Raw genomic sequence first — 60948 nt, 5'->3', positions numbered from 1 at the left:
AGATCTGGAAGCAGGGAACTTGAATTGGCCACACTGTAGAACCCAGGAAAGATTCCTAGAGAGCCACTTCGCTGCAGAAAAGAAAGGTGATCTTGCTCACGCCGAGCTGCAAGCCTTCAGCTGGCCTCCTTCAAGGCTGAGTAATCTTCTGCCGGCCAGAGGCAAGAAGAATGACTAGGGGGAGCTAATGGGCTCCCTAGTATCAGCTGTAAACTAAGTGCTGCATTCGCTTCTATAAATATTTGGCACGTGAGTGGTAAGCAGGGAATAATAATCGGATCCGAATTACTCATTTGTTACTCTGTAAATGGCAAATGTAGTGTCAGCTGATGCAGTTAGCTAGAATCAAGTCTGATACGATCAGCAGGGGAGAAACCCTCAGCGACAGCCACAAAAGGTTCAAGGCAGCCCGTTTGGGGTGAGAAGAATGTAGCTAAGGTTGCCCTCTTGCCCTTCAGCAGTGTCCCCCACCACCTGCCCCTGCCCCGCCCCCCACCGCCCTCGTAGCTACCTCTCAAACCAGTTCCAAGCCTGTGTAGGGCTTTATAGTTATTTCTCACCATCCTAAGTAATTACACCAGCGACCACTTGCTGGGGTTCCCCAGAGCCTTTCCCAGAGTGCCCTGGACAAACCCACTTTCTTTCTCTCCAATGCTCCAGTCTGCCCTCATCATACGCTAGTTCCCTACCCTAGACACACCTGAATTTGAATTTGGAAGACAAGCTGGAGAAGGGAACATCTCTCTGAGACTCAGCAGCCTCATCCTTAAAGCATAGGGTAACCATCGCGGGTTTGCCTGGGGTGTAGGACTTTTAGTGTTAAAACCAAGAACATCCCAAGCAAACCAGGATGAGTGGGTCACCTGACTAAAACAGGAATAACACCTCCTTTCTTGTGTGGATGAAACGGAATATTGTTTGTAGAGTATCTGACAGGGAGTACATATTCAATCAATGCTAACTCTCACCCTCCTTAATTAAAAGTATTCATGAAATAAAAGTTTGTGGAACATCTGTCAGGTACCCCTCTAGGTGTTGGGGGCTGTGATGGAGGGAAGTCAAAAACACAATTCCTGATCTCAAGGTGCATCCAGTTGCGGATGTAATGTTAATACACATGAAACTGACATTTTAGGGTCGCCTGGATGGTTCGGTTGGTTAAATGTCTGATTCTTGATTTTGGCTCAGGTCATGATGTCACAGTCGTGGGATCGAGCCCCATATCGGGCTCCATGCTGAGAATGGAGCCTGCTTAAGATTCTCTCTCCCTCTCTCTCTATGCCCCTCACCCCGCTGGCGCACACACATACACACACACACACACACACTCTCTCTCTCAATATAAATAAATAAACATTTAAAAAAAGGAACTGATATTTTTTTTACTTATACATTTATATTTCATTTCTTTCTCCAAAATGATTGGAAAAGCTCAGAATAAATGATACCGATTCATTTGTATTCATTTTCAAATGAAAATAAAAATGGAAAGAAAACAGCCACGTAATTAAGGAGGCAGTGGTGCAATAATTACACTAGAAACCCAAGGCCAAAGAAAGCTCCTCCAATTGAACACAAAAGTCAAGAACAAAACAAGAATAACACAGGGCAGACCAAAGTGAAAGACTAAATTATATGGTGTCAGTTTCAGAAGTTCAAGGCAGTGCTCTAGAAGTTCAAGGTGGGATCCAGTGATGATTTCCCTCAAACCAGATGCCTGACCATGGGCGGGTCGCCCGCGGCATGCCTCAGTTTCTTCTTCTAGAAAGCAGGGAGGATAGTTCTGGTGACAAGACATCAACTACTAATGCATGCATATGTTCAAACTCTCCTCATCTCCTGCCCATTCAGGAGGTTATGTTGCCCAAATGTCTCCCTCTGTACGTGGAGATCGGCAAGAGTCCGACCTGGGGATGGAGTTGAGGAGAAAATTTTTCTCAAGAAGTTGGGAGGACAGAGAGGCCAGGGTGGACTGTGGTGGGTGAGGGAAATGGATGAGAGAGGAATGAAGGATTTTTTTTTTTTTTAATTTTTTTTTTCAACGTTTATTTTTGGGACAGAGAGAGACAGAGCATGAACGGGGGAGGGACAGAGAGAGAGGGAGACACAGAATCGGAAACAGGCCCCAGGCTCTGAGCCATCAGCCCAGAGCCTGACGCGGGGCTCGAACTCACGGACTGCAAGATCGTGACCTGGCTGAAGTCGGACGCTTAACCGACTGCGCCACCCAGGCGCCCCAGGAATGAAGGATTTTTAGGAAGCGCTGTCTGGAGTCATACATTCCCTTTGTGGCTCTTGCGAAGTGCAAGTCAAGACCTTGAGTAATTTCAGGAATTTCTTCTTAGCCGCTAGACTGTGTTTCTTAGGCTCCAAGCTCCCTCTGAGACAGGGGCCAGTGACTTAATGTAGGACAAAGCACTTTGCAAAGGCCGCGTCTGGATCTGGATCTGGATCTTCTCCCAGCAACTCAGACCTGCTGCTTCTGCTCTTTGTCAAAATGGAAAAATGCAAGAGGCTTGGACACTGGGATTCTGACTCATTCGCTTCAGGGTTGCGTGTCCTTAGGCAAGTTCTTATCCTGTCAAATACTCAAGTTCCTCATCCACGGGTTGAATCATTTGAAGAGAAATGAGGAAATGCGTTTGTATTTTGAACATTTAGCACAATTCAGGGCACATACCGAGCCCTCAGGAAATGTTGGTTCCCATCCTTCACCTTTTGCAATCCCAACTTTTTCATGATGTGTAACCACCAGTGGGCAGAAAATTCATTCCTCCTGGACCAAACCCATGCAAAGGTGAAAGTACCATGACTGTCCTTCACTTAACTCTCCATCCAGCTATACTCCACACCCCTTGGGTGCATATGCCTAAGAATTTACCTATCCAGAGATCTACCTTTCCTTTGTCTTCCCCTTGGCTTTGTGATTATTCCTCTAGGACACTGACTGCAGCTTTCTAACCCAGTGTGTAGTATAAAGCACAGAGGGTAGACAGATGTGTAACAGAAGAAACCCCTCCAATGCTCCCCCCATTATTTTAGGACTCTCACCTTTGCTTTACTTCATTTCCATGCCTGGATCTAACATCTACAACTGCTCCAATTCTGAAGTTTCATATCCAAATTTCTTTCTGATAGCAACATCCCACCCTTGATCATTCACTCCCTTAACACATGCTTTCAACCCCAGCGTGACCTCTGGTTCCAGAGCTGCTCAGTTGGCTGCCAACTTTTTGCCCTCTTTGGCTTGACTTCTTTGTCTACCATGGTCACTTCTGTTGCTCTCTTACCATTTCCCTTTGCCTTCTTACCCCTTGAGTGCCAAAGGGAACCAAAGAAAATCTCATCACCATGCAAATTCATGCTTTCCAGCCTCCCAGGGTTGGTGCTGCTAGAAATCCTTCCATGTGTCCCAGTCTTTCTTTTATCCCCTGAGCAACTAGTTCATATTTCCATCTCTCTCTTTAAATCTAGCCTTCTTCCTTTCTCTGTTCCTTCAATGACCTTGCCTCCTGGTTCTATAGGGGGAACATATAGAGGCTTCATTCAATGGCTTCCTTGGGTCCCTTGGCTGCCCAGAGATTTCAGCTTGTACCATCCTTTTTCCTCTTCTTTACCCACCTCAGGAGAAGATGGAGCTTTTGGTTCTTCTTAAATTTCCCCTACCTATGAGATGGAACTGCCCCACACTTCTGCCAGAGACATCACCCTCCCCCTATCACCCATCATCTCAATGACCTCATTCCATCAATCATCCCAGATTTCCTTATTACATTTCACATGGTTCTACTCCACTGGCCCTGTTCCTTCAGTGTATAAATATGCTCAAATTTTTATCCTCAAAAAATTCCTGTCACCACATTACCTATCCCTATCCCCAATTACTATATTACGGGAAAGGAGCAGAAACACTAACAAGTGAATATCCACAGACTCTTCCCTTAATCCACCCTTTAATGAGAATTCCATCGTTGCCATCTTAGCCTTTCTTCTCCCCTTTCATAGGGGAAGGATTTTTCTTATCTTCCATGTTGTGCAGAATCTGAACAATGAGGCAAGAGGAAAACAGAAAGAATAGTTCAGTGGATCTACATGATAAAGAGCAGTACCAAAGATGAGAAGGAAGAGAGCTTGCCTGAATGGGATTTCCATAAGTACCTCAGGGGTAGTTGTTGGGCGGGGAGGGGGGGTGGAATGGAGGTTTTAAAAATTTACACTCTCAGCTATCACAGTAGACTTACTGAACCAGAATATGCACTTCTTTTTTTTTTTAGAATATGGATTTAACAAGATCTCTAGGTGATTTGTACATTAAGGTTTGAGAAGCATATAAAAATTAACTAAAAATGGATTATAGATATAACTATGAAAACTAGGACTATAACACTTCTAGAAGAAAATATAGGAGAAAAATCTTAAGACCTTGGTATGGGCAAAGGGTTCTTACATATAACAAACAAATAAGCATTATGATCCATAAAAGAAAAAAAAAACTGGGTGTCATCATTATTAATAACTTTTACACTTCAAAAACATGATTAAGAAATGAAAAGAGCAACCACAGATTGGGAGAAAATATTTGCAAATAAGATATCTGATAAAAGACATGTATTCAGAATATATAAAACTCAAAACTCAACAAGAAAAAGGTAAACAATCCAGTTTTAAATAGGCAAAAGATTTGAATATGAATTTCATTAAAGGAGATACATGAATGGCTAATAAGTGCATGGAGACATGCTCAACATCATTAGTCATCAGGAAAAATGCAAATTAAGCTACAATGACATACCACTAACTACCCTCTAGAGTGGCTACAATCAAAACAATGATGATACCAAGTTTGGTGCTGGTGGGAATATAAAATGGTTCAGCCATCTTGGAATATAGTTTGGCAAATTTCCTTCCTTCCTTCCTTCCTTCCTTCCTTCCTCCCTCCCTTCCTACCTTTCTCTCTCTCTTTCTTTCTTTCTTTCTTTCTTTCTTTCTTTCTTTCTTTCTTTCTTTCTTTTCTTTCTTTCAGTAGGCTTCATGCCCTGTGCAGACCCCAACACAGGGCTTGAACTCAAGACCCTGAGATCAACACTTGAACTGAGATCAAGAGTCAGATGCCTAACCAACTGAGCCACCCGGGCACCCCAGTTTGGTAATTTCTTTAAAAAGTTAAATACAAACTTACCATAGAACCCAGAAATTATGCTCCTAGGATTCTGCCCAAGAGAAACAAAAACATATATACCTACCCAACGATATGTATGTGATTGTTCATAGCATCATTATTCATAATAGCTAAAAACATGAAGCAATTCAATCATTTAATAGGTGCCCAGCAGCTTCCTACATGCCCTGGCCCTCCTCCTCTCTGTGTCCAACTCTTCTTCCCAGCTGCTAACCCTACTGACCAATAGTGGCCCCAGGCCCATCATCAGATACTTGACTGGACCATAGATGCACTAGCTACCCCAAAGCCAAAGCTTCCCATAGACAATAGTGGCCCCAGGCCCATCATCAGATACTTGACTGGACCATAGACACACTAGTTACCCCAAAGCCAAAGCCTCCCATCGACCTATCCACTAGTCTCTCCCTTCGTAGGTGGATGGATGTGTCTGGCTTCGCAGACAGATTGAGGGACTCCTTCCCTGATCCTCCAATACCACTTCTACCCTTTTCTTTCCCAGCTCCTCCCACAACTGTGAAAGGTCTTATTCCTATAATAAGCCCCTCATCTCATAACACCCATAGTAACTGCTCCCCTGGCAGAACTCTAACTGATACAGTTATTGCCAACAAAAGTGGTTCCAGGAGAGCAGAGCCTTAACGATGAGAATATGGAATTGGTTCACTGATCCGACTAGATTTAAAGGTATTAAAGACTCTGCTAATGGTACATTGGACCCTGGCAGTCTATGGCATTTGAGTAAAGTGGCAAATTTACTTAAATGACCGCCTGTAGTCGGTCACCCGCAATCATGCTCTTAGAGAAAGCAAGGCATAGAGTACCAAGTGGCTGCCGCCACATAAGATTTTAGTACAAGTAAAAATTACGAAGGATTTGGGGCGCCTGGGTGGCTCAGTCAGTTAAGCACCCAATTCTTGATTTCAGCTCAGGTCATGATCTCACGGTTCATGAGATGGAGTCCACATCAGCCTCTGCGCTGACAGTGTGGAGCCTGCTTGGGAGTCTCCGTCTCCCTCTCTCTCTGCCCCTTCCCCGACTCGTTCTCTCTTAAAAATAAATAAACATTTAAAAAACATCTTTAACAAAATTACAAAGGATTTGACTGCTTCTAAGTGCTCTGGAGAGTGTGTGTAAAGACGATGGTGAGCTCGATGCTCTATATGCCCAGATCAAGGGCCAAGTGACAAACCAGAAACTTCTATGACCTCCCTGAAAAAAAACCCTTACTTTTCTATAGGTGCAGAGCCAAGATTTCTGAAGTCCAAACCCAAAATGTAATCTTGCAGATGGCTAAATTGCCATGCAACCAGAGTTTACATCTGTGAATGTACTGAAAACCATTGAATTGTATACTTTAAATGGATAAATTGTACAGTATGTGGGTTACACCCCCCGCCCCCCACCAATCACAACTCCACAGCGTTTTTTGCTGGTTAGGGCATGACTGGAAAGAAAGGGATCCTGAAAATTGGAATAGAGACATATGGACAGTTTCTTTAAATTTTTTTTTTAATGATTATTTGTTTTTGAGAGAGAGAGAGAGAGAGAGAGAGAACGAGTGGGGGAGGGGCAGAGAGAGAGGGAGACACAGAATCAGAAGCAGGCTCCAGGCTCTGAGCTGTCAGCACAGAGCCTGATGCAGGGCTTGAACTCCAGAATGGTGAGATCATGACCTGAGCCGAAGGCGGACACTTAACCGACTGGGCCACCCAGGCGCCCCAGCATATGGGCAGTTTCTGATGAGGACTTCCAACTCTAAATTCTACAAAGTCTCCTTTGTCAGCAGAAGCACTCCTTTCTTCCCCCATCTGAGGAGGTTAGTTTCCCCTGGTCTCTCCCAATGTGGGTGACCCTCAAGGGACTGTTGATTTCCCTTAGGACCCACCCCTACCATAGACCCTTTCTCAGTTCCATCTACAGTCATTGATGACTTCATCCAAACTCATAGCTTTAAGTGTCATCTCCATGCTGATGACACAAATTTATAGCTTCAGTTCAGGCTTCCCTCCTGAACTCCAGACTCATAGAGTCAATTGCTGCTTTTAAACGTCTACTTGGACGCCTAGCAGGCATCTCAAAATTAACTTGTCACAAATGAGCCCTTCTAGTTTCTCTCCCCCAACTTGCTTCTCCACGGCTAAAATTCCTGCTGTCATCCTTATCCCTTCTCTTCCCCTTACACCCACATCTAAAACATTAGCTGACCCTTCAAAAGTATATCCAGAATTTATGACTTCTCCCGGCCTCCACTGCCATCATCCTGGTCTAAGATCTTATTATCTGTCACCTGTGGTGGAGTCGCCTCCTAACTGGTCTTGTGCTTCTAGCTTTGCTTCTCTTCAGTCTGTCTCCAATACGGAGCCACAGGGATCCTGTCAAAATGCAAGTCAGATCACCGTATTACTTTGCTCAAACCTTGCAATGGCTTCCTGTTTCCTTTAGGGTAAAAACTAGGGTCAGTGCAAGGGCCTGCACGACCCCAGCTGTTCTGCACCCCCTCCACCTCTCTGACCTCATCTTTCTCTGTGCACCCCCCTCATCACTGCACTCAGCCACATGGTTGCAGGTGTGATGGACGAGCTGGGTTTACTCCACCTCACAGCCTCTGCTCAGAGTGCTCGTCCCCCAGAGGGCCTCCTGCCTCGCTTCTCAGTGCTTCTCAGACACTTTGGCGGTGAGACATTCCCCCGCCACCCCACCTGGAACATGTAAAACTCCAAACTCTCTCCACTCTTCATGTTCCTTTCACGTCCCCTGCTTCATGTTTCTTCCCTGTTACTTATCATTCTCCTACATACTCTGTATGGGCAGGGATTTTTGTCTCCCCCCTTCTACTGCTGTATCCCCAGTGTTCAAAAATTGTGCCTAGCCCATGGTAGGCACCTGATGAAAATTGTAGAATGAAAGAATACAAGTATGCAAGCGCTTAACAGGTGGATAGTAGGTGCTCAATTAAGTTAGCTGTTATTATGTAGCCAGTCCTTTCAACCACAAAGTTAGGAGGTATTCTTCCTTCCTTCCTTGTTTTCCTCCTACTCCTATATTTAAATAGTCACAAAACTCTATAGGATCCATCGTAGCTTAACCCCTCGTCATTCTTCACCTGGATGATTGCTACAGCCTCCACTCTGAATCCTGTCTTTTTCTTCCTTCTTTTTCTTTTTCTTTTTCTAAACATTGCTGCTAGAATTTTGAAATCACAAATCTGACCATGTCAGCCTCCTGTTTAAAATTCTTCAGTGGCTCCCCAGACCTGACGGGATGTAGTTTATACTGTTTCACTTAGTACACAAATCCTTTCCTGATCCGGCCGTCTGACCTCCCCCCGCTTTCTGGCCTCTTTTCCTGAGATTCTTCCTCACACCCTTTGGTCCAACCAAGCAGAGCCACTTGGCGCCCCCAAAGGGTAACACTCTTGTACATCTCCTTGTTTCTGTATATGTGGTCCCTGCTGCTGCCGTGACCTCCTTCCTTTTTCTTTCTTTAAAAAAAAAATTAAAAATGTTTTATTTATTTTTGAGAGAGAGACAGAGTGCAAGCGAGGGCGGGGGGAGGGCAGAGAGAGAGGGAGATACAGAATCCGAAGCAGGCTCCAGGCTCTGAGCCATCAGCACAGAGCCGGATGCAGGGCTCGAACCCACCAACCGTGAGATCACAACCTGAGCCAAAGTCGGACGCTCAACCGACTGAGCCACCCAGGTGCCCCCTTCCTTTTTCTTTTTAAAATCCAGCAAATCTCACTCACCTTTCGCATCTCATCTCAAGCCCGCGGGACTCCAGAAATTCTTCCCGGACCTCTGAGTCTGACGCAGATAGCACTTCTCTGCGCTACATGACTATGATCCTGCAGTGGAACCGGTGATGTGCCGGTGGGCCTCCCGCACCGGTGAGTACAAGCCTGGAGGGTAGGAGTGGGGCCACACTGCACTTCCATTTCTGTGCCAGCACAGATAGGAGGGGGCGGAAGTGTCTGCTGAGCCAGTGATGGTTGTGAGCTAGCAGGTTAAGACTCTGCTACCTTCCCGAGGCTGCCTCGTCTGGAAGAGGTGAGACAGTGTGGATGTTGGGAAGCAAGACATTCACACAAGGGGCCTTGAGCGCCGGTCTTCTCTTGGGGCTGCAGAGTAACCACTTCAGAGAGAAGAGGGACCGGGCTAGGCTCTTAAAACAGCAACAATAAGATACGTACTCCTTTTCCCCTCCCTCTGGATTTGGAAAAAAAAAAAAAAAAAATGTTTCTGATATTTTCTTTGTGCATTTCCTTTCTATTATCCCTTAGTATTTAACAAAGCCTAATGGAAAATTCCAGCCTGCCTTAGCCGTGCTGAAGTAATCCACGAGAAAGAGTGTGGGTTCATGATTGAGCTGTAGTATTAAATGGGTAGCCCTGTCCCTCCTGGGGACGGCAGCAATAATCTTTTCCAAACAGAGAAGAATTTTAAGTGCTCCATCACTTTGGAGGGCTTAAGATTTCCCTCTCTTCTTTCACCAAAGAGAAGATAAAATTTACGGTGTGCCGTCCTCCTCACCTACAGATTCGTTCCTGACCTGAAATCCTGAAGCTTCTGCCTTTTCTTTTATGAGAGGGGCTCCCTCCCCCCCCCCCCCCCCCACCCCGACCTGGAACAGAAACTCAGTAAATGCTTGGAATGAGGACGTCTTCTGATTGGTTGTCCAGACATAAAGAGGCATTCTGATTGGTCGGTGCCGAGGAGGATGGCGTGGATGAGGAGTGGAGTGGGAGAGTGGAGACACAAAGGTGATGGAGGGCCTGGAAAGCTCCCTCTCCTCCCAGCGCCACACAAAGGCACGACCGGTGGGGGGCACACGAACACATTACCCAATGGTGCGAATCTCATTCTTTTGAAATTAGTTGTTGTAGGAAAGGGGCAAATATTTAAGCAACAGTTGGAGTGTTTGCAATTACAACTCCCACTGATGAATTTAAGATGGTAAGAGGGTGACAGAGGACATTGGCTCAGAACAGAATGTGAAGACTCTAGTAATAGAGAGAGAGAGAGAGAGATCTGTTCCAGGCGAGGGCTTGGAGGGCATGGAAAACAAAAATAAAACCAAGCAAGCGAAGTGGATAAATGATGGAGAGAGGTAATAACAACCACCTTATAGGGGCTGAGAAAATACCCACATTAATAAATCGTGCAAGACAGATACAGGATGCTGAAAATGAAGGAGAGGGCTGTCTCAGAACAGCCAGTGATGATAGGAAAAGTGAAGATGTTCGAGGCGGGGTGCAAGTGGCAAAAATAAAGTATGATAGAAAAACTAACAGGTCCGAACTTGCCGTTGGTTTTATGTGAGCATGGAGCACGTCTATATAGTTTCCTTCCTTTAAAAGTAGCAGGCACTCCTATAAATATTCATCTTCACGTAGCTAGAGGAGAGTGATTTTAAACTCATAAAATTTTAGTGCTGAGGCTTAGAGGCCATCTCTTCCAACCCCCATCAGATTACAGATGAGGATCCTGGGGTCCAGGGAAAGAACGTGATTTGTGCAGGATGGCACTCCCAGACACCATATCCGACCTCTCCTCCAGCATTTTCCCCGTGACATCAGGAGTTTCCAGGTTTTTAAAGTAAAAAGACTCCACTCTTAACGTCGGATACGTAGAACATTCTCATATGGTCAAAGCTGTACTTTTAGTATCTACTGATTACAAAACGTATATCCAGTAGTGATAAAAGGCTACCATAATTCAATAAAACTTATAAAGTACACTGCATTGTATTAGTCACAACAACATCCACATCCATTTGAAACATGTAGCGTATCTATAGTTTTCTCTCTAGGCAGCTTGGTGTTCAAATGGTCCATAACCTGAGGCCTCCCAGAGATGGCAGCTTCTGGGTTGGGATCAGGACCCTGCACCAGGGTGAGGTGGCTCTTCCCAAGCCAAGAACAGAATGAAATAATCCTATCCTCTTAAGAATAAAGAAGGTATTAAGTGAAACCAATTACCTTATTTTGAAAAGAATTTTCAACGGACCTTGGGTACTTTCAGACCACAGAAGAAGAGGGTCTTATTATGGAATCCTGGCCCAGGGCTTTGGTCTTGGCAGGATCATCACCAGGAGCTTCATCGGCGAGTGAATTGAGACGAAAGCAGAGGCGGAGGGGCAAGGTCTGCCTTTCTATCTCTAGAGGTGGGAAGGAGAGTCATTCTGAAGTCGGAGAAACTCAAAGTGCTACAGCTCAGTCCTGGGAACAGGAGGAAGGTTGGTGGGGGTGGGGTGGGTGGGGTGGGGGAAGACTGCAGGCCACCGTGATCTGCAGACCAGGAGATTGCTGAGTCTGGGGAATCTGTGGGTCACACAGGTGGAGATACCCCCGGCAGAGACCTGACCGCATGGGTTGATTCAAAAAGTGCCTGTTCCTAGCCACAACCCTAGCAAGCAAGAATGTAGCAAGCCATCAGAAACCTCAACAGAGATAATCCATGTGAAGTGCTCAACACTGTGTCTGGGCCTCGTAAAAGGGGTTTATTACATGGTGATGATGATTATCAATATTTTCAACATTATTACTTTGGAAGTGCAAATCACACAAAAGGTTGAAAACAGTGGGGTGTCATAGGAAAATTAATTAGAGTGTGAAATCTCCCAAGATGGCGTCTAAAACAATTAGAATCATGCCGCTGGTTTAGAGAGAGAAGCCTCCTCCCACCTCAGTGTAGTGACTGAGCCTGGAGCTGTGGCCAGGGCACAGAGGATGAATGTGGACATTGACATCTGCCAGGGGTGACCAGGCTGCCTCTACTAGGGTGACAACAATTGCCACCAACACAGGGGGGCAAGCCCCGAGACAGGCAAAATGTGGCCTGGGACCCTGTGTGGAGAAGAGGGAGGAAGAGCTCCTGGGATTTGGCTGTGGGGGAGTCAGGAGATTATTTTGTCACCATTTAGTCTCATTTATTATTACCCCATTTCCTTGCCTTCAGGTGCCAGTGAGGGGGACATTTACCAGCAAATGACATTGACGTCATAATAGAAAAATATAGATATGACCATGATCCAAAAGAACTAAGCTTCACTGGTAGAAAGAAGGCATGGTTTGGTAGTTTGAATTTTCTAAAATTGTCAGTTTCATTTTAGAGAATTAAAATTGCATATACGTAGCAAAAAAAAAAAAAAATAACCCTCTTTAAAATTTCAAGGGGAGCTTTAAAAACCTCACACCCGATTGAGTTTATTCATTCTCTGGGGTGGGGAAAGCTCTTTTTCCGAGAATGGTTTAATCCATGAAACTGGCTGTTACAGTCCCGGTTGGAGGATACAATTTTCTACTTAATTTGACCAAATGATAGAACAGGTTTCATGGAATTTGGCAAATTTTCCTCTGGAGGTTGTCATTTTTAATTTTTGTGATCTGAAAACAAGGAAGTATAAATGACAATATCTACCAGTGAGAACGCATTGTTTGCAGAAATTGGTTAATTTGAGGAGTCTCAGACGATATGTTCTTCCGGAAATTGCTCAGAATGGAGGCTGGTTGGTCCATCTTTGAAAAGCTTGGTGACGGGGGAAATGTAGCATTTTGAAGGCCTTTTTGATGCACTGTGTCCAAGGTTTATTACGAGAGGAAGAAAGTATGTTAACACATTGGTATTTTCAGGTGACATCAACACCAATTGTCTAGAGAATGACAAGGCTCAGCACATTGTATAAAGACATGGGTCTTCTGATGGCAAGACTCTCAAGTAGAAATGCATCCTAATGGGGACAAATGGGTGTTAATAAATAGTCTGGGACAGGTGCTTCACAATAAATAGGGCTATTACAAAGCCTGATCAGGATGCCAGACCGGTGAGGACAGAAAATGTTTCTAATCCTTCCACATCACACCCAGGGAGGGAAGCTGGCCCAGGAGGGATTTGCTGTGGAAAATAATTTGTACATTTTTCTCATCTACCAAAATTCTCAAAACTTTGTCATTCTGGGGTCTATTCTTTGGACCAACAGCTTCTCCCATGACTCAGCCTGTCCTTAGCCATGATGTCACCGCAGACTTCAAGGGCTCTGTGTCACCTGGAAGGCCCAGTTGGTGTCCCAGACCTGTCAGTAGCTCTGATGAGCCACTTCTGTCCTCTTGAGGAATCTTGACAGACATTGGGATTAGTGTCTGTTATAATTAATTGTACATGTTAACTTGACTGTGCCATGGAGTGCCCAGATACTTAGTCAGATATTATTCTAGGTGTCTCTGGGAGGGTGTCTTCGGGTAAGATTAACATTTGAATTGTTAGAATGAATAAAGCAGATTGCCCTCCCTAAAGTCAGTGGGCTTCATCTAATCAGTTGAAGGACCACATAGACCTAAAAGATTGACCCTCTATTGAGCAAGAAAGAATTCTTCCTGCCTGCCTGGCTTCAAATTGGGATATCAACTTTTTTTTTTTTTTGGCCTTTGGACTTGAACTGAAACATCCACTCTTCCTGAGTCTTGAGGCTGTGGCCTCCAGATTGGAACTTACACAATTGGCTCTCCTCGATTTCTGACTTGCCGACTCACTCCATAGGTCTTGGAACTCGTTGGCCTCCATGACTGCACGATCCAATTCCTTGTAATGAATTGCTTTCTGTACATACGTGTACGTGCACATCCTATTGGTTCTGTTTCTTGGAAGGACTCCGATGAATAAAGTGTCCGCCATCCAATTCTCCTCTCTGGTTTTGGGAGGTTCCCAGTACATTAGTCAGAGTCTTTTGGAGAAACAGAACCAATAGCACATATATATACAGGAAGAGATTTATTATGAGGAATGAAATTGGCTCACATAATCGCTGGGGTTGAGAAGTCCCATGATGTGCTGTCTGCAAGCTGGAGACCCAGGAGAGCTGATGGTGTAATTCAATCTGACTCTGAAGGCTGAGCCAGGGTTGCTGAAGGTATAGATTCCACTCTAAGTGTGAAGGCCTGAGAGAGACCCAGGAGGACTGAGAACAGAAGACTGATGTCCCCGCTCAAGCAACCAGGCAGGGTGGGCTGAGTTCTTCCTTCCTCACCCTGTTGTCCTATTCAGGCCCTTGGTGATGCCCACCCATGTAGGGAGGGCAAATCGCTTTACTGAGTTCCACCGATTTTAATACTAATTTCATCTAGAAACATCCTCAGAGACACACCCAGAAATAACGTTTAGCCAAATATCTGGGCATCTCGTGATCCAGTCAAGTTGACACATAAAATTAACCATCACGCCCAGCGAGTATCATCTTGGTGGGAGCAATGCCCCATTTTCTGCTGCAGAAAACCCATAACTGGGTGCTGTCTCTCCCCGCACCTTGGCTGCAGGTTCAGGCACAGGACAGTGCTGGGCCAGTTAGGTGCTCCTGCCTGCCACTTTGGATCTGGGGAAGGTGAGTTAAGAGGAAGGGACAGCTAAAGCTCACTTCCAGTAGCATCAGAGAGTAGCTGATAGAGGATGCTTGTCCTGGCTGTCTGGATGTGCTTAATATCTTCTCATTTTTAAAGCCCGGTTCTCCAATCACCAGTGGGTTCTAAAAGCTCCCTGTATCTTTCCAGCAAACGTCCTTCCCAACTGAAGATTGAAAGTCAGTCTCTGTGACTTTTGTAACCAAGAACTCCGACTGGTACAGAGTTGAGGCATGTCTGCCTTTTAGCCTGGACACTTGGCACCAAGATAACTCTTATTTCTGTTCTGTGTCATGTATAAAATTACAGGCAGATGCCTCCAACTGTAATTGAATGAGTGAGCCAGGGGCGGGGGTGCTGAAGCCAAAGGTAATAAGAACACCAGCGACGGTGACTGAGCCCTTCTCACGTGCAAGTACTCTGCCATGGGCTTCTCTTGCATTGTCTCTCCTGGCTGTCGCTACAACTGCCTGTGGTTGGTAGTGTTATGACCTTCACTTTGCAAATATGGACTCTGAAATGAAAAGATGAAGGAATTTGCATAAGTTTGTACTGTCTGAAGCAGCAGAACTGGAACTCAAACTCAGAACAGTCAGGAGTATCGGAGTCTGGAGTCTGTGCCTGCAAAGGTGTAACTAGTGTGGTGGGTGTAGTGAGACTCTGTGAGTCCCATCTGGAGGGACTGGAGGAGGAATGCAGAGGGAGGAGGTAGGGAGGCAGCCAAGAAGGATAAGGGCCAGGCATGTTGATAAGGGCCATCTTAGAGTCTGCTCTGGTGTTTCTTGGCCACCGTATTCAGGCAACACAATCGAGGGCAGATTAAGCAGAAAGGGCTTCACTACAGGGTATTGCTTAGCTTGTAGATTCCCAGAAGGGGCTCAAGTCATGCTTGGAGGCTACAAATCCACGAATTATGCTGCCATGGGAAATAACCAAACAGAACTCTGGACTGTTCTGGGAAACCTATTGCTGCCCTTGCTGGCCACCCAGCACCTCTGATGCTAGCCACAGGAACCATCATCCCTGCTGCTCCAGAAAAGCCAAGCCCAATCCCTCTGCCACCACCCTCACTGGGAGACCCAATCTCCTAGAATGTGGCTACTGACCCCCGTTGTCCCCTTTGCCTTCTGAGTCTCCTGTAGGTGTCCTGGCTTGGAGGACCTGGGGTGCATATGGAATGCTAGCTGCAAAGAATCTGCAAAATGTAGTTTTTAGGTTTTTGGTCTCTTTGGTTCAGGAAGGACCTTACAAGAAGGTTGGAGTGGGGGTGCCTGGGTGGCTCGGTCGGTTAAAGGACTTCAGCTCAAGGTCATGATCTTGCAGTTTGTGGGTTCGAGCCCCGCGTCGGACTCTGCGCTGACAGCTGGGAGCCTAGAGTCTGCTTCGGATTCTGTCTCCCTCTCTCTGCCCCTCCCCCACTCATGCTCTGTCTCTCTCAAAAATAAATAAACTTAAAAAAACAAACAAGGAGGTTGGAGTGGCTGCCGAATGGTATTGTTATTGATAACAGCATGTTCTCAGACCTACTGCCCTCCATACACAAAATGGGTGGGAGGTCCTTACTCCCAGTTAATATCCTACAACTTCGCATCTGGAAGGGATCTCAGAAATCACCTAGAGCAGAAGTTTTCTTTTTTTTTTTTTCTTTTTAAAAAAAAATTTTTTTTTTCAACGTTTATTCATTTTTGGGACAGAGAGAGACAGAGCATGAACGGGGGAGGGGCAGAGAGAGAGGGAGACACAGAATCGGAAACAGGCTCCAGGCTCTGAGCCATCAGCCCAGAGCCTGATGCGGGGCGCGAACTCACGGACCGCGAGATCGTGACCTGGCTGAAGTCGGGCGCCTAACCGACTGCGCCACCCAGGTGCCCCTAGAGCAGAAGTTTTCAAACCCTGGTTTGCAGATCCTTGGGGTTCCTGGCAGGATGTTACCGGCACCATGATCAAAGAAGGAGGTAGGAGAGGGGCAGAGCAAACGGCAAGATTTTATAACTGCCCAGCTCTGTGTTCCAGGTTTGTGTTAAAAAAAAAAAAAAAAAAATCACAAGTCATCGGCTAATCTAACTTCTTTTTCCTGATGAGAAAACAGGGATTCAGAGATGCAAATACCTTATCCATGGTCACAGATGCCAGCCAATGCTAAAACTGAGACCCAAACAAGTACTTCTCCTTCCTCTCCAGCGCCATGATATCTGAAGGTGTGTCCCTTCAAAATTGCTGAGGATTCAAGGCTTCCTGGGTCCAGCACAGGTGGTGATACTGACCCTATCTCAGGCTGAATGTCACTGCCCCGGAGAAGTCGGCCTGGATCCACCATCCCAAGCCCCCTCTCTCTGCGTCATTCTCGAGTCACAGGGCAAATGGAGACTGCGGAGTGAGATCACCTGAGTTCAGCCCCACCTGGGTCTCTGTCTCCTTATCTGTTAAGTGGGCCTATTAATTCCATTCTCCCATACTGTGTGAAGGGGAAAGGAGAGAATGGCTAAAATTTGGACCTAAACTTGAGCTCTCCCATGGCCAAACTACTGTAGAACTCGTAATCCTTGCCTTGGTATTTTGAAGCTTCTGGAAAGAACAGCCATGAATGTGAGGTCTGAAGCTCTTCCTGAGATCCTTAAACTGAGCTCCTTTTTTTTTAAAAAAAAAAATAGTGCTTTCATTCTGTATTCTGAAGGAAATAATAATAAATGTAAATTGCAGAAAAAGTAGGAAATACGGATAATCGCAAAGAAGAAAATGGAAAAAAACACCGCAATCTCATGATCCAAGTATTAATAGTACTAATATCTTGGCATGCATTATGCCAGACTTTTTAATATTCAAATTTATATATTATAATTTATGCTGCTTGTAACCTGCATATTTTCACTATAAATATTTTATGAACATTTTCATATTTTAAGTGTTGTTATATAAGATGATTTTTTGCCATATGTTCTCTTTTAATTTTGATTTGAGACCTTTTCTTTCCTAATGTAAGCGTTTAGGGCTATAAATTCCCTCTTAGCACTGCTTTTGCCGCATCCCACAAATTCTGGTATGCTGTATTTTAATTTTCATTCGGTTCTATATATTTCTTACTTCCTTTTTTGAGATCTTTTAATTTTGCTAACTAGTCTTTTAATTACAACATGAATTTATTCACGTGGTAAGACCATTCAGACAGCATACGACTGTTCAATAAAAAATCTTTCGGGGCGCCTGGGTGGCTCAGTCGGTTGAGAGTCGGACTCTCGATTCCGGCTCAGGTCACAATCTCATGGTACCTGAGACAGAGCCGTCAGCCTGGCTCCGCGCTGGCAGTGTGGAGCCTGCCTGGGATTCTCTCTCTCCCTTATTCTCTGCCCTTCCCCCCTCCAAATAAATAAATAAACTTAAAAAAAAAAAGTCTCTCACCCCATATCCCAGCTCTTTTCACCAAGGTAACCGTAACGAACGGTAATTTTGTGCGCGTGACAGCAATCCTCCACTTATCCACATGTCTGTTTGCATATGTGTGTGAGACAACGCATTTCACGTCTTATCTTTCGTTGGACAGACAGGAGCACAACACACACACTGTTGTGTACCTCAGCAATGTGGTAGAATGCTTACAAAGATGGTCCCAATTATTCTCTTCCTTCTCATATTTCCTCTTGCAACTAGACTTTGAAGCTATTCCCATCAAGGGAGGGGGGCTATTTCCCTACCCCTTGAATTAGGGTTTGCTTTGGCCATTAGAATGTGATGGAAGTTTTGGTGTGTTAGTTCTCACTCCAAGCCTTGAGAAGCCTTGCTGGCCTCTCCTGTCTTGTGAAATTCTGCCACTGCCACGTGAGCAAGCTCGGGCTAGCCTGTTGAAAGTCCACGCGGGGGGTTATTGTCCCAGCCATTTCAATCCTAACCCAGCCTACACTGGCTGACCACCAAACATGTGAGCGAACGCCCCCAAGATCAGCAGAACTGCCTACCCAACCCACGTCTGACTACAGGGTCAACCGGAAGTCAGCCTAACAAAAACAAATGCTCACTGCTTTAGGCCACTGCGTTTTGGAGCAGTTTCTTATAAGCAATAACTAACATTACAGAGATGTCTTCCTATCGGTGCATTAAATAAACTAACATGTGCAAAGCACAGTGCCTGGCTCAGAGTAAGCTCTAAAAAATGTCAGCTATAGGGGCGCCTGGGTGGCGCAGTCGGTTAAGCATCCGACTTCAGCCAGGTCACGATCTCGGGGTCCATGAGTTCGAGCCCCGCATCGGGCTCTGGGCTGATGGCTCAGAGCCTGGAGCCTGTTTCCCATTCTGTGTCTCCCTCTCTCTCTGCCCCTCCCCCGTTCATGCTCTGTCTCTCTCTGTCCCAAAAATAAATAAACGTTGAAAAAAAAAATTAAAAAAAAAAAAATAAAAAAAATAAAAAATGTCAGCTATAATTATCACTATTAACGATAATGCCTGTGAAGTATTCTTATGTATGGAACGGAGCACCTTTATTTATTTAGTTAGTCTTCATTTGTCAACATTTATATTATTTCCACTTTTTTTTCCCTGCTAGATACACCGAAATCAATCTAGTATATCCATTTTGTCTATTAATGGAAAGAATTCTTAAAATTTTAATTCCTGGATCAAAGTACAGTTGACCCTCGAGCAACATGGGGATCAGGGGCACTGACCCCCATGCAGTCAAATGTCTACGTGTAGCTTTGACTCTACGAGAACTTAACTACTAACAGCCTACCGTTGACTGGGAGCCTTCCTGATAACACAACCAGTGAATTAACACACCCTTTGTATGTTATATGTATTATAGACTGTGTTCTTACAATAAAGCAACCTAGAGAAAAGAAAATGTTATTAAGAGAATCGTAAGGAAGAGAAAATACATTTACAGTGTGGCACTGTTTACACCGGAAAATAAAAATCCTCTTATAAGGGGACTCGTGCAATTCAGACCTATATTGTTCAAGGGTCAACCGTATATGCACATTTTAAATGATGAGGGATAGTAAGGATTTGCCTTCCAAAGAAGTTACTCAATTTGTTTCCACTGACAGTGTATGAAATCACTATCTCTCCTCACCATCACCAGCCCCAGTATTATTTTAATGACTGCATAATAGTGTCTCATAATATGTGCTATAATGTATTTAACCAGTCTCCATTGTTGAACGTTAGATTGTTTCCTTCTCCCCCCACTGTTATAAACAAGACTGTGGTGAATATTCCAGTAGATAAATCTTTTCACACATTCATGATTATTCCCTAAGGATAAATTCCTCGAAGTAGATTTCTGAGTCACAGGATTTACACATTTTAAAGAGTTTTGAATATATAATACCAAATTATTCCTCAGAAAAATTATACCAGATTACTCAAATGCAGCATTTACAAAAAAAAAAAAAAAAAAAAAAAAAAAAAAACTTCATTACAGAAAATTTCCAAAATATACAAAAGATTAGAGAATACTACAGTGGCTCCCCACGTATAGCTATCACTCAGACTCAGGAAGGATCGATTTATGGCCAATCTGTTTCATCTGCTACTCCCCAGTTTGGCTAATTATCTTGGATCAGATCCAAGAGCCATTTTCCATGTACCTGTATTTGAGCCCTTGAGGATTCAGAAGACACACGAAAGGGTCTCTTTTCAGAGGGGGTCCTGGTGGGAATCTTGTGTGATCACAGCCCAAAGCCCCGGATCGCGGAAGGGTCTTGCTGAGGTGCACCGGCATCTTCTCGGATGTATTGTGCTTATTCCCTGTCCCCATGGACCCTGGTCCCGCAAGGAAAAGACTAACCCAGCTCACTCCTGAGGATTCCCAGGGTTTCCGGAGTCTCTAGTTCCCAGTCACGTTATTCTTCATTTGAAAAAAACAGAGGGAGCTAATGTAATCCGTCGGTGGCTCATGTAAGAGCAAATATTGTGATTTGTGTTTACACTGATTGCAGCTGAGTAAGAGGCCCTTGCTTGGCCTCTGCTGAAAATTTCCAGGCTGATTGAATTTTGTAATACTAGCTGGTCACATTGCATCAACAAGTCAGGACAATCTCGGGACAGAAATACAAGCGATTTCCTTTAATAAGAAAGTACAGCAATGGCCCAGTTTCTTCCCAGCTCTCGGTGCACATTACCGAGATGGCACCAGGAGGCAAGCTGCACTATCACTGAGGCGTTGCTCTGAGGGGAAGAAGAGAGGGAACTTGAAGAATCAGCCAATTTGCAGAGAAAGAGCAGGACGAGACCCGTCTCCTGGACCAGAATAGTAAGTGGAAAGAAGAGGAATACTCAAAGCTGAGTTCAAAAGGTCAGATTCAAAGCACCCTCAAGTGTTCACGGCCGTCATTCCTAAGATACTGTCTCAGTTCCAGAGGTCATCTAGCCTTGCTTTAAATAAGCCGTATGATGACTCTGTCATCAGAGTGCAAAGGAAAGGTCACATGGGCTTTGAGGCAAACAGGACTGGGTTTGAATCAAACTCCCCCATCTAATTGCTGAGCAACTTGGGCAAGTTTGTCGTTCATTTGTTCATTCCCTCACTCAGCAGAAATGTCTCGAGCGCCTGCTGGGTCCCAGATGTTGTGCCTGGCACTAAGAATCCATGGTGAGCAAGACATTGTTTTTGTCTTTCAGGAGTTTATAGTCTAGTGGGGGACAGTGCTATGCTGTGCTAAGGTTAAAAGCAGAGTGAGCGGGAGCATGTAGGAAAGAGGTCAGAGAATCAGAGAACTAGTGGGCGTCAGCCAATGATGTGAGGGTGGGGTAAATAGGGGACCCACATTTGTGGGGAAGAGGCTTCCAGACAGAGGGAACAGCTTCCAAAGGTTTGGAGCAGGAAATAACAAGCAGACTCCTGGAATTAAAACTGTCAAGTGTAGGGGCGCCTGGGTGGCTCAATCGGTTAAGCATCCAACTTTGGCTCAGGTCATGATCTCACCGTTCATGAGTTTGAGCCCCCCATCGGGCTCTGTGCTGACAGCTCAGAGCCTGGAGCCTGTTTCTGATTCTGTGCCTCCCTCTCTCTCTCTCTGCCCCTTCCCTGCTTGCACTCTCTCTGTCTCTTAAAAATAAACAAACATTTAAAAAAATTAAAAAAAAATGAAAAAATGAAAAAACTCGTCAAGTGTAGCTGTGTGCCAGGACAGGAGTGACAGGGTGATACTGAGGAAGTAGCAGGAGGCAGATCTTGAAGGGACATCCAAGGCAGATTCAAGACAAGCCAGGAACTGTAGAACTTCAAGGTAGGCATCAGGATCAGATGGCTGAGAAAGCCCCCTGACTGTGGTGCAGAATGGATTCGAGGGGGTGATGGGTCAGGAAGTGGTTGTCATGTGCTTTCGAGCCATGCTATGGCTGGGGCTGGTGAGTCACGGGTGGTGCTGAGAGCTCTTTCACAGCTGAATGACTGGATTTGGTGATTATCAGGTATGGTAGGTAAAGGGAGGAGGGACCCCAGGGTGATTCCCATTCACCAGAGATAGGCACTGTCACAGGGGGTGGCACAGGGGAAGATGGGGAATTTGCGCTGAGTTTCAGGCTGAAGACTTTCCGTGGGCAATTGTGTGAATGTGCTGGGGACTTGGAAGGGTGACAGGACCGACACATGGAGGATTGTTGAAAGCACATGAGCAGAGGTGATCTCCAGGAAGAGCACTTTACTCAGTGAAGAGAAAAAGTGCCTTCATCAGGGGCACCTGGTGGCTCAGTCGGTTGAGCGTCCGACTTCGGGTTCAGGTCATGATCTCGCGGTTTGTGAGTTCGAGCCCCGTGTCGGGCTCTGTGCTGACAGCTCAGATCACAGCCTGGATGGAGACTGCTTTGGATTCTGTGTCTCTGTCTCTCTCTGCCCCTCCCCTACTTGTGCTCTGTCTCTCCCTCTCTCAAAAATAAACATTAAAAAAAAAAAGTGACCTCATCGGTGAGATGGCTAAGGTCTGAGATGCAAGAAATAAGCAAGATATCACATGTAGCGTGTCTAGGAGGGTGCCTGGGACAAGGTACGGTGGCCGTTGATGGCAGGCCCCTGTCTTCATCTCCCTGCGGTGCTGTGGGGCAGACTTGTCCCACATCAGTGCCGTTTTCACACTCTTACCTGCTCTCATCCTTCTTAACTGCCTCTCTCTTTGATTTAATACGAGCTATGAAAACCCAAGCCTGCCCTCCCCGCCCCCCCATCTATGTCCCAGAAAATGAAAATGGGCCGCTTAATACGCAAGCCCCGACCTACATCTTACAGTGTTCAGACTGTTCCCAGCCAAGCAGGATTTGAGTCAGAGACTGAGACTTGTGCCACTCAGGACGGATCTTAAAGCCATGGTTTGCTTCATGATACATAGGAGAGAAATCTGGTCAGGAAACTCCAGAAAATCATTTCTCGGCCATCTGTCTTCCCCTGACTGGCAGCCAGAGACCGCTCACCAAGTCGTGTATGGGAGCTCGGCAGCTCAGTTGGAAAGGAACCCGAGCCAAGGTGCCAGGGTGCGTGTGCTGTGGCTTGGGTGATGGCAGCCGGCTGACAGTCTACCCCCGGGTTCAGCAGGACCAGATTATCCAAGGACAGGAGAGCTAGCTGCCTGAGCCTTCCCAGATAGTTCGTTATCGGAATGAACTTTCCATCTGATGGAATGTTGGTCGTGCTGTACTGACAGCCAAGCCCTGACTCCGCTGGTTCTTCCTTTTCAGCTTAGTCCTGCTTTGAAAGGAAATGTGAACCAAACAGACTCTTCCCCAGTGCTGGAGGAGCCCCAGAGAGATGACCCCCCCCTCCCGCCTTGCCCAGTTGCCCCCAGGGCCTCAAAGCAGGAGTTAACTACTCTTCCCGGGAGTCTATTGAAAGTGAGCGGACTCCATGGAAAGCTTGAATCAATGAACTGTGCTTTCAAGTGAGTAAAAGGAAAGAAAAGAACAGACAGGTGGTGCTCTCCAGGAGAGGCAAAATGTTTGTGTTTATAAGAAAAAAGCCTTCCTGACTTCTTCCTTACCACTCTCCCCACCACACCATCCAGGCTGCATCACTGCAGGTTCTATTCTTGGCATAGCACAAGCCTTCGATTTAGAACAACATGGAGAAAGGCAGGCGTCCTCCATTTATCCAACCAGACCATTTGTCATTATGTGCATCAAGGGGCAATTTTGGCTGAGGCAGAACCCAGCTATTGGGTTGTCATCCCTCTCCATCTATTTGTGTCCATTCATATTCATGGGGCTCGTATTTTGTAATTGGAGGAGGAAGAGAGCAGGGGTTTCATGAATCTGTCTTCCACCTGCCCCTCTTGGCCTGGGTTTGATCTCTAGAGGGATAAGAATCTGAAACTGACGGAATTATTTTCATGGAAGATTCTGCTCGATTCTGGGCACAAGCTGGGATGCGCAGGACCCAGGTGACAAAGTGTGGTCTGGGAGTGGGAAGAGGCTCCCCCCTCTGCCCAGATCACATTGCCATGCTGAGGACTGGTGGCCTTGGAAGGCTTCTTCCAGGGGGTGAGTGACAGCTGGCAGAGGAGATCACATAGGGCAGTCCTGAGTGATTGCTGCAGTTGGAAGCCTGGCCTGTCATCTCCTTGAGGCTCTCCTGAAGGGGTTCCTAGAATTTACAGGGGGCCTCCGGAAAGGGGCTAGATTGTGCATGGGCAAGAAAGGGATTGCTCAGGATCACTGCATTTGGGGTACAGACATAAATATGACCCTGTGTTATAGTCCTAAACCTGGAGACTGTGGGTCACTGGGGAGCATTTGTGAAGGCAGAACATCAAGGTTACTCTTTCTGGCCACTTCTCTGGCTCCAACTGAACTCAGCCCTGACTGTCCAGGACCTCCTCTGGAAGAGCAGGTGGTATTTCCCCCAGCCACTCAGAGGAGGGATTCTTAGCCAAGGAGAGGATCCAGAACCCCCGCTCCCTCTAGGGGAGGTCTGAGGATGTGGGGTGAGCAGCAGAGAGGCTGGTGCTAGGAGTGGTATCAGTCTGGAGCAGATGGAAAAGAGGAGGGAAGTATACAATGGTCTCAGGTGGTTACGTTGAACCACACTGTCGGCCCTGACGGAATGCTATTTGCTTTACAGCGGGGCTAATTGACAAGGACAAATGTGTGAGCTTCCGAGGAGAACTCAGCAGAGCCAGAAATTCTACCTCTAGAAAGTGTTTCTTTTATTCCAGAATTTCAATCCTGTGGGAGTCAATACAACAGGTCTAGCTTAGGGACCAAAACATTCTAAGAAGAAGAAAAAAACAAAACAAAACAAAACACAAGACCTAAGATCAACAAGACCAAACCCAAGACCAAGATACCCTGAGGCCCCTTTAATAGTAATTCCCTGTATGTGGTCCAGATGCCAAGCTGTATGATGAGAAGTTCTTGGGGTACTGGTTAACAATGAAATTCCTTGGTCCCACCCAAGCCCCACCTCCCTTGGGGAGGGCCTGGTAATCTACTTTTATGACAAGAACCCAGAAAATTGCTATGTACACTAAAATTTAACAAAACCTTGTTTATACCTCGGGGTGCCTGGTGGCTCAGCCGGTTGAGCATCTGACTTGGGCTCAGGTCATGATCTCAAGGCTCGTGGGCTCCAGCCCCGCGTCGGGCTCTGCGCTGACAGCTCGGAGCCTGGAACCTGCTTTGGATTCTGTGTCTCCCTTTCTCTCTTCCCCTCTGCCGCTCAAACTGTCTTTTTTTCTGTCTCTCAAAAATAAAAATAAACATTAAAAAAAAATTTTTTTAAATGTTTATTTCTGAGACAGAGACAGAGCATGAGTGGGGGAGGGGCAGAGAGAGAGGGAGACACAGAATCCGAAGCAGGCTCCAGGCTCTGAGCTGTCAGCACAGAGCCCAACGCGGAACTCGAACCCACGAACCGTGAGATCATGACCTGAGCTGAAGTCGGTCGCTCAACCGACTGAGCCACCCAGGCGCCCCCAAAAAAATTTTTTAAAGAAAACTCTGTCTATATCTATGCTATTCAATACAGTAGCCACTAACTGCTTGTGACTATTTATGTTAATTAAAATGAAATAAAATGTAAAAATTCACTTTCTCAATTATGCTAGCCATATTTCAAGTGCCCAATGGTCTCATGTGGCTAGTGGCTACTGTATTGGACAGTGCAGAGCATTTCCACCATCATGGAGAATTCTATTGGACAGAGCTGGCTGTAAGGAACCTTGTAAATGTGATGTAGAAGATTACAAATATTTTTGTACTGATAGGTGAACTTTAATCAATTTTTCTACAGAAACATTTGCTCCTAAAGAGTGAGCTCTGCATTGGTTGGCATTGATCTGTGAGGTCCATGGCTGTCTCTGTGGGTCACGTCTTTCCTGCCTTTTGGTTGGGCCATACGGAGCCTCTACAGGAATTAGGGGAGTAGAGCCAAATACGGCGGCCTGATACACCTCTAGATAGGTATGCTCTCGTGACCACCTCTCAGTGGGGCAGTGGAGTCTTTGTGCAAAGCAGAAGTCTCTCAGTGCTCTGGGCTGATGCAAACCTGGGCCGGTGGACCTCAGCCCCCACTAGCCTCCTCTGCCAGACACGTCTGCACAGTGCATAACATATAAAACCTTACGCAGTGGCCCTGAGTGGGGAGTAGATCTAGCTGAGGTTGCAGATGCCTTTGTCCAGAAAAGACAAAGCTTTAGCGTCCTATTTTTCTATATGAAACTTATTGCCAAATTGGTTTCCATACAACACCCAGTGCTCATCCCAACAGGTGCCCTCCGCAATGTTTAGGGTCCTATTTTAAAGCACTTGCTAAGGCTGGGCCCCATGCTGGTTCAGGGGACCCAAGAGCCCCTGACAGGAGGTCGGTGCCTTCAAGTTGTTCACAGTTGGGCTGGGAAGGGGCGCTAAAGAGAACATCCAATGCAGTGTGGGAAGTGCAGTGGTGAGGGATGACTTTCCTACAGGGAAGTTAATCTGCGGGAAGGGCAGGGACGTCTTCCTGGATGCTTGAGACCATACGGAAGGAAGACCAGGAGGCAGCCAAGTGACCGGGGCTGAGAAAGGCAGTGTGACAGAGGGGCAGCAGGACTGAAGGTAAGGGGAGACGCGGCATGGTGTTTGGGGAGCCACACGTCTAAGCTGGGGCTGCGGGAGCTGAGGGTCCCAGTCAAAGAATTGGAGATGAGGGAGAGAGTCAGGCAGAGGCTGGGGCTGGAGCCACACAGCTGGGGCTCCATCCTGCTTCCAACGGGGAGGCATGGGAAGGCCTTCAGCTGCTCTGATTGCCGCTTTAAATAGATTGCTTTGAAAAACATATCAAAAGTAATAATATATTTGTAGATTGCATTTTATCTAATTGCATTTGAGCCTCACAACACTCCCTGGAGAAGCAAGTTAGGCATTATTTTCCATTTCGTAGTGGAAAGCGAGGCTCAAAGAGGTGGCATCATTTTCCCAAGGGTCACATGACCCCAGTCAAAAATTTAGAAAAAAATTAAAGATTGTTTTAATATTAAGATTTCCTAATTATGAAAGTAGTATGCATTCATGAGAAAAATTGGGAAACTATATAAAACTATAGAGAAAATAAAATTCACCCATAGATCCACATTCAACTGTTACCATTTTATTGTGTTGACTTTCAGTCACAACCACACACACAATACTATTTATACCACAGATATAAACTTTATAATTACATATAATATGTGTAGATATTGTACATTCTATATGTATTACATATATATTTTCATGTATTAGGATTTTGTATCCTGCTTTTTTTTACTTTACAGTTTATCATAAGCAATTTTACATGTTTTTAGATAGTTTTAGAAGATTTTTAATGGCCGCATGTACTGATAATTAATTTCTTGCTCTTAGAGATTTTTAAATTGCTTCTGATGTTTTCTGCTCGTAAAATATCGTTTAAGGAATCTTACCATTACCTTTGGATAAATGTCTTAAAAAATTACTGTGTCAAGAAGTATGACCCCTACTAAAGCTTTTTAAAATTTTTTTTAAATATTTATTTTTGAGAGAGAGAAAAAAAGTATGAGTGGGGCAGGGGCAGAGAGAGAGAGGGGGACAGAGGATCTGAAGCAGGCTCCACGCTAACAGCACAGAACCCGATGTGGGGCTTGAACTCACAAACCAAGAGATCATGACCTGAGCTGAACTTGGACGCTTAACTGACTGAGCCACATGGGCGCCCATAAAGCTCTTGATACTTTTTGCCAAACCGTCCTTCAGGAAGGTTATGCCAATTTGCTCTCCTGCCAGCTGGGTGTGACGGTGTTCTCTTTACTGAAGCGTTGCCACACTGAAGCCTCTGTGACATAACTCAGCTCAGGGTAGGGACTTGCATTGTCATTGCGGTGATGCAATGAGGACCCCGGACACATTGCCTTTTCCTTCGGGCATTCAATGACAAGTTAGACTTGCTGCTCAACAAGTTCCCAAAGCCAGGATTCCTTACCCCGTGGTGTTTCATGACGAGGGTTTTAAAGCTTTGGATAAACATAGGAAACAGAGATTTGTGTACAGAGCTAGAGGAAAGCTCTTTTAACCAATAAATCCTGTGAAATGAAATCCATCCATCTGATCCTCAATCCCACTTAAAGGGGTTTTAATAGACTTGAGGGTGTGTTTGATCACTGCATCTTACTGTGAATGAAGGAAAAAGCGTTTCCCAGGGAGAAGGAAAAAACCTCGTACTCAAGGGGCGCCTGGGTGGCTCAGTTGGGTAAGCATCTGACTTCGACTCAGGTCGTGATCTCACCGTTCTTGAGTTCAAGCCCTGTGTGGGGCTCTGTGCTGACAGCTCAGAGCCTGGAGCCTGCTTCTGATTCTGTGTCTCCCCCCTCTCTCTGCCCCTCCCCCACTCGCGCTCTGTCTCCCTCCCTCTGTCTCAAAAATAAATAAACATTGAAAAAAAACCCAAAAACCTCATACTCCAACGTGGAGAAGACACTCTCAGGCCTCTTGAGGCATGCTGTGGGCGGGGTCCGATTTGCTCCAAAGCAAATAGAGTGTGGGTCAATGAAATGCCAGTTGTGCAGCTCTTTTTCCTGGCTCTAGTTCATGGGTGGAAATGCAAACCAGAAAGAGAACAACTGTCCCTCCAGAGTTGATGGGAGTACAAGCAGAGTGAGTCTTAGAGAGGTCCTGAGATGCTTAGAGTTGCAAGGAGCTGAGAGGTGGCCCCACTAGAAGGTGGCAGAGGTAACTGTAGGCACAGCCTGGGCCACCTCAAGGATGTTGGAGGATGGAAAGGAGGTAGTTGGATCTCAAGGGGAGTGTAGAGTCAAGACCCTAGGCCTTCTTCTCTGTCTCCCAGTGGCCACTTCATTTTCTTTGTTCTCCCTCTCTGTTTCTTTCCACCCATCTCTGGTTAATCACCTGTCATGTGGCCACAAAGCAGCCATCTTGGCCCCTAAGTCAGTGTGAGCTTTCAGCTCTGGGACTCTCCATCAACCTGACAATACTCTCCATGTCTCTCAAATCGGATTCCTGAAGAGAGATGTCTTGGCCCAGCACATCTACAGGTGGTCTCAGTCTCTAGGTCAAGTGACCACCCCTATCCCCTCAGTCACAGGCAGTCATTAAGAGGACAGATGAGTCACCAGGCATAGCATAGAGGGCTGCAGGTTGTGGGCAGAGTGCTGTGGTCAACTACAGAATGTTTGAAGTGTGAAAAGAAGTTCAGTTTTTCTCTCTTTTTTTAAAATGTTTATTTATTTATTTTGAGAGAGAGAGACAGAACATGAGAAGAACATGAGACAGAACACGAGAAGGGAGGGGCAGAGACAGACAGAGAGGGAGAGAGAGAATCCCAAGCAGGCTCCGCGCTGTCAGCGCAGATCCCAGGGTGGCGCTCCATCCCATGAACCATGAGATCATGACCTGAGCCAAATCCAGAGCCAAACGCTCAACCTACTGAGCCACCCAGGCACCCCCAGTTTTTCTCTTCTAAGACAGGCTCACAATATCCATGAGACCAAACCAGAGGAAAGGTCAGAAAGGAAGAGACTGGGGACAAGGCTTGTCTGGGCACAGAGGGAAGGTACACAGGAGCCAAAAGAGCTTTGGCCTTGGAGTCAGAGGACCTGGGTTCAAATCCTGGCTGGTGTGCCTGGGAGCGAGGTCTGCCTGGGGCCAGGGACTCTACATGTTGCATTCCAGCTCTTCACCCCAGATCCTGCTGTCGTGCCTGAGAAGAAAATTATACTGTATACATGAAAGTGATTTTCAAATTGCAAATCATAACCTTTACAGTAGAAGTTAATGGCTCTTAGTGGCTGTGATCTTTCTGGGCTCTCTGGAAAAGCAGAGTAAGACAGGTATGACTGGTTCTAGAGCAAAGGAGAACTCAAAATTCACAATCACATGACCCTGTGACTCTTTTAAAAATCATTGAAGACCCCAAAGAGTTATTTGGGTGGGGGTCCAAAGCACTATGTTCCAAGTTAAAGCTAAGGATTAAAAAAAAGCACTTGACAATCCATTGTGAGAAAACACTAAACGTTAACATAAATTCATATTGTTATTTTAAAATAGTGATATTTTTCAAAACCAAAAAAATCAAGTGAGAAGATTGGCACTGTTTCACATTTTTGCAATGTCTTTAAAATTTTTTTAATGTTTATTTATTTTGGGGAGAGAGAGAGAGTGGGGGAGGGGATGAGAAAGAGGGAGACACAGAATCCGAAGCAGGTTCCAGGTTCTGAGCTGTCAGCACAGAGCCCAACGTGGGGCTCGAACTCATGAACCGCAAGATCATGACCTGAGCTGAAGTTGAACGCTTAACGGACTGAGCCACCCAGGCACCCCATCTTTGCAATATCTTTAATATCTGGCCTGCCACAATCTGTTGGGATATGCGGTTTTGACTGAGGTATATGAGGAAAATCTGTCCTCCGTGCATGTATAGTTGGAAATGAGGGAATTATCTTAATAGCCTTTTCAGATCATTATGGATGTTCTTTGATATCATCCTCCCTCAATAAGCAGTAGTTGAAGTTGCAATGTGGAATCTGAAATCACATCAACGAATTTTTCATTCTTTGTTCTGTTGCCACCCATTGGCCTCTCTTGCACTCTGAGTACATCTTTTACCAGTGCAGGATTTTGTTAAAGCGTGCATCGGTCATTTGGAAAATATCGTTTCAGCGAGTTCTGCAGAGCTTCTAAATGTTGACATATTTCCTTACATGGTATTAAAAAATCCCATTCATTAATTTTACCACCAGTCTCATCAGAAAAGTCTTAGGATATTGGGAAGCTGTCAAGCTTACAGTGGTAGATGCAGAGTGTTCCAAAAATTGAAAATTTTTGTTTAAAAGCTCAAATTCTATCGCTGGCAACAAATACTGTCAGTCGGTTTCTTTGACGTGACAGGCTCACTTTGTTCATTTTAGAAAATTTCTGCCAGATCCCCGGTCTGAATAACCACATTTTGTCTGTCAGTGATTCTTTTAAGCAAAAACGGTGTTCCGTTTTCTTAAAAAGGCTAGTGCAGCTCCCAGCGCAGACCTATCACATAGTGCCTTTCGTCAGCCACTGTGCCTCAGCATCCAAACTGCTTAATGTGTACTTCCCGACCTGTCACACAGAACATTAAAGCACATATACTCAAGGGTTAAGAGTAATACAATTAATAATAAAATTAATAATGTTTACCACCTCATCGAGAACATTCTTTTTTTAAAAAAATGTTTATTTTTGATAGAGAGAGAAAGACAGAGCGCAGGTCAGGGAGGGACAGAGAGAGAGAGGGAGACACAGAATCAGAAGCAGGCCCCAGTCTCTGAGCTGTCAGCACAGAGCCCGACGCGGGGCTCAAACCCACGGACCTGAGATCGTGACCTGAGCCAATGTCGGATGATGAACCGACTGAGCCAGCCAGGTACCCTGCATTTCTTTATTTTCTAAATGAAACTAACCCTGGCTTGAGGAAGTCTGCTGTGCTTTCTTCTGGGATTCCTTCCTCCTCTCTCGGGTCAGGCACAGACAAAAGGCGAGGGCCTTGGTTCCTTGGGGCTGATGCTGACCAGCTCCTTGCCCAGGCCTTCTGGGTCCCTGCAGATGCTGGTGTCTCCGAAGGCGGCTCCACCACCCAGAGCCCTGCTCTGCGGTGGGATCCTCCACAGAGCCTCCGGGCTCTGGAACGTGGTGGCCTGCCTGTCCTCACAGACCCTCGTGCCAAGATTCTGCCTCCTCAAGGTGCGTTGGCTCAGGTCCCTTCACCCTGCAGCCTGCAACCCTCCTTCTCTTTAGGAAGATCCTACATTTCTCCGCTGGATCAGGCCTCCCCCTTGTCAATCCCTGAAGTCCCAAGCCTTCAAAATTCTCTTCTCTAGCATTCTGGTATAATTCACCGAATAGACCTAATAAGCCAAAGGTCCATGGCCCCCAGACTCTGCATGAGTTTGACTGCAAATGTTTTTTTTTTTTTTTTTTTTTGAATTTGGATTAATTGCCCATATTTAAAAATCAAGATCTTCACAGACAACTGTGATATCTGTCTTCTCTAGAAGCATTAGAGGGTCTGGAAACCTTAGGCCTGCATTGTTACATGGTGGCAGTGGCTAAAGGTGAGAAAAATGTTGCCCGAGACCTACCGTTCCCTGTCACTTCACAGCAGCCTTCTCTGCTCATTCACTTACTCGCCTGACGTCATTGAAGCCTTGAGCTTGTCATCTTTGTCCAGCCCTTTGAAGAACACAGGCTTTTTCGAGGTTTATCTTCTCCCACCTGGCAAACCACACACAAAGTAGTTTTTTAATTGCCCTGTTATGGCCAAGAAGACAGAGATAAGCCAGCCCCGACAACTTTTTACAAAAGGATCGCTATGTTGCCTTAAGCCCGGTTTAAAACTGGGGGTTTCTCAGGGCGCCTGGATGGCTCAGTCCGTTGAGTGTCTGATTCTTGGTTTCTGCTCAGGTCATGATCTCACGGTTGGTGAGCTCGAGCCCTGCACTGGGCTCTGCGCTGACAGCGAGGACCCTGCTTGGGATTCTTTCACGCCCTTTCTCTCTGCTCCTCCCCCACTCGCGCTGTCTCTGTCTCTCTCAAAATAAATAAACTTAAAAAGAAATAAGCGGGGCTTCTCCCCAGCCATGCTGCCGGTGTTCCCCACGGGCATGTGTTGGTGTAGACGCCAGTCGTTCCTGGACCCCGTGCAGACCAAGAAGGTACCTGGACCTCCGCAACCACCATTTCCACCTCCCCTGAATGAAGTGGATGAAATGAGGGTGACATCAACCCACGTCACAGGGGCTGCTGGGCAGAAGCATTTGCACAGGGAAACTGAAGTCCAATAAGGCCTAAAACAGCGTCAGCCAGCAGCTTCTCTCACCTTCATTTCAACCTACCGACCTCTTGCAATGACCCTGGGAGAGAGAAGACTGAATAAGAGGGACCCGTGGGAACTTTGATGCTGACTTTTAAAACAGTGCATGTTTAGGTGTTTCAGGCTGGTGAGCCATCAGGTGACGGGGGAAGGGGACAGGAGTGTACAGGGCATGCAGGTTGGATTTTTCATTTCCTGGTTCCTTCTGAAGAAATATATTGACGGAGGGTTGGGGGGGGGGGGCACCTGGGTGGCTCAGTCGGTTAAGCATCCGACACTTAATTTGGGCTCAGGTCAAGATCTCACCGTTCATGAGACTGAACCCCGTGTTGGGCTCTGCTCCGATAGCACAGAGCCTGCTTGGGATTTTCTGTCTCCCTCTCTCTCTCTCTCTCTCTCTGCTTCTCCCCTGCCTATGTGCATTCTTTCTCTTTCTCTCTCCCTCTCAAAATAAATAAATAAACTTAAATTAAAAAAAAAAAGAAACATATTGATAACCAGGGACAGAACTTTCCAAGTTGTGCATAGTGTTGACACTTCAATATCGCAAACCAAATGGGAATAAAATCTTTGAAACCCAAACAACAAGGTGAAGCTTCTCCAACTGAAGTTTGTAGAGGACTTGGAGTATTCCCTACTAAAGGGCTCTTGGGACCCCTTCACACAATCCCTGGGGTCCTACAGAGCACTGTTGAACAGCTACAGATCTAACTTATGCAAAGCTCATAAGAGGAAACACGGGAAGTTCTTGACTGAGTCCAGCCAAACATGAGGGTGTTAGGTAGTTGACAATGTGCTGTTGAGGAAGACCATAGCTTGATGAATGTAGGACATGGGTTGGAAATAATCGCTGACTTACCAGCTGGGTGTCCAGGGTAGATCACCCCATCCCTGGCTGAGCATGTCATATTTTGAGCCTCCTCAACACCAGCCGTCATTCACAGTGTAAGTGGTTCTGATTATTCAGATGAGACTGGGGAAGCCATTTTGGCCAGCTCCTCTCTGTTTGGGTACTATGTTCATCGTCATGTGAAATCACGGGGCTTTTGTGGCCACTGGCTCCTGCCACAGGCTGCTCCTGGGTCAGGGCCAGAGATCAGGCCCGAGGGAGGCTAGGAGATGAGGCAGTTTAGGGAAACTGGAGGCGGGAGGATGCGGGGAGTAGTTCAGACTCGGCCTCACTGTTGCTTTTCTCTCTTCTTTTGTATAAAAAGATCAATCTCATGTCTAATTCATTTGAAAATTCCCCACTTCTCTGTGTGTGTTTTTGGTAAAAATAGAAGTCTCTGAGGATTGCGGGCTCCTGCTGAATTTTATGAGCAACTTTCAAAGCTTGCTAACCAAGTTCTTCTGATCTTTCCTTGAGTGAATTAAGCACCAGTGGGAGGCTTGCTTTCCGGGTGACTGGTTTGAGTAAAAGGGTTCCAGGGTTGGGGGTAGAAGACTTTTAAGGTCATTTGATCAATTTGCAGACCCTGGAAAACACAACAGAGTGGACAGGTTGGCAGGAAGTTGGCCCCGTCACCCCTGTGCCCACCCTTCCCTGCCCCTCCCTCCCTCTCTCCTCCCTTCTCCTTTCTCCCTCTGTCTCCTCTTTCCCGCCTCCCTCCCACTTTCTTCCCCCTTCCCACCTTCATCCTTCTTCCTCTCCTTCTTTTCTTCCCTTCCTCTCTCCTTCCTCACTGTCCCTTGTTGGGACAGTGTCCCAACCATCACTCTCTCTGCAGCAGACTCCCAGCTCACCTCCCGGCTTGGAGCCTTGCCCTTGTCCAAGCCAGGGAGTGCTTTCCAAAGGCCAAATGTGATCGTATTTCCTCCCAGCTTTAAACCTTTAGTGCTTCTCTGGTTCAAAAATTTCTTCAGTATTAGAAGTCAGGATACACGTTACCTTTGAGGAGGAAAGTGGGATTGGTGGTGGAGAAGGCAGGTTTCTGGAGGGTTGGCAATGCTTGATTTCTTACCTTGTGTGGTCATTACACCATAGTCCTATTGTGATAATTTATTGAGCTCTGCCATGACAATGTGTGAACTTTTCTTTACACATGTTATACTACCATAAATTTTTTAAAAAAACTAGTTCAGTGTTTAATATCACCTTCCTGTGCTTTCCAAGGTGGGGGTGAAGAATGGCTTTGAATACCAGGGAAGGGGACTATGGGGATTGCTGCAGGGAAGGGGGAGTCACTGAATCTTGTGGCAGCTTTGAAGCTGGAGTATCAAAATAATGAGCTAATTTCAGTGGCTGCTGGTGTGACAGATTTGTAGACTGTCTGATGAATGGTGCTATGGACCTGCAGTGTTCTGAGATGAGGATGATTCAAAGAAGCCTCTAGAATCCTTTACAAAAGGTTATGGTTTGGGAGAGGAGAGCAGGGAGAATTAGTCCTGGCCCAGTTCCCTTCCAAGAAAGGATTTGTTTCGGATGAAGGTTGATGAGGCACCGGCTTGGTGTTGCTCTTAGCAGGGCCGTGAGGTTTCTCCATAGGAAAGCTTTCCTGAAGTGATCAGGGCTCCAACGGGATAGAAAACCACAGGGCCTGGGAGGGATGCCAGGTCTTCCTCAGAGGCAGGCTGTAAAACTGTTCCTGAGAGGTGACCCTAACGGGTGGGCCAAGAAAGGGTTCCCGGAGGAAGCCTAAGGGTGCTGAGACACCCCCTGATGGTCCCATGGAGTTGAGGGAATAGGGGCAGCTATAGGTCTCAGAGTAATGGAAGAATGAATGTGTGGTGAGTGATGGGGAACAGGCAGAGAGGCTCCCTTGCCTCTCAACCGGGTCACCAACTTGCTGACCTTTTGCAGTCATTGGACTTTTTGTTCACTGCATTAAAAACAACAACAACACCGCTCTTCATAAACGGTGTCTGTCTCCACTTAGCACTTTGCACACGCCATTGATGTTTACCTTCTCACACCTTGACCTCCCTGTTGGCCATGGCCATGATGGCAGCCCTGGCCCTTTATAACATCGTAGTCATCTCCAGCACCGCATCTGACACCTTGCAGGTGCTCGGTGAGCATTCGTAGAGCAGTCGGAGGTGTGCAGATCTTCAGAGGGGGAGTTTGCTTCCATTCTGCAACCTCCCTGAGGAGTGGGACTTACGATCTCCCAGAAAACTGAGGCTCAGAGAAGATCATTCAGAGCATATGGCTTATAAGTGGCGGGACTGTGATTCACACTCTGTGTTAGGAAAGCCCTTGCCCTGAATCTCTATGCAGTGCTCACCCCATCGACTCCACCCTAGTGTTCCCCATCAGCAATCCTACAGGTTGCTAGGACTGCTACAAATACCCCGTGAATACCCTAAGTTATTCAGGATGACTTAGCCCTCCCGTCAATGAATGGATCCCAAATATCCCAAAGATCAGGTTTCCTAGCCAAATGGACAAGTCCTCCTGAGAGCTGGCCCCTGGCTTCGCCTCTGGTTCCATCTCCAGCCACATGGTGTCCTGCATTAATCATACCGAAATACCCATAGTTGTGTGCCTATGTCATTCCCCTTTGATGGGTTTCTCTTTCTGGAATAATATTTCGCCATCTCTACTGGGCTGGGTAAATATAAATATATTATAAATTATAAATATAATTATAATTATAACTAAGATGCTCTTGACTACAGACAGCACAAAACCCACCCCTAAATGGTATAAGCAACGAGAGGACTTAGCATCTCACGTGGTAAGAGATCCTGTGGGAGGGGAGGCCGCTGGTGCAGAGTGTCAGGTCTCTGTCCCTCTCTCCGCTCTGCCCCTCTTTGCATTGACTTCAGCCTCAGGCTGGTGACAAGATGGCTGGGGTGGTTCCAGGGCTCACATCCAGACACATCAACATCGTGCACAAGGAAACATGGATGGCTTCTTCCTGTGTCTGCCTTCCCGGGCACCCCCGCACATCCCCTGCGTGGCTCCTGGCCAGGCCTGATCGCAGACCTTCCCTGAGTCAAGGAGAACAGCATTAAAACCCATCAGGATATACCCCTGGAGCTGGGGATTGAGTGGATCATGCTGGGGAGGGAGGGCACCCAAAAGAGTAGACTCTGTCTGCAAGGAAGGTCTCAGGATTGAAGTGGCTCTAAAAGGTATCCAGCCTAACCTTTCTAGGGATGCCTCCTCCAGCTGGCATTTTAGCCTCCTCACACCGCCAGTTCTTTCTTCACCAGCCCCTTCCCCACTGCCAATGTCCTTGGCCTGGCCCTTTGCTCTTTGGCACAGTGCCCCTCTTTTGTGGCCCCACCTGGCCACATCCACCTGCTGTGCTTCCCACATGCCTTGTTAGCTCACTGGACTCTATGTGCCGCCTACCCGCAACCCTGTGCCTTCTTCCTGGTCAGTGCACGCTTCTCATGGAGGGGGCTCAGCCAGATTAACCCTGCCCACCCATGTCACTGTCCTCCCACAACCCTCTAGACTTGGGGATCCTCTCCATGGATTTACCTGCTGATGCTTTGCTTGAAAACCTTCTCAGTTCCGAAGTCATTTCTCATGCATTTCACAGGCATGTTTTTTGTTCCTTGATAAGAATGATGTCTTCTAATTCTTTGGCAACACCAGAAACAATGAACCTCATGCATGCACACACACACACACACACACACACACACACTCACACGCTCACACACGCCCTCTTCCTACTTGAAAGCCACACTGGGAAGGGAAGCAGCCAATCAGTGCCGCTAACTAAGTAGCCAGCGTGCCCTCAGCCTGGCGTCTCGCCCTTGCCCTCGCCCCTCTGTTTGCAGAGATGGCAGCTGCCTCTGTATGTCTGGAAGGTTGCAAAAGGCGCAGCTCCAGCAGCTAGGGCCAGAAAACCCTAGGACCAATTTGCTTTTTTGGGCTAGAGTGTTAGTCTTGGGGAATAACTGAAGCTCTATGGTGAACAAGCTGCCTGAGCCACTACTAGGGGGTGATCGCAGGAAACCGGAACCCGTGGAGCACCTGCGATGTGCTCTGTACCTGTTCCTCTTTCAGCCAGCACTGCTTCTCTGCCAGTCTGTCTCTGCGTCCGTCTGTCTGGAGGGTTCCACATACTCTGCTAAGCTCAAATAGCATCCGGTGGTAAAGTCCCCAGGAAGAGTTTCTTCTCTTTTTTTTCTGTTGTTGTTATACTTTGTTGCAAACCCTTTTGCTTGGCCTCAGCTCAGCCCATGAGAGAGTGCATTGCCCACCTGCTTGCCTCTCTACTGGGGGATGAGCTCCTGAAGGCCAGGAATCATAATTTTTTTAGATCTTTGGGTCCTCTGAGGACAGATCCATGCCTGCCAGGTAATAATAAATAAATTCTTGTGGAATTAAATTAAATTAAATTAATTGTTGCTGAGGGCAATAGAAATCAAGATTCAGAAGGAGTGAATGAACCCAGAACTTAAATACAGAGACTCTCAAATATGTATTTCTCCCCTTTATTATGGTGCATGGAAAGAGAAAGGAGAAAAAGGGAAGGAAATAGAAGAAGTGAAGATTGACCCTCTCTAGATGAGCTTCTTTTATTTTTTAAAAAATGTTTATCTATTTATTTTGAGAGAAAGTGTATGTGCGTGGTGAAGGGGCAGAAAGAGGAGAAAATCCCAAGCAGGCTCTGTGCTGTCAGCATGGAGCCCGGTGTGGGGTTCCATCATATGAACCACAAGATCATGACCTGAGCCCACATCAAGACTTGAGGCTTAACCGACTGAGCCACGCAGGCGCCCCTCCCTCTCTAAATGAGCTTCTTAAGAGCAAGAACTATTCTATATCCTGTGGCCCTTCTCAGTGCCTAGAATATGGGAAATGATCCATAAATACTTGTTGAGTAAATACATGGGATATGGGTCAGGTTGTGCTTTGGGGCTGGATTCTGAGCACTGATTGAAGTAGGGCACGAGGACCTTGGAATCTAAGATGGGATAGGGCAGCCCTTTATGAGGGACAAGCAGTTTGGCCTCTGTTGCCAAGACCTGTGGTTGATCAACTAGCTTCTCTGTCTTCAGCCTCCCCCAACCCCTACTCCCTACCCTCAGCTCCAGCACCTGCAAGGTCACATTTCAGACTCTAAACTGAGGCCTTTGAGACCAAACCTGTCCCTCATGTTCGCCAGACCCCCTGGAAAAAGGGTAAGTGGAGGCCCAGGGGCCATATGTCCAAACATAATCAAGTTATAAACCAAGCGAAGCACCTGTTCAATAAAATATATTCTAGCCTCCCATTTGGACAAATATATCTTCAAAACAACAACAAAAAAGGTGTATAAAGCTATAGCTTTTATATGATGGAAATTTAGCCAAATATCAAAGATGACTGGCTTAAATTATAATTAAAATCTAGGCATTCTGTTGATGAACCAGTGATAACAGGGTGAATTATAAAACAAAAGCACATCTAATTCATAAATGACTATGCATTTATGCCATGATTTTAGTGTTTATGTTTTTGTTTCAGGAAAATCACTAGTTGTGTTATTATACAACCAAGATATTCACATCATGTGTTCTATTGATGGTAATGATCTGGATTAAAAAAACAAAATGATTAACAATCATGTCTTTAAAAAAGGGATCATATTCAAAGGATTCAAAGTCTTAGCATATTTTATCGTAAAGTGTAGCTCAAACTAAATGGAAACTATATGAACATAAAATTTTCATGTGCATTTCAGAAAAGTAATATTTCTTTTACTATGATAAAATTAAGGGTAAAATACAAATTTAATGAATATAAAAATGGTTCATCAAAGTTATTTTAATCAAGCTAAATAAAACTATTCCTACAATTGTAGTGTGTAATAGCCACACATTACCAGTGTAAAAAACCAGTATCATCCCTTATGCACATTGTGTCTAGACCACTGGTTCTCACCGGGGGGTGGTTTTGTCCCCCAGAAGCGTTTGGAGATGTCTGGAGACATCTGTGGTTGATACAGCTTGCTATGGTATCCAGCCAGGAGGGGGCTGGGATGCTGCTAAATATTCTACAATGCACACAAAAAAGACTTCACCACTCTAAGATGTCAGTAGTGCTGAGGTTGAGAAACCCTGGTAACGCGCGCGCACACACACACACACACACACACACAGAAGAGACTCATGAACTGTTGGATACTGCCAAATGTTCTTTCACTGCTATGTGCAGTTGTTGTGGATACTACGCTAATTATGGGTAACTCCAGAATCACGAATTGGAACATGAAGAGAAGCAAGAAAATGGACAGGCGACACAGACTGCATTCTGCAAGAATCTGTGGCCCTCTTGCTATGTGAGAGGAAGAATTTGACGTTTTGATTAATTGTCTTTTCTTTTACCTAAGCGCTTCTGCCTATCAGTTACCCTCCCCCCCGCCACCCCCCCCCCTTAGCTAATGCACATTCTGAAATAATGTCCATCTCCAACGTCAGAAACAACACAGCCCACAGATCTTGACGTTCGGACGCAGTCACCTTTTGTTTCAAGGTCGTAAGACAAGAGATGTGGAGAAGGGCTGTCCTGGGGCCTGAATGGTGTCATTCCAAGAGTGGGTGTTTAAGGTTACGGATCATGCTGTACCAGAGTCAGGCAGCAGATCCCGAGTGACAGAGGTGCCCATGTTTTCCTTCATAAATGTAGTTTCTGTGTGTTTGTGACATGGTGATGGGGGTGGGGGGGAGCTCTGAAGCCTGAGGCCCAGGGCAGGGGCTAGGAGCTGCCATGTCCCATTATCAACCTCGGGCTCGGAGCAGGAGCCGGGAGGAGCTGAGAGGCTGTTAACATCAGATCATCTGCAGTTTTCCAACTCTTTTGCAGAACAGCATGCTGTTTAGCTGCCAAAATATTAGGACTGAAAGCAGCTGGCAAAAATGTTCATGGAGGAAGTGAGCCTGCTCGGAGAGGCCAAAGGAAAATTCTCCTCGACTGTGACCCCAGAAGGACCCCCGGGCCTCAGGACCTCTTTTGGAAGCCTCTGCTCAGTCAGCTTGGGGCTCCCTCAGACCCCAGGGCCCCGGGGGCTCCTTTGAAGAGGTATGTTCTGAGACCAGTGTTTATTGCTGGTCCTTTCTGGGGCAGTGGGACTGAGGAGACCCTTGTCATTGCTCAAAGAAATTCTCAGCCTCATACTGAACTTATTCTCAGCTTATGTTTAGTGAAACTGGAAAACAAAAAGAAGTAGACAGAAAAAGCTACCTCCATATATAACTCAGCTAATACTTCTAAAGAGACAGGCCCAATGGGGAACAAATGACAGCCACCTGTGCAAGTGAGTATTGAGAAGACAGAGGGGACCCATGGCTTTACTGAGACTCATCCCTGCACCCGTTTACAAGTCTCTTTCCAAACGGCTATCACTTGGTCCTCACTGCGACCTCAGGACAGGTAGCCAGGCAGGTTTCTTTTCATTTTACAGGATACTGACTTTGAAAGACAGAGTCACTCACTCACTCAGGAAGGCACATCCAGGAGGCAGCAGAACCAAGAGTAAGACTTGGTCTTTTGGCTCTAAAATAGTGCTCTTTCCAGTGACATCAGTGTTTCAGTCTGTGGACCCTAGAAGTTTCCATTTTTATAAGGGGTTTGTGAATCCAAATGTATAGTAGTTTCCACCTGTAGCCTCAGCTGATAGATTTATAACCACCGTCATGTGAAGAGGGTCTAGACTCTATTGACACTGATACAGAGCTCTTATGGAAGAGTCTGGCAACCGACACATTACCCCCTGCTGTATCAAGTCTCCTGGCAGAGAGGTGACATTCTTTATCACTAGTGACACTGGGCACAAAAATTCCTACAAGTGGACAGAGCTAGGATTGAGACATAAATCTTGGCTTTATGTTTTGTGGTATGCAATGGACTCGTGATTCAGATAGAGAACACTGCCCAGAGGACGTGGGAGGTGCTCAAAAATTTTATCAACTGACCAAGTGACTAAATTGGAGACGAGGAGACGTCAAATGCCAAAGGGAAAAGCAGCCTCCGGGTGGCAAGTAGGGTGGGGAAATCAGCAAGGGAATCCCCTCACCCATGAGGGAAAAGGAATGGAAACAAACGGCAAAAGCAGTTAGCAGATTGTTAAAAACTGGGAAGCTTTTGGAATAATGACATAACCGTGCAGTCTCATTAGACGTTCTAATGGGAACAGAAAAGAAATACTCGCCGCCAATTTCCTTTCTGTTCCTGTAATCAGTAGTACATTTTTAAAGTATCTAGTAGGGTGTTAAGTCCTTTTCAATCACTATGAGTTCATCCATTCATCAACAAATGTTCACTGCGTGGCTATTAATATGCCAGGCACTGATCTGGTGTTGGGGATACAACAGTAAACAAAACAGACAAGAGATTACCCTCATGGAGCTCACATTCTAGACAATGAAGAAATGAAAACTTAAACTACAATAGTATATCAGGTGGTGACAAGGGCTATAGAGATGATGGCAGGGGAGAGATCTAGAAATTGGCAATTTTAAATACGATGATCAGGGACAGCCTCATTGAGAAAGTGATGCTTGAACCAAAGCCTGAGGTTATGAGGGAGCAAATCAAGCAGATATCTGAGGGAGGAACATGCCTGGTGTTCAGGAGCAACAAGGAAGCCATTGCAGGGGAACAGAGTGAGATAGAGAAGCAGGACGAGACTGGAGTCTGGGTTACACAGGACCGTACAGGCTATTGAAGGGTTAGGAGCTCTTACCCTGAGTAACATGGGAAGAGGTGATGTGATCTGACCTGCATTTTAGCAGGTTTCTCTGGCTACTGTGCTGAGAATAAAAGTAGGGAATCAAGGATGGGATTAAGGACATCAGTTAGAAGGTTCTGGAAAAAGTCAAGAAGAGAGATGATGGTCGTCTGGACCAAGGTGGTAGCAGTGGAGGTGGTGACAAGTGACTGGACTCTGGATGTTTTATGAAGGTGGGAAAGGCAAGATTTACTAATAAATTAGATGCAGAGTGGGAGGGAAAGATTATCAAGGGTGATGCCAGGGTTTTGAACCTGAACAATGACAAGAATACAGTTGCCATTTAACTAACGCGAGGAAAGCAGTGGAGGGAGCATGGGTCTGGAGGAGAAAATCAGAAGTTTGGTTTTGATTGTGTTGAGTTTGAGATATATTTGTGTGTGTGTGTGTGTGTGTGTGTGTGTGTGTGTGTATCTCAAAGGAGAGGTTCATATTTGAAATATGAATTTGGAAGCCATATCACGAAAAGAGTACTGAGAACATTTACCAAGAGAGTATTGGAGAGGAAAAGTGTCAGAGAACTGAAGCCTGGAGATTTGAGCAGGTTGTAATCAACCAAAGCCTGGGAATGGGTGGCCAGTGAAGTAGGAGGAAACCAGGGAAGTGTAGACCACCAGGAATCAAGCGAAGAAACTGTTTCAAGAAGCGTTGCTATCTCACCTGGGGCAAAGGCTGGGAGACATTAGGCAAGATGAGCATTGAGAATTAATTGCCCATTAAACTTAGTAACATGGAAGTCAACACTGAACTGGACAAGAACAGTTTCTGTGAGGCAAATGACAGCTTGACTATTGAGGGTTAAGAGAAAACAGGAGGAAATGTAACCGGTGAATATAGACAACTCTTTTTAGGAGCTGGATGCCAAAGAGGGTGGAGAAAGGAGAGTGTGTGGCTTGAGGGGGCCGTCAGTCAAGAGAGGCTTCTTTTTGTTTTTTGTTAATTTTTCTGGTTTTGTTGTATTTATTGGGGTGGGGGAGGGTGAGAGAGAGAGAGAAAAAAGAGAGAGAGAATCCCAAGCAGAGATTCAGTGCAGAGCCGAATGTAGGACTCCAACTCATGAACCCTAAGATCATGACTTGAGCTGAAATCAACAGTTGGATGCTTAACCTACAGAGCCACCCAGGTGCCCCCCCCCCCCCCAGGAAGCCAGGTCATGGGCTGAAGGGCAGGAGGGAGGAGTGGTGCTGGAGGTATTTGAAGAAACCTTCCTCCCAAGTCTGTCGTGGGGATTACCTGGCCCATAGGAGAGGCTCATAAACTGAAAGGAATTCCTGTGTCTTTGTGATTGTTGTTCAGAGCAATTTTTTTTTTGAACATTACATATATTGTTTTTATTATTGTAGTAATATTTCATGTTCGATATAGAAAATTATGGAAAAGGCAGAAAAGTATAAAGAAAAAAGTAATGATAATTATTCTCCAAAGAAAATAGCTATTAACAGTTGGACGTGTATCCTTCCAGCCCCTTCTTCTATGAATATACATTATGGATATCCTGTTTTGTATGTTGCTTTCTTTGCTTCACATTGTATTTCACTGTTTTCTCATGTCCTTTGGTAATGCCCCCAAGTATGATTTTTTTTTAATTTTTTAATGTTTATTCATTTTTCGACAGAGACAGACACGAGTGGGGGAGGGGCAGAGAGAGAGGGAGACGCAGAATCTGAAGCAGGCTCCAGGCTCTGAACTGACAGCACAGAGCCCGACGCGGGGCTCGAACTCATGGACCGTGAGGTCATGACCTGAGCCGAAGTCGGATGCTTAACCGATTGAGCCACCCAGGTGCCCCCAAATATGATTTTTAATGGCTATGAATTCCATAAATGGCCGTAAGCATTCCATCAGGTGGCTGTTCTACCATTTACCTTGAAATTTCCCTATTTTGGACGTTAAAGTTAATACCAGTGTTTCACATGTGTAATTAATGCTGTAACGGACATCCTCACAGAGAAATCTTTATGCTCTGGTGAATTCTTTACACTAACCTCTTCGAAATGGAATTAGTAAGTCAAAGGGTAGGAACAGTTTAAAAACTCTTGATAGATATTGCCAAGCAGCCTTCCAGAAAGGTTACACTAATTTTCATCTCTTCCAGCAGCATAGGAGAATGCCCCGACACGATCCTTTTAAAAACCTTTGCAGGTCAGTATTGATTTATTGGTTTAATTTGTACTTTCTTGATGACTTGTGAAGTCCAACTTCTTTTCATTTATTTACTTCATCTGCACTTCTTTGGAAGGCCTCTGTACAGGGGAGTTTGGCTTGAGGAAAAGCTTCCCAGCGGAAATACTGTTGAAGCTGCCGAGAGTTATCTGGGCTGATCCCTTTCCATGATGCTTCTCTGGACGACAGGGACCCTCAGCTCCAGGAAGCTAGCGTGCAGCCCTGACCCAGCCAGCTATCATTGCTCTGTCCCGCTTCTCGGGGAAGGCCCCTCCAGCCCCTTCCTGCCCCTAGATGGCACCTCCACAAAGAGCGAATTTCCTCCCATCCGTGACCTGGCAAACAGGAGCCATCACAGGAGTGAAGATACATCAACAGAGGGCTGCAGGCACTTGTTTCATCTCCCTGTTGGTGCAGTGCCTGAGACTTGACTTGTTTTAAAATTAAATATTTTAAAACATTTTTTTAATTTTTTTTTTAATGTTTATTTATTTTTGAGACAGAGAGAGACAGAGCATGAACGGGGGAGGGGCAGAGAGAGAGGGAGACACAGAATCGGAAGCAGGCTCCAGGCTCTGAGTCATCAGCCCAGAGCCCGACGCGGGGCTCGAACTCACGGACCGCGAGATCGTGACCTGAGCTGAAGTCGGACGCTTAACCGACTGAGCCACCCAGGCGCCCCAATATTTTAAAACATTTAGTTTTAAAATATTTAATTTTAAAACAAACCAAAGGAAACTGAAACCGCCGCATTGTTAGCATTGGTTTTTAAAAAGTTCTCCCGGGCCGCCTGGGTGGCTGAGTTGGTTGAGCGTCCAACTCTAAATTTTGGCTCGGGTCATGATCCCAGAGTTGTGGGATCAAGCCCCGTATCAGACTCTGTGCTGAGCATGGAGTCTGCTTAAAAGTCTCTCTCCCGGGGCGCCTGGGTGGCTCAGTCAGTTGAGCATCCGACTCTTGATTTCGGCTCAGGTCATGATCTCATGGTTTGTGGGTTCAAGCCCCACATGGGGTTATTTGCTGTCAATACAAAGCCTGCTTGGGATTCTCTGTCCCCCTGTCTCTCTGCCCCTACCTCTGCTCCTGCTGTCCCTCTCTCAAAATAAATCAATAAACATTAAAAAAAAAAAAAAAAAGATTCTCTCTCTTTCTCCTTTTGCCCCTCTTCCCCACTCGTGCTCTGTCTCTAAAAAAAAAAAAAAAAAAAAAAAAAAATTAGTGAGTGAGTTATTTGTGAGGCAGTAACCTTAGTCCAGAGCAAGCCTTGGACTGAGACCTTCTCCCTGCCTGCTCATTACTATGGCTCATGGGACTTGCAATCTGGAATAAATCGAGTCTAAGGCAGATGGTCAGGCCAAGACAAAAGAACCTTGAAGCATCTATCCTTCTAATTTCCCTCCACTTTCCTCATTTAAAGATTAAGAATTTTTTTTTTTTTAAACAAAGTCTCCGTGGTATGGAGGAGCTACAACCATACAGCTCTCCTAATTAGAAAGAGCAAATCTAATCAACTTTGATGATCAGCTTTGCGGATTATGTGGGATAAAATTTTCATGCCACAGCAGTTCCTCATTTCTGTCCCCCCCCCCCCCCGCCCCCTTCAGAGTCATTGCCTCTTCCACTCAGAGTATTCTCAGAGACCAGGGGCTATTTTTAATACTTGCCATGGAAAAACATCATTCAGAAGCAAATCTGCTATAAACTATCCCAGTTAGGTGGTCCGGAGCCAAATCTCAATGACTTCCTGCATAGTCAGGGCTACCACCCCTGTCCTTTCCATCAGTTTGGATGATTGCAAGTTATTCCCTTCTGACTAGAGGTGAACATTTCTACTGAGAATTTCCCAACTTGCAGTAGAGGTACTAGATCATAGTGGTTGAGACCTTGGGCTCCGGGTTCAAGCACAAGACTATTTGAATCCCAACTACACTGGACCTAGACCCTGAGCCTCAGTTCACAAGTCTCAAGGATAATGCAGGATTTACTTCTTGGGGTGGGTGGGGAGGATTGCGTGAGCTGTTGGTTGCACCGTGCCTGACACTTAGCCTGGTGCATTTCTTTCCCAAGTACACGCTATTATTATGAACGTACTCTGAGTTTCTGTAGCTAAAATATCTAATAGCTGGGCACATCACAACAGAGCTTTACTTGCCCTCATAATGCCCTGCAACAGGAGATAAGGAAGGGAGAGCTTAGCTGCACATTTTCCAAAAGATGGACTGTCATGTCTTAGCTGCAGTGAGAGACCAGGGGGGTGTAGCCGGTGTTTTATCCTACCTGTTCCCGGTGTCAGTGGCGTGGGGTCACCATAGTAAGTGGCCAGGTGTTAACCGTGTCCCTGCCCTTGCCATAGCCCCTAATGAGAGCTTCCTTGAGTTTGCTCACCCCTTTGGAAAGAGGTCTCCCTTCTCCTTTGTACTAAGTTGGCAAGTCATTATTATAGTAATAATACCTGCTGTTACCAGTCAATCTCTCTTTCGATACTAAATTATTATTATGTACTTGGCCAAAAAGGTCTGTGCTATTGTAATTTGTAAAGCCCAGACTAAGCAGGACAATAAAACTTGAATAACGACATCTTGCATTTATTTCCATGCTGTGTTTATTTTTCTAGTACATAGTGTGTCAGCAGGCTGCTCCCTGACCTCCCTTGGCCAAGGAATCCTGGCGTTTGCCTTTTATACTGTTCAGAACCCCAAGTTTCCGGGCCACACGTCCCTTTGGAAATCTCCAGGCAGTGCATCTTCGGGCCGTGGCGATAGCTGCATCAGGCAGGGCCGGACCTGGTGGGTGGCTGTTTTTCTGCAAACATGTGCTCCTGACCTTGAAGAGGCAGCGTCTTTATTATGGCCATTTATTATTTACAAAGCACTGCAGGTATACACAGCATTTTATGAGACACAAAGACAAGGTCCTGCCCTGTGCACTGAGAGGTTTTATCCAGCATTTCATCTGTCTGAGCTGAGCTGTGGGGACGCAAGGCAAGCAGGGCTGAAGGGCTGAGAGCTGTGTCTGGGATGTCAGGGTGGAAGGAAGGACTTCTGATGAGGAATTTTAAATGCGGGACGTCAGGTGTGTGATACGTGAAGCGTCACTCTGGGGTCCAGGAGAGGTTTTGTCATGACCTGTGTTGCAACACCACGAAGAGAAATTCTGCCCGTGTGCCTGGGAACAGTTTGTGGGTGGGGGGAATAACCGAAAGACTCAGAAGAGACAAAGGCCTTGTCGGTCCCAACAATGTCTTATACCAGCCTGTACCTCCCCGCCCCAACTTTCCAGCAAGTTGTCTTGTTTTCTTCTGTTTTGGGGAGTGATCACTGCAGGCAGGAGGATTAGTCAGCCTTTAACAAAATGTATTGTTCTTAATTCACTGTGTAGCTTTAAGGAGATTCAATTTCCTCCTCAAGAAGGGTAGGTTTCTGGGTATTTGGACCCCTAATCTTCAGCCATCTGTCCATTACTTTTCTTCTGTCTGCATCTGTCTGTCAGGGCAGCCCCAATGGCATCTCCCAGTCTGTGTGGGTTACCATCACCTGCCTGTGTCGTCCTTCTGTCTGCCTAAGCAGATAGATACTCATTGAGTGCTCCCAGGAATGGATGCTGGGGTGAAGAGCTGAACAAGACCTTGTCCCTGCCCCCCAGAAGCCAAGGACTATCAGGACCGAGATGTGAAAAAGCAGTGAGGTTGGGACCAAAGCTGCCTCTCCTTCGGGAGGAGACAGAGGCTTGGCCACACAAACACAGTCACTCATCTGGAGATGTTCCTGGGCTCCTACCCTCTAAAGCAAGGGCTCACATTCGAAGAAGGTGCAGAAATACAGACTTGCTCTGGGCTCGGGACAAACTGATCACGTCCTTGGCATGGGATTCTTCCTGCTCAGAGCTCAGGGCTTAGTCTAATACCAGGCAAGTTTTGCAGCCAGAAACAGATATAAATTTGGCTGAGTAGCACTAGTGAAAGCAAAATAGATTCTGTAATGTACCGACTATGCACCAGATGGCTCTGCTTCCTACCAGCCCTGTAAGGCTGGTTAACAAAGCCTACTGCCCTCCATTATCGCCATCATCATCATCACCACCGGCTTCACCAAATCCGATTAAAAGCCCTGTGGTACATGGCACTCTACAGAGCCCTCTGAGTCTGGATGTTTAGTTGAGAATATTTCCTGCCTTCCCTCCCTGCAACCCCTCCCTCCGCCTCCACATCCCAGTGTGTCTGTGGTCTGGGTTATCATTTCCTCCACAATCCTCCCTCCCCATTCCCCGTCACTCACTCTGCCACTGCCTGGATTCAAGTTAGCATCCCTCCTTCATATTCCCTTCCACTTTCCCAGCCGATGTCAGAGTATGGACCTCCTGCATAAGAATCGTCTGGGGAGTGTGTTAACTAGCGCAGGTTTCGGGGCGCCTGGGTGGCTCAGTCGGTTAAGCGTCTGACTTCAGCTCAGGTCACGATCTCACAGTCCGTGAGTTCGAGCCTCGCGTCGAGCTCTGGGCTGATGACTCAGAGCCTGGAGCCTGCTTCCGATTCTGTGTCTCCCTCTTTCTCTGCCCCTCCCCCGTTCATGCTCTGTCTCTCTCTGTCTCAAAAATAAATAAACGTTAAAAAAAATTAAAAAAAAAACAAACAGTGCAGGTTTCAGGGAGCCCCTCTGCCCCTTCCAATTAATTCAGAGTGTCTGATGGTGGCCTATGGGCATTTGCATTGTAACAAGCTCCTTAGGTGATTCTGAGTTTGAGAATGCTGCCTTACACTTTCTCCTTTCAGCAAAAGCCAGATACTTAGCCTATCAGCTTCCTAGTTTAGAGGGGCACATACCATAAGCCAGCTGTGGAAGGGACACCAACAGCCATATGCCAGAGCCAGCCTGTACCTGATGTCAAAAACAACATTTTCAGGAAATTTGCAAGCTGATTGTTAAACCATAAGTTGAAATCAACCATGGGGCAAGTATTTACATCACAGAAATCACCAAATACTTGTGTGTGTGTTTGTGTGTGTGTTTGGAGAATCAGGTCACCAGCACACCCCTGGACACCAAGTGTCAACCCAGCACTGTGATTTGCACATAAGGGCACTAAGGAGCAGAGAGGAAAGGGACTCATCCAAGGTCTTTGCAGTAAATAAGGTGGAATCACAGCTAGAATCGGAGTGTCCTGTCCCCTGTTCTGGTTTGCATGAAAGCCCTATTCCTTTTTCGTAATGACTTTGCCTCTGTGGGGAGAGTGGTTTGTAAGAATTCTTACATAGAGTTCCCATGAGTGTTTATCGCTCTGTGAGTTGGTTGGGGTTCTTCGATTACAAGCCGCAGATTCTAGCTGTCCTAAGCAGAAGAGAAATTCGATTGAAGAGTCTCATTGAGTTCACAGAACTGGAAAGCAGGCTTGCAGAAGGACTCAGCAAGGGCAGCTGAGGACTCCACGCATCAGGGACTGATGGACGGTCTCCTGAGGGAGATGTTGCTGGATTGAATCAACTCCAAACTCTTCTTTCCAACCTAGCTTTACTTTGTTCAAGATACAAAATCCTTAAAGAGAGCGATATTGCCCTGGGGCCTCATGCCCCACCCTTAGCTCAGGCTGGACCGGACACCTTGATTGTTCACTCCCAAGACTGCATACAATGGGTGAGAGATAATTCCCCCAAAAGAAATCAGGCACCTTTCCAGTGAGAAGAGGAAACCGATGTCAAGTAGCCAAAAACCCACATCCCTTCTCTGCACTTCAACCAGACAAACAGCACTAGGAAGCTTGGATCTATATCTCCCTCTTTCCATTGATACCCTGTGCGGCACCTTATGCCCTGGGTACATCTTGCCTTTTGGCCTGGTGCTAGGATTGGGAACCAGACTTGGGCATTCTAATGCTTAAATGTGCAAGTTTCCCGTCATCCTCTGCTCACCCCCTGTGCCCTCTCTTATTGTACTGACTACCATCTAAATGCTAATGATTCCTGATTCTGTGTCTCTAGACCCATAGTTTGTGTTTCCATTGGACGTATCCACTGTAGACGTATTTCCCAGCTCCAACTTCCCCTTCACTCCTGCTGCCGCTGCCTGGATTCAGGTTAGCATCGTGCTCATGTGTCATTTGCACCACCTCTGATCTCTTTCTCTCTCGTGTTCTTTCCTATTCAATCTACGCTGCATGTTGTACTGTTTACTTCTTAAAAGCAAGAGGATCTTACCACCCCCATCCTTACATGACAGGCAATGACTTTTTTATGCAAAGCCCCCACTTCCTATCTTGCATACAAAGCCTTTTGTGACCTGCTCTTCACCTGTCCCTCTCGTCCCCTCTCCTGCTCACTGCTGACACACAGCCTTCACCTTCACCACGTGGACCCTCTCAGCAGACATGCCAGGGCTTTCCACTCCTGGGACTTTGCACCTGCCTGCTTCTCTGTGCAGTGCGCCTCCTCAGGATCTTTCCCCAGAAAGTTCTTACTCGTCCTTTATGACTCAGAGGACAAGATGGAAAATGTGGGCAGAATGATTGCGGTAGATGGATGGGAGAGGCAGGGATTCCCTGGTGATTCTCAATGAATCTTGGTGAAGATCGGCCTTTGCTGACCAGCCTTTTTAAGTTTTATTTCTCTGTCCGCTGTATCTCTACAACTCTTTGTTCATATAGTTCATAAAGCACTTACTCCTTTAGTGTATGAACTCAAATGCATGTTTTTCACCTCGTCATGAACATTTATGAGTTTTGTGGCCACCCAGGACCTTTCACATCCTTCCTGCGTCCAGAAAATTCTCTGTTTTACAAACCCCCACATCCTATCGTGGGAGGGAGGGCCTCACTGTCCCCGGCTCCCTTGCAGCTAGGGCACAGCACGTGACCCGGACCACCAACCACATGTGAGCATTCAGAAGCTAGTGCTGCAAAGCCGTGAGCACTGGGGGAATCCATTCTGGCAAAGGTGACTTGTATCTTCTGGAGTCTCAGAGGGAGTGGCAGCCAAAGATCCTGATGGGAGCCTCTGAGGTCGTCAGTTAAAGCTGCATGTCTGTGTAGACAGGAGAACCAGTTCTGCAAAGTGTTTTGGGGTGTGATTTCTAGCTGTGTAGCTTCCCAGAAATTTTGTGATTTCACGAATATTCTTTAATAAGTCTATTTTCTGCTTAAAGTAGCCAGACTTGGTTTCTGATTTTTGCAACTGGGAAATTTGACCTTTTAGTCTGAAAAACCTTCAAGAGCAGGGTCCACTGTTTGTTTATTTCTTCATTCCTCCCCCGCAGCACCCAGCACCGAGTAGCTTTCGTGTACGTGTTTCTTGAACAAACACTTGCTTTCCCTGGGAGGAGGTTGCTTTTCCACAGGGCATGACTTTAATAGCTACAGGCTGGAGTTTCAGAGCTGAGAGCTTATGTTACTGGCCTCAAATACCTGGGTTCTGTAACCTTTTTCAAGGAGCTCAGAACTTCTCAAAGTGGAATGTTAAGGTGACATTGACTTTCTTTTTCTTTTATCTTTTTTAAAATGTTTATTTATTTTTGACAGACAGAGGGAGAGCAGGGGAGGGACAGAGAGAGAGGGAGACACAGAATCCGAAGCAGGCTCCAGGCTCTGAGCTGTCAGCACAGAGCCCGACCTGGGGCTCGAGTCCATGAACCGTGAGATCATGACTTGAGCTGAAGTAAGACGCTTAACCGACTGAGCCACCCAGGCGCCCCAAGATGACTTTGATTTTCATGTTGAATTTCCTTTTCTCTTGACTCTCCCACAAACCTCCTTGTCTTGGAATTTAATGTGATTTCATTCTTTCAACTCCAATGTGTTCCTGCATTTTCTTTATTTCTTCCCCACACAGATCAAAGGAAGAATGGAATGAATTTCCCTGCCCCACGCGGAACCATTTTTCAGGGATAATGTGTGTCATCTTCTTACAAGGCTCTGGAAATAAGTTTATGTGTGTGATAGGGTTCCTAGGCCAGCAGGAGAGCAGAACGCTGGAGGCCTTCACTTTCATAAGGCATTGGGTAGCGTCTCATTTTATTTCCTTGGGGACAAGATACAAAATGTGGACTGAATGACAATGCATTTGGTGCATGGTGGAGGCAGAGCTTGCTAGCTGTCCACCAAATTCCCATCCTCGCCATGGGAACAGGAGCAGAGTGGGTCATGGGTGCCCAGCTGCCCTGCATTTCCCACCTTCCTTACTGTATGGTGTACCGTGCATCTACATTTTCTCCACTGGCATGTGAGCAGACGTGATGCCTGCCCCTTCCAGGCCCGGCCCATAAACCTCTCCCACGTGCTCATCCAAGCTCGTTCCCTCCCTGCTGGCTGGAATGGTGACCAGCACAGCAACAGAAGTCACATGCTGAAGACAGAAGAGCTTCCCTCAGCCTAGGTCCCTGACTAATGGCAGGAGGATGGCCTCCTGCCAAAGTGGAGCCTCTCCATACCATTACATGAGAAAGAAATAAACTGTGTATCTGTGAAGCCACTGAGTTGTTGTGTGGTCTCTGAATACTGAATGCACTTTCTTCCAGTGCCCTGGGATAGCTGGTTGAACAGCCATATCCAAAGAATAGTAGCCAATGCATCAACATCAGCTTGGAAGGAGAACACCAGTGATGTGCCACAGGGCTCTGTCCCGGATGCTGACGCGGGTTATTTTAGGTAACAATTCAGATAAAGCTGTGGAAGCCACACTTACCATATTTAAAGATGACACAATACGAAGAGGGATAGCTGGTCAAATTAAAAAAAGATCTCAAGAAAGCTAAAAATAACAGGTGATATTTTCTGAACACTTAATGTAAGCCAAGCTCTGGGTTTAATGCTCTCCACACATGATCTTATTTAATGCCTATGATAATCCTACAATGTAGGAACATTATCTCCCTTTCCAAGATGGGAAAACAAACTTTGAGAGATTAAGTACAGAGCTGGTAAATGGGACCGCTGGGATTTGAAACTGGACTCTGTAGCCCTGACCACTATGCTGAGGCAGCCTTGTGTCCAGGCTTGTCGGGGACAGCCCTGGGTATGCCTGCTGTCTCAGTGTGATTATTAATAACAATGGCAGCTCACGTTCACTCCCAAAAGTGCCCGGATTTGGATGGTAAATTATAGGGTCACCTTAGTGATTCTGCCCGGTCTGAAACTGACAAGGTAAGGTTTAAAGAAATCAGTGTAGAGCTCCATACATCCAATGTTCAAATATCAAAAATGCAATGGGTCTTTGAAATTATGTTCCATGGAGCCAGGAGTGTGACGGGGCTGTACCAATGGTGCTGGAGACTTACAGGTCTTCACTAGTAGGGGTGCTGTGTCCGGAACAAGGTGCGGATGGTTCTATGGTACTTGGTGCTGGACAGGCCGCATTTAGACTGTTTGAGATGTCTCTGAGGAGCCCTGCTTGTAGAGGGACCACCACAAACTGGAGCACATCCAGAAGATGATGTGCTAGGACAATATCGGGAGACTAAATTATGAGGATGGGGTGGGGACCATCCCAAGGCAGGCTTTGCCTGGAGTCAAGCAGAATTTAGGGACATGTATGCTGTCCTCATATGTCCCAGTGGCTGCCATGTGGGGGAGGGATCAGGCTGATGCCAGGGACTCCAGATGGCAGATCCAGGACTAGGTGGAATGACAAGGAAACAGATTCCAGCTCAATTTCAGGAAGAACTTTCTAACAATCTGAGCTGTCTGACAATATGCCTGCTTCACAGAGGATGGAGCAGCCGGTCCCTGGTCACGTTCAAGCCAAGTCAGAGACATAGTGGTAGCACGTGCCCTGGGAGTGGGGTCAAGTTAGATGACCTCTATGCTTCCTTCTCAGATTCTGTGCTCCCAAAAACAGGAATAGAAACAGATTGCGGACAGAGACAGGGCATAAGATTTATTCAGGGTGTGAGTAAAGAACCCATCATGGCACGATTTTTTTTCTAAGGCAAGTAGACAGTGCCTTAATCTGTGTTTTGAGTGGCCCCATGGTCCTAACCAGCTCTGAGTTGATAGACCTGCTAAGGCAGACTAGGGGCTGGGATGAAGCTGGTCAGGAACGATACTCTTAGTGGGACCAGGAGTTGGGGATTGTGCCTTAGCCAGACAGAAGAGCTCCTACGTCTGTAGGGCCCAGAGGAGTTGCAGGGAGGATGTGCAGGCAGCGTACAGCCTCATGTGGGGCTCAAACCCACAATCTGTGAGATCATGACCTGAGCCGAAGTTGGACGCTTAACCAACCGAGCCATCCAGGCCCCCCCCACCCCCCAACCTCCCCGTCCCTAGATTTGTTACCCAGAGCAAAGAAACTTCTTCATTCAACCACAACTAAGTTCAAGGCACTGTGCTGAGGGCTGAAGGTACAGTGGTGATAGGCCGAATTTGAAATTAGGGTGTTTCTTAGTTGCAAGTAATAACACCACCACCAACACCAAACTTTCAAACTGGCTTCAATATAAAGTGGATTTTTATTGTCCACATAACTGACAGGTCTCCAGGTAGCTCTGGTTTCAGGCAATGCTGATCTAGGGGCTCAAATAATTGGGACCAGGAGACTGTTACTTTCTCCCCATTTCTTCTTCAATGGCTCCATTGCTGGTCAGGCTCTCCCACCATAAACCTCACCCCACCGGTCCTGGGTGGCTTCCAGTATCCCAGGAGGCTACAGGTCCACTAGGGGAGAAAGGCCAGGATGCATCATTTCCAGCCAGAGCCCCAAGGTTCAGTCTGGTTGAGTTGGCCTAAGTCACATGTCAGCCCTGAGCCAATCACTGTGACTGGGAGAATGGAGGCAGAGGGTGCCGGTTAGTTTAGGCTCCACAGCTGAAACTGGGCACTGGTCAGTCCCACACAAATCACCTGGCTGAAACAGGGAGGGAGGTTTCCCCCAGGAAATCTGATAAACTGTCGCTCAGAGGAGGGGCTATAAATGCTGGGCTGCAAACAACAGATGCTCCGCAGCCATGGTCCTTAATCTCAGGTGACATGTGAATCCAAGGTGGTATTCTCCCATCACAGAGGAGATCCTGGGCGCCAGGAGAGCAATCACCTACCCCAGACAGGAAATGAGGTGGTTAGGGAAGTCTTCCCGGAGGAAGCGGCATTTACAAAGACACCCCCTTCCCCCCCCAGTGCAAACAGGCTTTAACTAGGTGGTAAGAGGGAAAGACTGCTGTAGGTAGAGGCCACAAGCATGACCTAAGCCAGTGGGTGAGAGAGCACCACAAGTTCAGGGACTGGGCTCAGTGTGGGGGAGGGAGTGAGGGGTACCGGGAGGCAGGGTGCTTGCTGGGTGCTGTTGCTGTCCAATGTACCCCAGAAAGGAGGCAAGCCTAAACTGGGGGCTGGGAGCTCCATAAGGCTGCAACCAGCAGCGGCACTGGAGGCTGGGCATTCTCTGCACTGGGGGGCAGGCCTGGCTTGTCCTCCCACCGTCCCCGAGGGACAGCCCAGAACCCCGAGGGAGGAGGCCACAGCGTGGGTAAGTGTGGGGGGAGGAGGGCGGAGGCCCATGGCCGTCCGAGCCTTAACTCAGTCTCTGGGTGGCTCCAAGCTAAGCGTCACAGTTTTGTGTAAAGTTGCCTTGAGATGAAATAAACGTTCTATTACAGACCGAGGGAGGCGCTGCACTAATATTTTTCATTGGATCTTGAGGTGTGAAAGAGGATTCTTTGGAGAAAAGGCTTTGATCCCAGCCTGCATGTCAGGATTACCCAGGGAGCAGTGTTAGCAACAGTCCCATGGTATCAGCCTGTGGTGGCAGGGCCCCACCCCTGTGGGTACATACCTCGGTGGTGACAGAGTGGGCTGTGGAGGCAGACAGCCCTGGGTTTAGATCTCAGCTCTTCCTTTTACCGTGTGATCTCCAGTAAGTTTCCTGACTTTGCCAAGCCCTCCTCTGTAAATTGAGGATGATAGTACCTACCTCATGGGATATTCGTAAGAATTAAACGAAATTATGTTTCTAAATTGCCTAGGATATCATAAACCCCCAAAAGGAAAATATTATTCTCACTGTGTTAGAGATGATTTCATCTTTACATACATTCAAATGCCATTCATTCGTTCACTCATTCTGGCAATATTTACTGACAATCTCCTAAATCCCAGGCACTGGGAATATAGCTGTGGACAAAACAGACAAAAATCCCTGCCCTCATGGATCTTACTTTCTAGTCAGGAACATGGACAGGAAAATAAAGTAAAATAAAGGGGAGAGGAGGAGATATAGGAGAATGTTTTATTTTATTTATCTATTTTTAAAGTTTATTTGTTTACTTTGAGAGAGAAGAAGCACACGCTCATGCAAGCGAATGGGGGAGGGACAGAGAGAGAGGGAGAGAGAGAATCCCAAGCAGGCTCTGTGCTGTCAGCGCAGAGCCTGACGTGGGGCTCGAACTCATGAACCGTGAGATCATGACCTGAGCCGAAACCAAGAGTTGGATGCTTAACTGACTGAGCCACCCAGGCGCCCCTAGGAGGATGTTTTAGACGGGGATGGTCAGAAAAAGCCCCACTGAGAAGGTGACAGCTGAGCAGAGACCCGAGGGATGAGAAGGAAGAGGACCATTGTGGGAAGTGCTCGAGGCAGGAGGAACAACCAATGCAAAGGGCAGGAATGCGTTCGGTATGTTCAAGAGAGAGCAGGAGGGCTCCTGTGGCCAGCACAGCATGGGTCAGGTGCGTGGAGGACTAAGGGCGGGAGAACCAGTCAGAGGCCAGGACTTGAAATGAGGATGCTAGTCTGAGACATGATGGGGGGTTTCCTAGCAGAGGCTAGTAAGATACTCTCGCCTACATTTTATAAGGATCATTCCGGTGGCTATGGGGAAAATTGACTGGGAGGTGTGGTCCAGGTGACTACCAAAGGGTGTTCTTGCGTGGCTTTGTTCTATTCTTGGGGTGGCAGGCAACCTCTGAGATGCCCCCAATGATCCCTGCCTCCTGGTATTCACACCCTTGTGTCATCCCCTCCCCTTGAATGTAGCTGGGCCTAATGATTCCCTTCCATCGAATAGAATGTGGCAAAAATGACAACATACTACTTATAAGATTAGGGTATAAGAAGACTGTGACTTCTGTCTTGTTCACGCTCTTGTTGGCTTGCTATGCGGTGAGCTCCAAGTGGCAGGGAGCTGAAATCCCCAGATGACAGCCAGGGAGGACCTGAGAGCTGCCAACACCACGTGAGTGATCTTGGAAGTGGGTCCTCTTCCAGCTGAGCCAGGGGGTGACTGCAGCCCTGCCCAGCATCTTCAGTGCCGCCTTCAGGCACTGCAGTGCCTGCCCAGCATCTTCAGGGACCCCGAGCCAGCCATATGCGGGTGCCCGCCCTACAGTAACTATGAGGCAATAAAAAGATGTTGTTTCAAGTCGCTCCGTCTTGGGGTGAGTTGTTACACAGCAACCTGTAACTAATACGCTTGGTATGAGTTAGTAAAATACAAACCCAGTGTAGCCAACCCGGAGTGTGAGAATGACAAAGAATCCCTGTGAGTTCTTTCCTCGGATCTGTCACGACTCACCGACCCCCTTCCGATCTTTAATCAATGTCATCGTCTCCTTGAGGGCCTTCTTGGCCATTCTGTAGGAGATGGCAGCCCCCCACCTCCACACTGTCCTGTCACCATCGGACACGCTGTGTACAGTTACTTTGTTTATGCCTGCCTCCCCACCGCCCCCCTCCCCGCTGACCTCTAGAATGTAGGGGGCACAAGAGCAGGGCATTTGGGCTGTTTTGGTGACCACTGTATTCCCAGTGCCTAGAATCCCGTATCGCGCCGGGAATGTAGTTTGTGCCCAGAAGGACCTGCTCCCACATGTACTGCTGTGCTCGAGCAGTGAAGGCAGGAACCCAGGACTAAGTTGGCTAGAGACTGTATTATTCTGTCAGCAGCACTCCACTGACACACAGAACAAAGAGCATCAATCAAAGCCAACCGCAGTGTCTGGGAGGCAGTGAGAATTCCAGAACACAGAACACGAGCAGCAAGAGAGGATGTGCAAAAGACGAGGGGATGAAAGGAAAGCAGGACCGGAGGGCAGACATCGCTGCGCTGAACAAAGCCCTCTTCTGCTGTGCGCCGGCCTGGCACATCGGGGCCCTGGCCGCCTTCCCTGTGGCTGAGTGTAGTCAGTCCTAAGAGTCACTCCACTGGCTAAGTAGGTGTTACGTGGGGCTGCGGTATCTAGAGCATCTTTGGACGAGCTACTGTGTTCTGTGGTATTTGTTGCCTTACCTAAGCCCTCTTTCTCCCAATTTCACATAAGAAAAATTGGCTCTTACTTTTTTTTTTTTTTTTTTTTTTTTTTGGAAACAATGTAGGGGGAGAGGAAAAGAAAGAAGTCAGGTTGGGCAAGTGGGGCATGTCCCCGTGGAGAGCCCACCAGGGACCAGAGCTTTAGACTCTTAATCTTTGGCCTTTTGACTGCACGCTGTTAGCTTCCGTTAGGGAACGATCGTGCTGACTTTTCTTCCATTCACAACCGTGGTAAACTTCTCTGTACGCTCCTTAAAAACCCAGTTTCCCCATTCCACAGCATCTGTTTCAGGGAAGGCTGCTGCCAGCCTATAAAGTGTGTAAATTCTAGAAGGATACTCCTTCTGTGTGGACACACTCCACTAGCAGATGGCTTAGTGGAAAGCTGTTGTTTTTGTGCAAAGAAAAGGCATCCCTTCCTGCAGGACTGGAATTCAGCCCTACCTGCTTCCTTGGCTGGGTGTCTTTACACAGTGTATAAACTCGTGTCCATACACACTGGCTGTCTTCAAGTCCTTCCTTGCCCTCATCTACACGGGTGAAGTGTATAGAGGGTAAAACCCTAAACCATCTGAAGGCAAAGGAGGATGTTGAATGGGATTGTTCACGACGTGCCCTAGAATTTGCATGTCTTTCCAAAGGGAGAGAGCACATTCAGTCTGGAAGTAATCCTTGATACCAAGAATTCCACTTCCCACCCCGGCCCGCCATAGAGTCAGCCGAGCAGAGGCAGACAGATGCTGACGATGGAAGAGAAGAGCATGTAGCAAGTAGAGAAAGGAGCCATTTGTGGGTTATAAATAACCAACAGTAGGCATTTTGCAGAACACATTGGAAAAGGCAGGCTCCCTAGACATCGATTGATATAACCTTTGTTATTTAAAAGCGGAACTTTGAAACACGACTAGCAAGGCGTCGATTACAATTATAAATGAGGGGAAAAAAAATCTGAACTTTGAGTGATGACAGATACAGAGACTGAGAATTCCCTGCAATTAGTAACAAGAGGCTTGATAGGAGAAACGATCACCTGAACCTGATCCAATAGGAGCCAAGAATTCGGTGGAACGGAAGAAGCAAATCAGCTCCCCGGACCTGGAGAACATAAAACCCGTGGGCTCCTCAGTTCCTCACTTCGGATCGAGGGGGAGGTCGGCATCGGAGCCCGGCTACAGTTTCCCCTGCTAACTCTACAGTGAATTGTAGATGGCTCTCATTACATAATGTGAGACTCAGCCATTCTCAATTAACCTTGGTCTTATCTTTATTGAAATCTAAATTAAAGAACACTGCCAAGGACTTGCACAAATGGAATCCGACTGGGAGAAGAGCCTTACCTAACCACTGCTGACGGGATCCCGGTGTCCGGAGTGGGCAGATCAAGTGATACAGCCTCGCTCGGGGAATGCTGCCTTCACTAGGCTTCTCCCAGTCCGGAAGGGCTCCACATCAAAATGACACGGCGTGTGGCTGCTGGCCACCCTGCCTTTCATGCAGCCATGTGTGTGACGGGGCTTCCACTAAGCTGTCGTGGTGCGTACCACCTCACGGCATCAGTAACCCCGCACCTTCCTGCGTGTGCCTTGTGGCTAGCCTCGGGTGTGGAACCAACTTCCCGTGGCAAGTCTGTCTTTGCCTTGTCTCAACCCTCTAGTGTCTGTAGGGATTAGGCGGGGAAGAAGGCAGGGACTACGAAAATTTAAGTAAAAACCATGTGTTTCTAAAAAGGAGAAGGCAGAACCAACTTCCAGCAACTTCTCTTCCTACTGATAAAACTTCCTTCCAGTGCCTTGCTGCTACCTCACCCAGTCTGTCAATAATGCCCCCTTCACTCCTGTCCCACAAACCATCCTTGACCACCCAACCCCCTGGCTTTGGCCTGTTTATCTTCAGAGGGTTATACGCCTTCAAATTGTTCTTTTTTAATTAAAAAATTTTTTTAATGTTTATTTAGTTTTGAGAGAGGGAAAGGGAGACACAGAGCACAAGTCAGGGAGGGGCAGAAAGGGAGGGAGACATGGAATCCCAAGCAGGCTCCAGGCTCTGAGCTGTTA

At 46.7% G+C, this 60948-nt stretch overlaps 3 long non-coding RNA genes across 4 annotated transcripts; 1 reads left to right on the top strand and 2 right to left on the bottom strand.

Annotated features, from left to right (window-relative positions):
* Positions 1-12105: 12105 nt before the first annotated feature.
* LOC123600057 lies at positions 12106-20437 on the bottom strand. The gene is made up of 3 exons (XR_006713457.1): positions 20150-20437; positions 14980-15084; positions 12106-12910 (listed from the first exon to the last, which is right to left on the bottom strand). It is a non-coding gene; the product is annotated as an uncharacterized LOC123600057 (long non-coding RNA).
* A 169-nt stretch (positions 20438-20606) lies between these two features.
* On the top strand, positions 20607-45137 carry LOC123598492. 2 transcript variants are annotated; one of them, XR_006712647.1, is made up of 6 exons: positions 20607-20856; positions 26453-26582; positions 39941-40064; positions 40589-40804; positions 44611-44654; positions 44752-45137. It is a non-coding gene; the product is annotated as an uncharacterized LOC123598492 (long non-coding RNA). The 2 variants fall into 2 exon arrangements; XR_006712648.1 differs by having other exon boundaries at positions 44608-44654.
* A 9942-nt stretch (positions 45138-55079) lies between these two features.
* On the bottom strand, positions 55080-56736 carry LOC123600056. The gene is made up of 2 exons (XR_006713456.1): positions 56422-56736; positions 55080-55683 (listed from the first exon to the last, which is right to left on the bottom strand). It is a non-coding gene; the product is annotated as an uncharacterized LOC123600056 (long non-coding RNA).
* Between the last annotated feature and the right edge of the window lie 4212 nt (positions 56737-60948).

The sequence above is a fragment of the Leopardus geoffroyi genome, chromosome C1 (genome assembly GCF_018350155.1).
Source record: "Leopardus geoffroyi isolate Oge1 chromosome C1, O.geoffroyi_Oge1_pat1.0, whole genome shotgun sequence".
Taxonomy (NCBI): Eukaryota; Metazoa; Chordata; class Mammalia; order Carnivora; family Felidae; genus Leopardus; species Leopardus geoffroyi.
The sequence above is the reverse complement of the archived record's forward strand: the minus strand, read 5'-3'. Positions and strand labels throughout refer to the sequence as shown.